The sequence below is a fragment of the Homalodisca vitripennis genome, chromosome 3 (genome assembly GCF_021130785.1).
Source record: "Homalodisca vitripennis isolate AUS2020 chromosome 3, UT_GWSS_2.1, whole genome shotgun sequence".
NCBI lineage: Eukaryota > Metazoa > Arthropoda > Insecta > Hemiptera > Cicadellidae > Homalodisca > Homalodisca vitripennis.
In genome coordinates, this window is record NC_060209.1 from 104753888 (window position 1) to 104825976 (window position 72089).

Here is a 72089-nt window from a genome sequence, read left to right on the forward strand (position 1 = left end):
TATTGAATTAAACATTGTAGGTCCCTGATAACATAGTTGTTTTCTACAAACCTCCTTTACAAAAATGGTGTTTTCAAGAACCATGTATTGTGTACTGCGAGTAAACTCTATTAATTTCTCTAAACTTATATTTGTTGTAAAAAATTTATAAACATGCATTACAGCGTTATAAACATATAACTGTTCAAATTTCACAAAATATTATGTTCAGAAAACAAATAATTCATGCTCTCCAATCCGCCTTAACCCATAAACCGTGCGCAGTGCAAGTCTCTGGACACATTATAATATTCCTGATTATGGTTGGGTAGGTTCCTCCGTAATGAATTAAGCCATATCTCAGGGTACTCTCAAACCTACGCCAAGTAGAGAGTTCTTAAATGATCACCACCAAACAAAATTTTTCAAATGATACAGCCCGTAGGTAAATCTTATTAAGTTTTTTTTTGACAGGTAATTAGCGTGCTGATCCCATTTTAAGTATTGGTCAACATGAAGCCCTACATTACTTAACAGATGCGATTATTTCAATATTTTCACATGTACAAGAGTACAAACATTGGTGTTTATGGCAAACCAAAATCAAAGGTATTTTTTTAGAGTTTCCTTGGAAATATCACAGTCAAAAAACATTATGCACTTAGATTTTGATGAGTTAATGAGTAAACTTATTTTGAATTAGCCAAGCAGAGATTTGTTCCAAATCTCTATGAATTTTGTATTTTTAATGAGTCTCTGTTGTAAGCTGAGCACACCAAAGCTGTGTCGTCAGCATAAGCAAAGATTGATGAATTTAAAAATTCAGACTTAACATATCATTTATGTATACTAAAAACATTATAGGCCCTAAAACCCCCCCTTGTGGTGTGCCGTAGCGCAAATACATTGCATCACTCAAAACCTTGTTCACCCTGACAACCTGTCTTCTATGATAGCAAAAGGATCCAAACCACTTTAGTGCGTTTACCTCCTATACCATACAATCTTAATTTATTTATTAATATATTAATATCCAAAGCATCAAATGCCTTCTGGCATATCCAAGTAAATTGCAAGTCTGTACTTATTTTTATTTATAGAGTTAGTAATGCAACTTATATGTTTATCTATGGCTATATCTGTACCCTTTCTCCTTCAGAAAGCCAAAATGATTTCTGGAGAAACAAGGACCTCTCAAAAAAGTAATCTAGTAACTTGGTTTTTTATTACTAGTTCAAATACCTTAGCTATTGTGTTTATTACAGAGATCGGACGGTATGATGAAACACTAGAGACAACACACTGTCTTATAAATTTGGTTACTACAATAGCCACCTTAAAACTATCAGGAAAAATTCCTAAGCTTAAAGATTTCTTTAATAATATGTAACAACAAAGGGGGCAAAAATATCCATATTTTCCTTAACTGTTCTGCTACTCTATACCATCAACCCCACTACTAACTTTATCTTTTAGTGATTTAATGGCATGTACCACTTCATCAAGGTTACAATCAAGGCCTTCAAGGTGCACATTACATTCTGAAACATTATCATTAAATAAAATCACAACCAAATGCTTCAGGATCACTGACTCGGAATAATACTTGTAAAATATGAGTTAAACTCATTAGCTACAATTTTTTCGTTACCATTAAACATTCAACACCACATCTCCCACTTGGATATTATTTAAAGACTTTTTGTTCCCCCTTTACAACTTTTTTTTATTACATCCCAGTACCTTTTTTGAGTCACCATTACAGTTGTTAATCAATTTTGAAAAGTAAGTAAGCTTGGCTCTTCTTATGTGCCTTGCTACATGTCTTGAATACCTGTTTTATATGAATCTCTTTTCTCTAAATTGTCCCTGTCTTTTTTAAAAATGTCAAATAATCGGTTCTTTTCATGTACTAAGTTAATAACGTAATCTGTAATCCATTCTTTTCTTTTCCTATTATTGCTATTTATTTTTTTTCAGAGTGCTCGATGCATTGACACAATCGCAATAGACTTTATAAAAGTTCGAGACAGTCAAATTTTACATCATTATTACCAAAAATTGAACTCCAGTCAGCCAAATGCAATTGTCTTTTGAGCATTTTCTTATCCAAAACAGAACAAAATATTATTTTAGATCTTTGCTTGTCAACTCCAACAACACCTTAAATCTAAAGCGTAATGATCTGTTATATTCAGCTCCAAAACACAACTGTCAAATTCAATTTCTTTTGAGTTTCTCACAAGTATATGATCTATACAGGATATACAGTTATTAAATATTCTAGTAGGTTTGCTTATTAAACTTTCAAAGCCATAAGACGAGATTAAGTTTAAATAATCACCTCCCAGAGCCTCTATCCTTCAATAAGCAAATATTAATATCACCTATTATTAATAGTAGGATTACAGGATTTACTTAAAATAACCTCAAAATCATTTTTAAACTGATTAAAATTGAATTTACATTGCCTTATATATTGCAAAAAGTGAAAACTGAACAAGATGATTATCAACAGAGAGATTAAAGGTAACGTTTAACGAGCTCCGATGTAGCGAACAGATAACAGCTGTGTGTGTGGCGAAGGTCAACATCCACGTACAACCACCACGCCGCCCGCCTGGTTGTCCGGCCTGGGTTGGAATATCATGTCGTATCCTGGCAGCTGATAACGATGTTCTTCGCCGCTCTTTTATCCAAACCTCCGTTAACGATATAATGTTATATGAAAAAGGCAAACTGTTCAAGTAGACTATTAGTTCGTCAAAGTGTTTCCTTAAACTTCTAATATTTAAATTACATATTTTGAAATTATTCGCTGAAACAGGATATAATAAAACCATTTTATTTTACGATCACAGCACTTTCGCATTATTTAACACCCCCCAAATTGTCCCCAGACTGATGAGTGATACCGGTAATAAGCTTTTTCACATCATCCAGTGTGGCAATACGAATCTTGGGACAATTTTCAGCCTTTCGGACAAACACTTTTGCCGTTTCAGTCGACAAACACCATGCCCTTTTTCATTGATTAAGTTTGGTAACCATCCCTAGGTTTTTTAGCTTTTTTTTATAAAAGGGGTCAGAGATGTTCATTTACATAGACTTGACGTTAGTACTAGCTCCACACAACGCCTTTAACGACGACATCAGCCGATTTAAGTTTAGCTTTTTTTGCACTTTGATAAGAAGGAATCACGGATTTGCCGATTTGAAAATTGCAACACCAATTGGTTTTTTGACCCTATCAATCCCTCTTCTAGTAGGAATTCTATGTACAGCTTGTACATCATTTGCAAAGTTTATATATTAACACCAGCTACACTAGCCACAGCTTCCACTATTTCCTTCATTTGGCATCATTTCAGGGACCCCATCAATCTGGATATGTTTATTTCTAATATACTGCTCTAATTGTTCAATCCCGATTGTGGTAGGCAGAGACGCTATCCTTTCAGCTGTTTATTTTCACACTGAATGTGATTCCTCAAGGGTTTTAATCTTTCCAGAAAATTCAGCAATCTTAATTTCATAATCCATCAATTTTGTTGGAACAAAATTCAACTGAAGCTTTTAGATCTGCCAATTGGTTGTTTAATGTTTTTTCATACGAACCAAACTGCTCTTTGATGGTTTTTTCCTCTTTGTGTGTGTGTGTGTGTGTGTGTGTGTGTGTGTGTGTGTGTGTGTGTGTGTGTGTGTGTGTGTGTGTTACTTCATAGTATGCCGATTTCCGGAAGTATTGTGCACAATATGAAACGAAGAATGATTACAAACACTTTCATTGCACTGTCCAAACTTTGGACAAATGTTATGCCTAAAAATTTAATTCTTTTCTAGAAGTCTACTTGCAACATAGCAGAATTAAAGAGTGCGTTCTTGTACATTTAAAAATTTATTACGTTGAGGTTAAGAATTATTACAGTTATGATTTGGTTGAGCTGATAATTATTAAACTAAATACTTAGATTGGACATCAATGTTGACACTACTGCTCTTGTATAAGGCTTTAGTTCGGCCTAATCTGGAATATTGTACTCTTGTTTGGTCCCCTCATTACGCATCTCATATTCACAAACTACAGAGTATTCAAAACAAATTTTGCAGACTTCAAGGAGTCCGGAGAGGATGCAGCCTATCGGGAGGTCTCTGTCCCCGCACTTGACTAGGAATTTCTTCTGCCTACGCTGGAGTGCAGAAGGAGAATGTTTGATATTGTTTTCCTGCACACAAGCTTATCAACGGGGCGATCGATTCACCAGAGCTTCTGAGTAGGATATCCCTCTTGGTGCCTGCTGGAACCAGATCCAGGAATATGTTTTCAACCTGCCACCACTCAAACAATTACAGCTACCACGGTCCTATTGCTCGACTTCATAGGCGTGGAAACAGCATTCCTTCCGATGGTGATATGTTTTATGACAGCATCGCACACCTTAAAAAGAGACTGCAACAGGAATGATTGATAGAGTTTTTTTTCCCTTAATATCAGTTGGAGATGATGTTTGTGATTTTTCACTATTGTAATATTATTTCACAAATCTTAATACTTATTTATTATTCCACTGCATAATCACTACTTTCTGTAATTTAATTAGTTGTTATTTATTTTGTTGATGTTATATTTAAGTAGCATGAAAATGTTCTAGCAGAGTAATAGTTAAATGTGCCATGCAATACTTGTTATTCGTTTATTGTTAAGTATTGTTAAGTTGTTTATTGTTAGTGTTGAGTATTTATTGATATTTATACTATGTTATATTTGTCAGACCTATTGCACATTCTGGTTTTGTAAAGCTATCATTGCTAGATATAGCTGCATGTACTTATATTGGTTCATCTCTTATTTAATTTAGTTATAATGATCGTTGTGATCCAGTTTTGTTGACCTGTTTAGCTTTAATGCCTTTGTCCGTAGCCATCTTGCATTGTTGTTTTTTGTTTTTCATTTTGCATAAAAACTGTTGAATGCTCTTTTGTGAAATTATTGTATATTGGCGGATGCCGTTGAAATAATAATAATAATGCTTTTTCCAGATTCCCCATATATCTTAATATTTTTAAAACCCAAAATGCATGGACACAACATATAAAATTAACTTTTATTTTATAGAATTTCTACTGTTGGGATCATTAACATTAATTTTAATAAGGGATAAGAATAAATTTTGTTTTCCAGTATTCACATATACTTATTTGTTCATTCTGAATGTACAGTGTAGTTTCTTTATTAAGCTTTTTGTTCTATTACCCGAGTTTATAGGCTAAGAACAATTTATTTAACAGTGATTATAAAGTTAAATTCTTCCTGTTTGTAAAGCTGTCAGCCCTATTAGAGATAAAAAGTGTTGCGTCATCGATAAAAATAAGTTTTTATGACTAACACTGATCAAATGTAGACTACGGTAAAAGTAGTTTGTACGATTGTGTTTTAATGATATTTTTTAATATTGTTAACATTAAAAATGATTGTAAAATATTTAGTTTATGTTTAGTTTACAGATAGTTTAAATCTAACATGAATCAAAGTGGGCTACTTTCATAACTATGCAACAGCTGCAACTAAATCCAATCAAACAGTTGTAAAGCTAGTTGAACAACAAAGAGTAATTATGAGTTTATATGTATGAAAAATTAAATTTACCACTGCGTAGCAATGGCAACAAAACTAAACAAATACTGTTTTTGATTCTTCTTTTTAATAACCTGTTATAGAAACACTGTACAACTATCTGAATCAACGAACAGACCTATATCTGTGATGTTTATGTTGTTAAAATGGCTGTTGTTGCATTGTTGCAAATGATTGTTTTTCTGGAACAGCAAATTACATTCTTCCTTGCCAGTAAACAGCTGTAATCAGTTATTTTCCTTGCCAAATGTTTATGCAGCATGTTTATTACTTTCTTATCAGGCTCTAAACGATAATACTACGTGCCTCACAACATCGAGCTTCATATCAGAATTGACGATAGTTAGCTACAAACAATGGACGGTCTCAAGGTCTGTAACATTTATGATCCATCTTTCACGGCAATATGCCTGTTCCAATTACCACCTCGCCACCATCCACACAAGCCTTGAGATTCTAAAGTCACCTTCATAGACTATGGATTTGTGAACACGGTAAGTGCCTTGATTTTCAATTGACTTGTTGACTAACAAATATTTTACATAAGTGTACAGCTGTCTTTTACAATCGCGTTAGCCAGCATTACCAATTTTTGAGATAATGGTCAAAAATCAAATCGGAACTCTTTTGGGCAAAATCTTAATAGAAATTTATAATAATAAATAGAAATTTCCAATTTTGAAAATGTGTAAATCACCATACCGTTATTCCATCGATACACCCTTATTAACAAATATATATTTGTAGTCTTTATACCTGTTGAATCAAAGATGTTTAGAATTAGTCTTTTGCAATAAGCCATAAATTATGTATATCTATATACATAGAATCATATTCGTGGGAGCTCTTTTCAGTAGTTTAAGAAATACAGTTCAAAACAAAGCGGGAAAATTTGTATATGGATCCGATTTGTTTCATTTAAATTCAGAGAATAAAATAATAAAAAACTGGGACTAATTACAACTTACATATCATCAAAATCTGACCAATCATCATCAGATTTAGATAAACAGATAAACCCACGAACTCGTGCTTTTGACTTACTTTACGATACCTTTTTCTACCTAGAGGAACGCTAAAATTTATCTCAAAACTCTCTCCTGCCATCGCAACATCTTCTCACGTGCAAAGCAAGGGCCAAGTCTAGATAGATGTAAAATAAAACATATCAATATGAAAAATACCAAAACTAGAGTGAAATTTATTAAATTTTCAATTATCTTTAGTACCCAAATAATACACCAACAATGTATACAATGAAAGTGAAATGAAACACAATAAGTTGGTAATCAATCAAAATTTACTATAAACAAGAAACAATTTGAAATTTCAATAATCACCAAACTTATGTGTGAGTATATCTCTAGATATTTTAATATTTAAACCTAACGATTTTTATCTTGGAAGATAAAAATCTTACATAAATAATTATAATTTGTAAACATTTGATCTTTTCCTTACACAAATAATTTTAAAACCTCAGTTATTTTTGTCATATTTATTGTTTTATAATGTTGTAGTTCAGTTATTTGAATTTAATAGAGCAAATATATCTATTTTAATTATTGATAAAAAATCTCTCAAAGATTAAATATATCATGTTTAATACAAAACATAATACAATAACACATCTACTATAGTAATAATAATACCTCAGTCATTAACAATAAATAACACATTATTTTATCATTCAGTAATATAAAAATATTATTTATTAACAATAATTGTGTTTAATAATATATTTGTAAATTAAGCCGTATACAAGTCGGGTATATATTACCATAGTAAACTTTTTTTAAGATCACGGAAAGTAATATTGACATGTGCAGAGTTCTGATTATAATTTGCATAGTTATCATCATATTGAGCTCTTCTAAGGTACAAAAAAATCCCAAACTAATCGTAGAGGGAATGTGTTCAGACATATATTCTAGTACTTCCATGCAGCCTTCTGGATTTAAGAGTTTTCTTACTCTAATTTTCTTGTTTTGAAACATTTCTCCACTGGTTCAGATACTATTTCCAATCCCCTTTTTAAGGAGGATTTGTTACCGTCTTCATAAGTAGGACAGAGAACGTTATTTATGTCTGGCAACTCAGTAATATTAGTTGGAGAACCATCATCGATAATCATTTCTTCAATAGCACTACCATCATGCAAGGTCTCATTCACTATAGCATCATCACTGAAGTGACGTACGGTTCCGTCAGATACTCGGGGAATCAAGATTGTATCTGACTGATGGTGATGGGACATAGTCGCTGATATGCTACTGTTTGGCGCCTCAAAAGAAATGATTGCAGCGCTATCATGATTAATTTTTTCATCGATAGCACTGTCATCGTCCAAGCCCTTATTCACGGGGGTTTGGACGTCAACAATTCTTTGTTGGTAGAGTTGCGAATCTTTGGTAATGTTAGGTTTTTCAATTGGTTCAATTGCATCTCTGTCATGATTAATGTTTTTGTCGAGAGCATTGTCATCTTCCAAGCGCTCACTCATGGGAGCTCGAATGCCAAATATGCATGGTTGGTAGCTTTGCGAACCGTTGGTAGTGTTAGTTGTTTCAGAAGGTTCAGTTGGAGACCTGTCATACGTAGCATTACCTTCAGTAGCATTTTCTTCCTGTAAACCATCGATTTCTGTAGCTCGGGAGTCAGTTAGTGCATCGGGGTCGTAGTTCACGTCAGAATCTGAAGATAATGCTTCCATGCCCATCGGTCCACGAGTGTTTCCAAGGTCGTAAAATACTCTGACATATGGTTGAGAAGGAGGCACTATATCTCCTTCTGCCAATACAACAGCTGATTGGTTCCTTGTTCCTTGTTGGTACTGTTGGTAGTTGTTGTTGCTATCAGGCAATTCTAAAACCACTAACTGAGGGCTGCCAAGAGAAATTTCTTCAACAATATAATTCTGCACATCCTCAATCATCGGAGCTTGGACACTAACGGTTCCTTGTTCAATCATAGGGCTATCATAAGTAGTATTCTCATCTATTGCATAGTCCTCATGCAACTCTACGATCACCGGTACCGCAATAAGTGGTTCAATAAAAGTACCATCTGGATAAATGTTTTCTTCGAGAGCTCTATCATCATGCATATCATCGCTTAAGGTAGCTAAGATGCTAACTGTTTCTTGTTGGTAATGCTGAGAGTTGTGAGGTATTTCATTAGCTTCAGTCGAAGAACTGACATGAGTACTATCTAGAGCACTGTTATTTTGAAAATTCTCATTCATCGTAGTTCGTATCCTACTATCTGGATAAATGTTTTCTTCACGAGCTCTATCATCATGCACATCATCGCTTAAGGTAGCTAGGATGCCAACTGTTTCTTGTTGGTAATGCTGAGAATTGTGAGGTATTTCGTTAGCTTCAGTCGAAGAACTGACATGAGTACTATCTAGAGCACTATTATTTTGAAAATTCTCGTCCATCGTAGTTCGTATCCTACTTGTTCCTTGTTCAATTTCAGTAGCTTCGAACGGAGTACTGTTTACTCGAATGGCAATTACATCCTCTAGAGCCTCATTTACTGTAACCTGATGGACGATTTGTGGATTGTTCTGAGTCAAATTAGACGGTGGGTTATCAATACTCGAAGAGTACCTTGAGACTAACTGAAGTCCTGAAGCATTACAGATGTCGCAGGTGTCCCTGTGAGATGATCTAGTAGCTAGTTCACCTATTGCAAGATAGAAGCTGAGTCAAAAACATTACTCAATGTAAATAATTCATATTAGAGCTACCACACCTCGTTGTATTTGTTTACTCTTTATTAAAAACAGTGATCATTGTCAGTTTTTCTTTTGAAGAGTCATAACCAACTGAGACAATAAGGTAAAATAATAAATAAACATACATATCCATATTTGTAATTAGCCACAGGACTCTGTCAAGACACTGCCTAAGACAAATATAATTAATTGGTTAAAACCCCTTACGTAAAGGATGAATTTTATGTAGATCTTGCGTTTAGAAAACATTCACTGCAATCGTTAAGGTAGGTATTGTAAACTACTTTAATACTGGGACGACGTTTATCTAACTAATAACATATTTTTCAGAAACTAGTTTTTCATATATTATTTTTAAACCACATGATTAATAGAATCCTTGCTGTTTACGAAGGATTAGTATGCGAAATAACTTTATTGAATAAATTACGTTTTACCATATAAATTTTTTTAGTAAAGTATTAAATAGAATAAGATTTATAAACAAACAGTGTGTGATTAAGCGAAAGAAAAGGGTAATGTGTTTACAGTGACGGCTACATCGTCCGGCACTTCGGTAGAGAGGGTCATTTTGAAACCTGTTGAAGTAGGAAATAAACTTAGTGATATTTTATTTTTACGTTTTCTACGTTGCTTTATTTCAGTTTAACTCAATAGTAGTCTGTAGTTGTAGTTTTACTATACATATAGTCTATATTGGAGTTTTATCCCCAAATATTGTGCTTAACTGTACGAATTTTAAAAATATATAATTGAGATTAGAACGTTAAGAATTATTATGATGAAATATATTAACATTTCAGGCAGATTGAAAGAAAAGTGTAGTTATTGGGATCTGAACAAGAACAAAAATTTATATAAAATAATAGTTATATAACAATAACCATAGGCCTAATCTGTGTAGAGTTTGTTAAATTTTTTTAAATTCCTAAATTGGCCTGTCTTAATCTCACCCTGCGAAAAACATTGTTACATAAGTATATACTACTTGTATATTGTTTTTACAGCTATTACAAACAGTTATTATATGACCTTACGTACTTTGGTCTTTGCAATCTTTTGACCCATAAAACTTTTATTTGAATTATTAATAACAATAAAACGTTCACATTAAATGTCGCATTTCTTGAGTTACTATGCCTCTGATTAATAATTACTCTTCAACTACGGGTGTAATCCTTTTAGCACTCCCTTACATTATAAATTAACGTTATTTATTAATTATATTATATGGTTATTCAATCTTCAGAACGCATTTATATTAAGTCCCCTCTTTTGATTAACTCCAACCTAATTGCATTAAATGAACACTAATACCATATTTTGTTAAAGTTTGATATAGACGATGAATGATTTTGAAGGGTAGGATCTCAGACATTAGCTATTGGTATATGTTAAAAAAATTATAATACTGTGCAGATCAAACTAACAACACTAAAAATAAGCTCCTCATACAGTTTTAGTTTCAGGAAACAAACTTAAAAAGAGATAAATACATTCATTTAATGTTTGCAGGGTGAACGGTGGGAAATGACTGATGAATATCATAGATCAACTCTTTCAAAGTTTTTTTATTAAATTTGTCAAGCTATGTCACTTTTGTTTTCCCTTAATTATCAAACCGAAGTATTCTCAGGGTAGTTAATCGAAAAGTAGGTAAAAATTTATTACAGGTTTAATAACAGTCTATCAAAGGAAAGAGAAAACATGTAAAATTTTTTTAAATGTAATAAGTATCTGTTGAGACAAATTAATTCTCAACAATCTCCACTTGCATATAATGCTTACTTGGCTTCTAGAAGAACAAATAGGTCTCATTTTACACTTGCCAAAAGACAAGCTTGCGAAACTAAATCAATAAAGCAACCAACAGGTGCAAGGCAGCATGGGAGATAAATAAGCCAGAAAAGCCCAGTAGTGTATCTAAGGTAGTGGCATTGGACCTTTAACTTGTCAATAATTAGTTTTAGCAGTCAGTTAAAGAAATTACCAAAATTCGTCGTCCTAAAGATTCTTTTTTTTCTGACTTATTGGGCAATATTATTGTTCCATCTAATGTTTTTCACTGGCAAGATATTGAACCATCAGATGTTAATGACATTGTAAATATGCTGTCACACTCTAAAAGCATGGATTATTTTAGTTTGACGAATAAGATAATCAAAGGAACTACAGAACATATTCAACAGCCACTGGCGTTCACCTTTAGTAGGTGTCTTAAATTCGGTTGCTTTCCGGACTCACTCAAAGTTTCCAAAGTTATTCCTCTCTGCGAAAAAGGTAACAGACATTTACCGCACAATTATCGGCCAGCTTCTATGTTCCAATCTTGTCTAAAGTCTTTGAAGCTCTTTTATACAGGCAACAGGCAGCTGTCTATTTATTGTGAACAAAGCAATCTGATATCTGAATGGCAGTTTGGATTTAGAAAGGGAAGATCCACTACTAATGCAGTCATGGAAATTATTGATTACACACTTAAGGCGTTTTATAGTAAAGAAACTGTATCTTTGTCACTTTTGGATCTGAGTAAGGCGTTCGATTGTGTCTCTTTTACCTTTATAGTACAGAAACTCAGGTTATGGCATCTCAGAGATTTCATGTAAAGTAATTACTTCATATCTCGAAAATAGGCAACAATATGGATCTAACTCAACAATGAAAACTGTCAAAATAGGAGTATCTCAGGGGTCCGTTCTTGGTACTTTTTTAGTTATAATAAATGATTTTCCGAAGAACCTCAGTGTAAACTCAGTCATCTATGCAAACGACACATCGCTTTATGCAAATAATAGAAGTATAAACGACTTGCAGGCATGTATTGAAACTGCACAACTGAAAGCAGGAAACTGGTTTAGTTCCAATGGGTTTCACTGTGAACAGGAAAACCCCCAAAATATTATCCTCATTTTGTTAACACACCAGACGTAGTCAGTAAAGTTGTTGGGGATCTGAATCGATACTAAATTAACTTAGTCAGATCACGTAGACAAGTTATGTAAAATATTCTCCAGAGTTAGCTTCTTGTTATGGAAGCTGAGGGACTTAATATACACAGAATATTTAAAAAAGTTTGTCCCAGTCACATATATCATATGGCCATATTCTCTGGGTCATTCAACTGCAACCCATAGAATCTTGCTTCTTCAAAAGGAGGTGGTGAGGACTATTGTAGAGTGGCACCACAAGATCATTGTAATCCTTTTTGTTCGCAACACAATTTTAACAATCATTAACTTTTACATATACCAAGTTTTCATATTCGCTAAAACTAACATTAATATTTTTTTACGCAGGAATAAAATTCATAATCACTTAATACGTAACAGATACAAACAAATTAGATAAATCCCAACATAGGTTGGCTAAAATTGGATCATCTCACCAGATAAATGCTATTAGATTATTTAACAAATTACACAGTTCAATCAGGACATATCTTTAACGAAGTTTAAAAACAGGGTCCTTCGTTGGCTGCAAAGAAATCCTTTTTATACACAATTCAGGAATTCCTAAACCGGTATGTAAATTTGATATTTTAACTCGTAAAATTTTATGTATATCTCTTTCATAAATAATCTATTTTACTTCTCTGTTTTCGTCTTTTTATTCAAATCTATTTCAGTGTAAAATTATAGTGTTATATGTATTGGGAATTCCTCTGTACATTATGTATTGATCAATGGAATAAAGAATTTTGACTTTGACTTTTGTATTTATAGCAAATGGGATATAATGAAGTAATTGTATAAATTATTAAATTATATAGTAAAGAGAACTCTATACATATTAAGTTATAGTTTATTAGAGCCTTTATTTGTCATTTAAACTTTGCGATATGTACAAATATAAAATATAGATATAAAATGCATGAACTGCCATTGATGTTATGATAAAATGGATCATTAATGGATACTAATTACTATTGATTTCACATTTTATAGCGTATCAGCTTATTTTGTGTATTGGTACGTATTTCTGTCATATATTGAACAATTTGGGAAATTGTAATCAAGGATTCCTCTGTATAGGCTCTTGTTTATATTAATAGCATACGATGGTTTCGAAACAGTTGAAAGTACTACAGTTTACAATAGTTTATTTTACTCAATATAGTTTCATACAGAAAATCTATCGTGTTTGGTCCATATGTAGTAATTTTAACAAAAGCATCTGTCCAGGCGACTATTTTTAGAATTAACATCCTACAAGTCTGAGAGATAGCAACTACAAGATAATATACCTGCAGCTCTTGGAATGTAAACAAACTCGACTCTGTCAGGCCAATCCAATCCGGTTGACTCAGCAAAGCCTGCCTCGTTCCAAATTTCCCGTGCCATCGCCTCCACCACTGGATAGACATATTGTATTGTATTGAATCATGTAACCTCTAATCTATTCGTTAGTAGTTGGAAGGGTTATTTATGGTCCTCCTAACGTACAAGTTTTCATATTATACTTTAGATACCAGTTTAAAACTTGTACGCTATATATTTTAACTGATATTATATAAAATATTTTGTGATACGAGTGTCAGTATAAACAAATACACATATAATAATACAATGATTGCAAAATAAAAAAATCCAACTTAGACCAATTTAAGTTTAGATTTAAAAGGTGACATAGCCTAGATACAATTTGAAACTTGAGATGATAGGGGGGGGAAATAATATATATTATCTATCTGAATTAAATAGCTGGAAATAATATCACAAAACTCATTCAGAAGAAATTCATGCAAATCACTTGATATAATTTCTCTTAGAGCCAAATTTCTTAAATTAATATGCATATACTTCCAAGATTATAATTCTTTTTAATAAAAATTATGCAATACAGAGAGGACAAAATGTGGTCTAGAATCCTCAGACTATTCAGACTTTTCTTACGTATTTGTTAATATTTACACTTAGCGAGCGAACAAAGTTTTGAGTGGTATACAAAACTGCGGGAAAAATTGCGAACACGATAACTAACGTGGAATAAATCTAGACTAAATGTGGCACAGAGATAGTATTTACACACAGCTTGCTTGAAAGTTATATTAAAATTGTCAAGGAATGTCAAGCAACATTTATTCCTACTTATTTTTCAATAACTATTAAGTTTTCAAGATGGTGCCTATTATAAGTTATAGAAGTATACAATTGAACTGTAACATGCAAACATGTTTAAAACCATTAAATTGGATTGATTTTAATAAAATCAAGTCCGTGATATAACAAAAATATTTATATGATTACAACAAATCTCGGCTTGTGAAGTTTCACGGATGGAGTTTTGGAGTTTTCTACATGGTAGAAAGAGTTACTAATGACATTGAGGGTTATTGTCCATCAGTATTATGGAAGTTAAACATCTACAGTAATCATGCATCTTAATTTGGAAGTTAGAGATGTGAAATATACTGTCTTGAGAGGAACAACGAGGCAAGTGCTACTATAGAACCGGAAATACTTTTGACCGGAAGTAACAAGAATGTAATTACAACCATACGCTCTTGACAGAATAAGACTTTTCAGACCTAAGTATATATATTCGTGAACGTTGGCAACAAGGCAAACTCTACCATCTTATTACATCATAAGTCCTTTCACTAAGATTACAGCAGAATTAATACTCTTCCACTTTGGTCGAATATAGTTCAAGTTTTACTGAAATTGTTGGAGTGAAAAGCAAATATTATGGAATTTTTCAGAGAAAGTTTTGTCTCTCATTGGTACTCAGAAGAACTAATTCCGTCTGTGATTTCGGGACCCCAAAACATTGCTCTCTACACTTTCAATTTTAATTAATCTGAAATGGCGCAGGAGACTGGATATATCTTCCAATGACAATCACTTACATATAGGAGTGCTTATTCAATGGGAAATTACGTGCGAAGCCGCGGGTAACTGCTATTTTTACAACATTTTGGAATTCAAAAGTACACTTTTTACAGCTGAAGCCACACCGTTTCATTGACAATACCACAAAATTGCTTAACAGTGATAAATATGCTAATGACATAACGGAGATTATTATCTCAAAGTTCTCCGAGTTGTAAACTTAAGAATAAACGCATTTTAATCGCAATGACACTTTTTATAGATTATATATGCGCGCGCAGCCAAGCAGTACGGACTTGGCGAAATCGCTCTTAGTATATCTCCTCCCAATAAATTTAATCGTACGTGATTTATTTAATTCAGGGTGACAAATGAGTATACTGTAGGCCTCTTCTTGAACAATACTTGTATAGTTTGTGAAGAATATCATCGGGTTGTGTTTGTTTTCTGTTTGTTATGAAAGTGTTCCAAACATAACCTCAAAATGGCGAGTTGTGCAGTATGCAATTAAAAGTGACATGTTGTAAATGTGGCAAGGACTTTCATGGCACATGCCTCAAGATGAACGGGGCAGATTTAGGTTACCTAACGAGTGAAGGTACTGTTTGGCGTTGCAACCCTTGCAGCGTCACTCGCAGAGCCAGCTTGAGATTGGACTCCAAGGCTAACGAAGGTATCTCTCGCTTCAGGATGTAATTACTGCAATATCAGAATTATCAACTGCCCATAAACAGTCTGTAATTGAATTTAACAAGTCGTATGAGGTATTAAATGACAAGCTGGATGGGAACACTAAGATGCTTAAGGAACAATCTGAATAGGTAAAAGAATATTTTGAGATTATCGAATGTCTAAGAAAAGAAAATAAAGTAGGTACTGAAAGAAAAAGTAGAAATGTTGAAGAGTAGGATGGATAAAGCTGAACAATATTCTAGGAGGAATACCATTGAAATTCAAGATGTGCCATATGACAGTAAGGATGTATTAAGTACAGTGAAAAATGTAGGTAAAGAATTAGACATGGAAATAACTGATTCAATGGTTGACATCTGCCACTCTTTAAGGAAGAGACCTGAATCGGTTGCACCGGCCGGAATAATTGTAAAGTTTGTATGGCGATTTGATGCAAAGCAGATGCAAAGCTGAAAAAGCGCCAGAAGAGAGAAGTATCTACAAGACACCTAAACATTCCTAATGACAACCCAATCTTCATAAAGTGTCTCTATCACCTACCAGAAGGAAACTACTCACCTTGGATCGTGAAGCAAGGAAAAGACAGAACTGCAAGTATCTTTGGGTCAAAGGAGGAAGAATATTCTTAAAAAGGGAAGAACATTCAGAAAGCTGCATTGATCATGTGCTTGAAAAAATAAGCAATATAAATGAAGTATTAATTGACGCTGTAATAATAGAAGATAACATAACAGATCACTGCACGACAGCTGTATGGTTGTGGTGATGGGAGGGGGTACAGTCCAATTTTTTTAACCGTAGACTCGAGCTGGGAGAGCGGTGGTAGGCGAGGGGTGCGGTGCGGGAGGATTGTAAAGGGCTTTCTGCAAACGTACGCTCAAGGTCACGCACTTGTGACTAGCGGGATAGATGCGAATAGACGTCGGATCTCTCATCGCCTGTCAGTAAAGTTATATACCGTTACACAGAACTCTATGGTATATTTATAATGATTATAATGATATTTAGACGTTTGATGTAAAATTCCGATTCCGATTTTATGCCATTATTATTGAAAAATTCAACAGCAAATATAAAAGTTCGGAAAAATGCTGAGGTATGTGTATGTATTGAAGATAATTACAAGACGTTTAAACCATGTGGTAACATTATAAAACTGGATGTAAAAAGTTTTACTGTACGATTCCATTTAGAAATGGTTACATCAATTTAACAATCAAAATGTATAGGTTATGTGGATAAAACATACTGTTTCATTCTGTTTAAAGTTTTTTTTAGTATGATTTACTACTATATTTCACGCATAAAATCAATGATCTTAAATATTTTTTGTAAGTGGTGACTATTTCACTTTATATTATTTCATATGTTTTAATAAATGTAAAGGTAATAGAAAATAGTTAATTTCTTTTACCTTCTAATTTTCATCAAACTTCAAACGTATATTTTTTTATGTACCGTACATTACCATTTAAGCTAAAGTTGTATTGTTGATCTGTTAATATTACTGTTAATTTATAGATGGTATTGTTCTGATTACACAGATATATTAAAATCAAGTTGTAATTGCTCAATATTTAGTTCAATAGTTAGTTAAACATAGAATACAAGTGAGTTAACACCGTTGTAAATAATACAGTTATTGCTACGGATAAAGTATATAATTGCAATAACAATTAAACCCACAATATTTTTAAGACTAATAAATTAGTTAAATTAACTTGGTTCTTTCGTAAAGGTATTTTTATTGCACAATAAACTAATTTATTGAGTTAATACGGTATCAGTGAGCCAATGCGCCAACTACAGTTCCGGCAGAAACGTTCACTCATCACTTCATATGCTACTACAGGCTAAACTAAACTTCCAATAAAAAAAATGATAAATTACAAAAAAATATTCATCTATTTTCACACAACTTTCTCGCTGACAAATTTTGTCTGACCAAAAAATAAAAAAAATCCTCGCTTACTACTTTTTTCTTGTCATTGTAAACGCTATGTAAAATGTAAACAATAATCAAAATTATTTAGAAATTTTTTTAACATTTAAAAATGTAACCAATAGATTGCCAATATTAAGAGCTTTAATTTAACGCATCTTACAGAATTGTACGACATTGGCTTCACTTTTAAATCGCGAGAGGAAGCGTTAAAGGTCACTGATTTTTGCAGTCCGTTTTCATACTCCGCCGGGACAGTTTTAACACAGCGAGACTGACTTTTTCATGCAGGTTAGTAGTCCGCGGCCAAGTCTACGGTTAAAAAAATTGGACTGTAACAGTTGATTCAGTGGCGGTCAAGTTCGCGTCCTTGGCTTACCGCATTAACTACTGTACATTAAACTAGACAGCTTACTGAATGACACTGATTGGTGTGATGTATATTTACAAACAAACGCTTCAGACGCTTTTGATGTTTTTTATAAAATAATTAATACTGTAGTTTTAGAATCTAAAGAGAAAATTAAGATCAACGAACAGAACATAATTAAACTAAAGCCGTGGATTGACACTGATACCTAAAAACGAATTAAAATTAAGAATACGTTGTTAAAAAGAGTCAAAAGACAGCCCAACAATACAGTTTTGAATGAATATTTAAAGGTTATAGAAATAAGCTTAACAGCGATATCCGGAACTTGAAAAATAATTATTACTCTCAACTATTTGAAAACACTAAGAAAGATAAAAAACGAACGTGGAACATTTTGAAAGAAGTGACTGGTCAGAAGGTTAATAATACTAATGTGGATGTTAAATTAAAAATTGATGGTGTAGTCTTTAGTGATCCATGTGAAGTAGCGAATAAATTCAACGACTTTTTTTTATTAGTGGCTGATGGATTAAGCAGGTATGGCGATAAGCAAGACAATCATTCGCTTGACATAAAAAATAAATTTAGTGAAGTTTCTATAACACAATCCATATTTATAGAACCTACTAGAGAGAATGAACTTGTAAGAATTATTTAGTTATTAAAAAATGGAAAATCTCCTGGTATTGATGGTATTAGCTCCACATTAATTAAGAAAACCTAACAGTTTCTGCCTGTTTTATCGTGTATTATTAATTTTAGCTTTCAATCACATGTTTTTCCAGACAAATTAAAAGAAGCCTTAGTGATTCCAATACATAAGAAAAATGAAAGAACATATTGCAAACCCTAACTATATTGAAACTATAGACCTATATCCTTGCTATCATCTTTTTCAAAAATGTATGAAAAATTAATGAAAGTTAGGCTAATTAAATTTCTTGATAAAATCAGATTTTCAGTAAAAAACAATTTGGATTTAGACAAGGTTTAAATACCGAGATTGTTTTGATAGAATTTATAGATAGGGTATCTCGAGGTATAAATGATGGAAAACGGGTTAGTGGTCTATTTTTAGATGTTAAGAAAGCGTTTGACACAGTAAATAATTCAATATTATTCAAAAAACTTTTCAGTTATGATATGAAGGGAGTGGTTTATAATTGGTTTCAATGTTATATATCCAAAAGAAAGCAGTGTGTTAAAATCAATGGAAATATTAGTCAGTTTGGTGAGATTAAATATGGAGTTCCTCAAGGTTCAGTGTTAGGGGCTACATTGTTCTTAATTTACATAAACGACTTATGTAAAGGGGACTTTCATGGACAAGTAGTTTCCTTTGTTGACGATACAGGTCTGAGCTATGTTGGTGACAATTTAGACGAAATTGCACTAAAAATTCATTTTGATTTGGAAGCTTGCGTTGGTGGTGTACCAATAATAATTTGGCCCTTAGTGTAAGTAAAACCAATTATATAAACTTTAGCCTCAGAGGGAAAATGGTTTTTTCTGATAAAATTGTTTACAAGTGCTTTACTTGTCTCTGCTACGGTGGACTATGTAGTGAATATTGTGCTGAGATCAAGAGGCCGGTATTAGATGTTTAAGTGTTATATTGAATTCAGAATTAAATTGGAAAATACATATTTCATCGATTAAAAAGTTAATAAATATTCTTAGGATCTTTTACTTTTTAAGAAGGATGTGTAAAAATGGCCTAATGAGAACACTGTATTTTTCTTTAGTTCACAGTCGAATAAGTTATGGTATAGAGTGCTGGGGTGGAACTTACATAACCAATTTAAAACCACTCATAACAATACAGAAATATTTTGTAAGAATAGTAGCTAAAGGAAATAAATATGAGTCATCTTGGCCAATATTTAGATCATTAAAGGTATTACCTTTAAGAAAAATGTATGTTTATAAAGTTATGAAGGTTTTTTAACAGAAGTAGGAATATTTATGATTATTATAATGTATATAAAGGAAAATTATGAAATTCTGATAATGTAGATGTACCTAGACCATCAAAAACCTTTTTCACTAAAACATACAACTTTTAGCCCCTCTGATATTCAATAGATTGCCTAAAGAAATAAAAACTTTAGATACTTTACACAAATTTATTAGAAAACTCAAAGATTGGTTAGTTACAGTACAAGATATAAATGCATATGAATGTATGTGTGTATTGAAAATATATATGTGTACATGTTCATAGTTGTATTAGTGAATATACGGATGCATATTGATTATATTCTATTGTAAAATGTGGGAAAAATTCTTGTGATAGAGTATAGGTCAGAGCTTTTCTTTATTAATGTTAATATTCTAGATATTTAAGTTTAGTTAAAGGGGTTAATTTTGATAACTCAAGATACAGCTTTTTTTACTAAGACTTTAATATTATATTGCTCAATTGAGCCTACTTACTTACATTAAATTGTTTATATAATTTAGAATAATGTCTTTATAAGAATTCAAATTTTATCTACTATTTTAATTCTTAGTGAGTTAGGCCAATAATACTGGAATATAGAGCCCTGTATTACTTGACGGCAATTTCTTATCTAATAAGTACACGTTATTTCCTCCAATCAGGCATTGCCTTGGAGGTTTCATTTTCCAAAATCAACCAACAAAAATCCTGTTCATTGTATTTTTCCTTTTGATTAACTGGTTAGTGTAAACTTGGTCAGCCTGAGCAAATAATTTTTGTTTTGTATATGCTATGTTTTGTTTTGCATATGCTATGTAATGTTTACTTTATTTTGAATTATTGTATTACTTTTGTCTTATTGTATTACTGTTGGATTTGTTGTAATTATTTTTGTTATTTGGAAATAAATTTATTATATATATTATTTTAATATGGCATGGATGATGAGGAAGAAGTTTAAGTTATTGAATGCTCATCGGCAACTCTGTAGGTATCAAAGTACAAGACTGCAATTGACTTGAATGCATATGCAGTTATTTTAGTTGTTTGCATACGAGCTATTTGAGATTAAATTTATTTCATCACTTCACATAATACCTTTGACGGAGTTGTTCAGGATCTTGTAATTGATATGGTGTTACTGCATACATAGAACAGCCAGTAGAATTGGGTAAAACCATTACAATTATTTCTGAAACTTGTGATGTAACCAATCGGAGGATAAATCAAAATCTCCTGCGTAAGCTCCTCCAAAATGCGATGTTCTTCTTTTATAATACAGTTTGGCGTTCGACTTGTTACGAAGAAATGCTACTAGGTGGACCTTGAATTTATTTTATATTTCCAAATTAAGTTATCGCTACATTCATCTATTCTGTTTGCCACAAATCAGGCAAGGCTATATGATATCTTCAAAGATTTACTTACCTTCGTCAGGGTAGTTATCATGATTGCAGAAGCTAAAGTAGTGAGCGACACTGACAGTCCCGGTCTCATCATAGTATTGCTTTACCTCTGAAACACAAAGTGATAGTTGATGTGGCTAAACATGAACACTGTAATTCTTGAACAAAGTAATGACTGACATAGGTGTAGCTGCGTTGTCCCGCACGCTCATAAAACAGATATGGCACAAAAAGGAGACATTCTCATATAAAAATCCGTTTGTAGTTATAAAAAAAGAACCTTGCTTAGGGTAAAACCATCTATTTCATTCCTTCCCATAATCGTAGGACCACAATAAATCAAATTAATAAGCCATATCAAATAACTGTTATCTAATAAGTTCTGATCTGGTACATTTCAATTATATTCCAAAAGTGCCTCTTATTTTGGGTTAGGTTTAGGTCAAACAAGGATGTATATATATATATATATATATATATATATATATATATATATATGAAATAGAGTTATGAAATAGGAAAAGTGATTATTATAAAATATAGTATAGGAGTATAGTCAGCCAAAACCCCAAGCTGCAGAAGCGTACAAAAAATAAGCGTAACGTGCTAAATTTTTACAGTATAATAATAAAGGGGAATGATCAGTGTAATGAATACCTTTAAGCAGCTAGAGAATTCAGAACTCAGAATTAGAATATTTATTTCAGAATTACAATTTCCTCGTTTTCTAAAAACAAAATGTTACAGAGCATTTACGAATAGAAGTTAAAGGAAAACTCGTGAAATATTTTGGAAGGATACAGTCCCAATTATCGAAGCCTCAGATGATAAATCAAGGATTCAGTACTGTAATAAAGAATGTGGCCTCCTTTAGGAAATTAGAGGATTCAATAAACAAGTTGTTTCCCAAATACGAACAGAGAAATTGCCATCAATAACAGAAACTGCCATCCTGCTCAGAGTAAAAATATCAATTTGTAACTATTCATATTTAGACAATACGTTACTGATTTATAACATAAGCACAGTTAGAGAATTGTGAATAATTGTGATTAAAATACGAATAATAAATTAAGAAACAGTGTTTAAGACATTAAGCATATTACGTAATGCACAAAACATACAAATTAATTAACATTATACAATTTTACAAGTGATTCTTACCATGAGTTGAGATCATCTGAAGTTTACATCGCAGTTGACCGCCAATCTCCACTTCCTGTGATTGGCTCATTTCCTGTGGGCTGCAACAAAAACCCGATCAGCATGATTTGAAGTAGTGGTACCTAAGTACCTAAGATGTTTTCAGGTGGGAAGGCTAGTGGAAGGTTATTATTAAGATTAAATTGATGACAGATAGGTGAGGTTTTATGAAATACACAAACATTTGTTCGTCGCATTGAAACCATGGAGGCTAGCAATATATCAAAATTTTCTCTACTGTCTTCGCACGGATATTTTTCAGAAAAATTTATCATTATTGAGGTTTTCTTGTTTAAAGCGCATTGCAAAATGAATATAACAACAAACTGGATTTAGTCTGTCTGAAAATGGCTCTCCCGGTTTTGATCCAACATTGTCCACATCGAAGCCGATACTATACAAAATTTCAATTACATTGATTTTTAATTGTTTCTTTTATAATAATTTCCTCTTGATTTATACACAAACTCGCTCATAAACAAAACTTATTCAGTCAAACAATTGCTAAACAAAGAGCAATGTTTAACCGGTGTACTCCAAAGTTACTGGTTCAGTCGCGTGTACTTGTATTAGTGTAGTACTTTGTGACTCATAGGAGTTCCATATTTACTCGAACCAAAATACTTTTTGGAGATACGAATCAAACCGATGCAGGATTCACATAATAAACAATATATTCTCATCATTATAATGCATTTGAGACACATACAAGAATAATAAAGATTACAAATATTAAAACGGAAACAATATTAAATAAGAAATTATTTAGTACCAATTACTTACAGCTCAGTTATTAAATTTATTATTAAGTGCCCAGTTCATCGAGTTTTATTAATGAAAATACTAAATATTATTATATTTTAAAACGCCCTATTAGGATGCAGAAACAAAATATTATTCCGTTTCTGCAAAACAAAATATCAGTGTAATCTTCATCCTTTAAATACATATTTACAATATTATTAAGTTCTATAGGGATAGGACACATTATAAACTTACCTCGGCGACTGTGAATGAACAGACACGACTGAATCGGAAGGAGAGTAGGGTTCATCATCTGAAGAATCCATTGTGATATAAAATCAGGTGTATATTCTAACAAAACAAAAAGATTGGTCAAAAAATTAAAATGATCTATAAGAAAATCAATTTTTTAGATATGCAGACCAATGCAATGACGACACACGCTATATCAAAACTATACTATATATATATATATATATATATATATATATATCCAAATATATATGAGTAATATATACACACACGCCCAACTTATGACTGATCTCTGCGTTCAAGAGGAGAAACCGGAAGTAATGTTGCATCTATTGAACGCATTGACGATGCTGGGACGTTCAGCCGTTAGATGAAGAACCAGTTAATTTTATCAGAATAACAAAGTAGACTTAACGTAGGGCAGGATTAGCGATTTAATGAAAACGTGACACAGTTTTGCTTCTTTCAAAAGCTGTTGGTGATACGGTGGTGGAGGAAAATTGCTATTGCAGACTTCGCTGATATGATAAGAATACTGAAAGTAAAGATTAATCACGTAACTGATAATATGGTGGCAAACAAATCTTTGGGCAAGGAGGCTGACTTAAAACGTATGAAACACAAAACTCTTACTCGAACAATTAAATGTTCAAAGCACGATCCGGCAATATGTTACACTAGAGAATTCTGATTACCTCTTAGTTACTGTCTTCGATAAGACGACTTCGTACATGTTGTATTTGACGATCACAAGCGGGCTTGAGATACACTCCTCCTTGGACTGTTTATTGAGACAAATCAACAGATGCGGCTAAAGTAAAATACAGGAAAATTAATTACCGTCCAATCTCCCTTTTACTACCACACCCAGGGTCCTAGAACGGTTTATCTTATCAATCTTCCCAGAATACATCCATCTCGAGATCCGAGATGATATATGCAGATTCCATCTGTGTCACTTCCCACCCCAGTGGCGTAGCGAAGGGGGGGGTCCAGGGGGTCCGGACTCCCCCCGAAATTTTAAGACATATTAAAAAATAAAGCATGGAGCAGGAGAAAAAAGGACAGTGATCATTACTCTTGTCTACAAACATTAAATTGATTGAAGTGACCGTTGTTAAAAATATAATTGCCCTTTCGTTTAAATCATAAAGTATCAAACGATACTTTTGGGCTCGGCCTTTCGGATAGTGTAGTGTAATCACGGTATTTATATAGGGCGCGGTCACGTGACGTCGCAAAGTAACCTGAACCGTAACACGGCGAACAGTTTAAATTAGCGACCACTTCGTACAAATACGTATTGGGGACGTAAAATGACTGCTTAGAATTAAGTTACGACGTCGATTTTAGGTGTAATTAAACTGTAAAAGTGTATATAATTATCGAAAAAAATCACTTTCGGTCGGAAAATACACTTGAAAAACTCTACTGATTAGAACTTCAACTAATTTGGACTTCAGTGATTGAGGTAAACGTGGTGTTTTCGATTGAGTTAGGACGACGATTTTTGTTATCATTAAACTGTACACTGTACCTATATAATTATCGAGAAAGAAAATCACTTCCGGTCGGTAAATACCGAAGAAAAGCTCTCTACAGATTCAAGTTTTGACGATTTTGGATTTCATTGGTTGAGTGGTTGAGGTAAAAGTGGTACTTAGGATTATGTTAGGACGGTGATTTTAGGTATTAATTCAACGCCGACTAATACATATATAATTATCGAGAAAAAAACAATTAAATCACTTTAAATTAGCGACTTTTTTCCTATGGAGTCTCACAGGGATCTATACTTGGACCAGTCTTGTTCCTTGTGTACGTCAGCAGGCTGAACTCATCGCTCCTGAGAGGGAAAATGGTCCAGTATGCTGACGATACAGCGCTCTGCATTAAAGCTCCAGCAAAACATGAATAAGAAATCATTTCCTTTTTAGAATACATGTATTCCGTTTTTTCTAAATTAAATCTGAGGACCAACAACTCCAAATAAAATGCACTAAATTTCTGTTTGCAGCAAAGAGAGATTGAGGATCGCGCTGCTGTGATGGCGGACGATGTCCTGATAGAGGAACTGATTCCATCAAGTTCCTCGGAATGTACCTTGAACGAAGTCTGACTTGGGACGATCACATTGAAAGTACCTGCTCAAAGGTTTCTTCAGGCATTTATGCTCTACGGAACCTTCCAAAATTTTGCTCCCGGGATGTACTAAAATGGCCTACTTCGGCCTTGTACACCCCCATCTAACGTACGAGTTGAGGCTATGGAGCAGCTGTTCTAAATACAAATTTGAGCGAGTATTTAGAAGTCAAAAGAAAGCTGTCCGCATCATTTCAAAATTGAAATCCCGAAATTCATGCAGAGATGCCTTTAGGGAGCTTGGATTGCTAACTTTGCCCTGTCTCTACATCCTCGATGTTGCCCTGTACTGCCGATTTAAGTGCGAGTTGGTCCGGGGCAGGGACGTCCATCAATACGGGACAAAAGGCAGGGACAACCTTCGGTTACATCCGCACAGAACAGCCGCATTCAAACGTTTGCCATCTGAGGTTGGTGTTAAGCTGATCAACAAGCTCCCTGATGAAATACAAAAATTTGAATGAACCAACAAAATTTAAAGCTCGATTGAGACACTTTTTGGTGTCGAGAGTGTTCTATTCAGTGCAAGAGTTTATGATGAGCCGCTGGGATGAAATTTAAAGTAGTTGGATCATCCTCTATTTCTGGTGGTAAAATTTAGAAGATTTTAAAACGTATGGCTGTAAGTATGTATCAGTCTTAGGAATGAGTGTGGACTGTGTATGAACGGGTATGAATGGGGGCAATTTAAAATAGATATACATATTTCTAAATAATTTAATTTGACGATTGTATGCAATTTTTATTATTGTTGACACAATAAAAAGTATTATTATTATATTATTACCTCCGGTCGGAATATACCGGGAAAAAGCTCTACCGATTCAGATTTTGACGATTTTGGATTTCACTGGTTGAGTCGTTGAGATAAAAGTGGTACTTAGAATTATGTTAGAACATTGATTTTATGTATCAATTGAACGCCGACTATTACCTATATAATTATAGAAGAAAAATTGAAAAAATCACTTCTGGTCGGATAATGCACTGGAAAAACTCTTCTGATAAGAAGTTCCGATTACTTTGGATTTCACTGACTGAGGTGTTATTTCATTTTCCTTAGTATATTCCGATCGGATGTGATTATTTTTAGTTTTTTCTCGATAATTATATATTTATTAGTCGGCGTTTAATTAATCTCTAAAATCAATGTCCTAACATAATTATAAGTACTACTTTTACCTCAACCACTCAACCAGTGAAATCCAAAATCGTCAAAACGAATCAGTAGAGAGCTTTTCTTCGGTATTTACCGACAGGAAGTGATTTTTTTTCTCGATAATTATATAGGTAGTCGAGTACAGTTTAATGATAACAAAAAATCGTCGTTCTAACTCAATCAAAAATACCACGTTTACCTCAAGAACCGAAGTCCGAAGTAGTTGAAGTTCTAATCATTAGAGTTTTTCAAGTATATTTTACTTCCGACCGTAAGTGATTTTTTCCGATAATTATATACTCGTCTACAGTGTAATGATATAAAAAAATCGTCATTATAACTCATTCATAAATGCCTCAATCAGTGAAATCCAAAGTGGCCGAACTTCTAATCAGTAGAGTTTTTTCCGGTGCATTTTCCGACCGTTAGTTTGATCTGTACCCGAGCAACGCTCGAAAATTGCCCTCCTTTTCTAAAGGATTTTCGGCCGTCAGTGGCCCAATGTCCCCGAAGGGGTATTTCATTTTTTCCACAGAATATAGTTGAGCCAACTATACGCTTGAGTGAAGCTCTGTTTTGTTCTTTTTCTTTCTTATCCAGTGAATCCAACATCACTTTGGTGCCTTCTACTCGGCCAGAATCGAACTTCGTAAAGTTTCTGTACCTATACAAGAGAATTTGTGGTACTAGAGTTGCTGTGAGAGTTTAATTTGCCTATTACATCTTTCCACTTTCTATAAGGCGTAGTTACTAAAGCCCATATTTTTGGTATTTACCTTTTACCAGTGAACTCATTGGCAAATAACACACAAAACGTCCCCCGGATCCCCCAGTTTCGGACCCCCCCCCGAACGAAATTTCTGGCTACGCTACTGTCCCACCCACTCACTACTGCAAGTCTTTTCTGAACTGGTGGATCTTTACAACACGGTCATCATCACCATTGTTGGTACACGACAACCAAAGGTACCTCCAGACCTCCAACAGGAAGACATTGGAAATTATCTCTTGGTTCGTCAGGGAAAAGATCATCCTCATCAAGGTTTGCAGATCGTACATTATGATATGTTAGTATTGAGATTAATCGGCAAACATACAATCTGAATATAATATGCAACACCACGTATATAGCAGCTGCAAGATCCTTTGGAGACACATCCGTGACTAGGGTACGAGAGGAAAATTGTTCCATTCAAAGCTATCCCCAATCACCTCCTATATCTGCATGATTCTAACCCAGGACAATTATATACGATTCAGCGTTTCTAACAATCGTCTTCACAACTATCAACTCTTAATTTTCCTTGTTAACCTTAAATAAAGCACTTAAATGTTTTCGTGTCTTACATTTGTGTATTTTTAAAAGTATGTGGTTATTGAAAAAAATACAAAACATTTTTGCTTAATTGGAACGTTAAACATTACAAATATCGGTAATGAACGGATCACAATCCATACTGTGGAGCAAACAGCATACATACCGCGTTACTGAGAGTCAAACAGTTTCTTATTATGAATGCAGTACAATGCCACGTAACGCAGGACGACCGAACTTCTCGGAAACCTACGTATCCCGGTTTTTAATCATGACCTACAGTGTTCAGAAATACGTCTCAAGACATTTAGAAGTCCCGGTGTCCAGTTTTACATTGGTTTTGTAGAAATATGACACAACAAGTGAATATATTATATAATACTACCTTAGCAATTTAAATTTTTTAAGTCGTCTACAGCTGTGCTTTTGGGCTCTATGTATCTCCAAATATCTAAACTACCAATCAATTAATCTTTATTGCAAAGACATGATTTACAAGATTATCAAACGTCCATACTAAAATTTTAGAGCTAAAATATTGTAAATTCTCCTCAAATCAGGATAACACTAAAAAACAAATCAACATTCATGTATCTTTTACACTTACAGCGCCCAAGTCGATCTCCTGAATAGGCGATGTCCCAGTCAAATGTTATAAAATGCTTGTTGCACTAAAAAGAGTTTCAAACGAGTATTTGCCAAATTGGGTTATGCGGCACTGTTTATCCAATCGGGCAGCTTGTTAATGAAATGAACACCTGCCTTTGTTCCTAAACCATCGTTCTGTAGCCTATCCCATTTCGGTAGTTTCCTCTGCCTCTGGTAACATATGAATGAATGTCTTTATTAGTTGTCATGGCACAAGTGACATACTGAACAGAGTTGTTTCGAAAGAAGAAACTTGGCAGAGTCAACAACTGCAATTTATTTAAGATTCTACAAGATTCTCTGAAATTCAAATGAGCGATTATTCGAATCTAAGTTTTGCAATGCTTTGCTAAAGACCTCAAAACATATATGCCTGAGGATAGTTTGGTCAATGTGGTTCTTCTATGTCAACCCTCGATCTAGGTTTATACCAAAGAGTTGAATGAAAAAAATCTGCTGCAGTCTTATTTCAGAATTGAATCAGCCACATTCCGAGTCTGCAGCAATGTTCATGACATCGACGTTTGATGTATTTGTTTTGAGAGAAGGCTGTTGATATGTTGAACACAATTGTTTATTGCAACAAAAAATCCATTCTTCTAAAAGACATTTTGATTTTCTGGTGGTTTTCCATGCAGTAATGATGGCCGAATGTCATTGACATATACTAGAAATAGAATTGGACTTAGAATTGATCCCTGGACTTGGACAACTTGAGCTCTGTCTCGAGAAATGATCTAAGCCACACGTATAGCACGCCACGGATACCATGTGATTCCAGCATTTCGAGCAGAGTTATGTGGTCAACACAGTATAATGTCTTTGACAAATCTAGAAAGGCATCTCTGGTGGTATTTTGATTTTGATTTCCCTCAAAAACCAAGTTAACTAGACTCAGTACAACGTTTATAGTCAATTTACCTGTCCCGATACCCAAACTTTTCATCTGAAAGTTGGTTGTGCTTATCTAAATACTGCAGCAATATTGTCAAAAACATTGTTTCAAAGATTTTGCTCAAAACTAGCAAACATTAATACAGGCCGGTAGTTATTTGTGGAATTGGGATCATCCTTTTTGAAAAATGGACTCCTTTTCGTGGTTTTAAGAAGTTAGGGAAAATTACTTTTTGGAAGGACAAGGTAATGAGCTTAGCTAAAGGTCACAAAACATGCGTAGAGCATTTGTGCGAAAGACATTGACATTAAGTTAAGATCATTGGAAGCTGCTGAATAATTCAATTGTGGTTTTCTTCAATGACAGAAGCAGTGCCATTGAGTTTACTGGACTTGGGATTACCTGATTATGTAATGGTCTAGGGTTTAGGTCACAAGCAACAAAAGCGAAAAATCCGTTGAACTCATTTGCTACCTCCTTTGCATCATCTACAAGTTTGTCCCTAATTTTAATTTCTTTACAATGTTGCAATTTTTTTATTTGACCCAAGCAGTTTTAGAAAAAGCTTTTGAAGAAATTATTGATTTAGATATATCATATGTTGTAGCTACTTTGATAACTTTTTTTAGTTTTTATATTTTTATTTAAGAGAAAATTTGAGTTTTTCTTTCGAAACCAATATGTCTTTATTTAGTCCATTTGCTTGCCCTTTTATGACAAACTCTGATGGTTTTTGTAGAGAAAACCATCAGAATTTGAATGAAAAATAATGACATCGTAAAAAGTTTTAAATTGATATTTTAGGGATATAGTTAAATTTATGAAATCGCATTTTTATTTGGTAGGAAAGTGTTGAGAATAGCAATGTTTTTAAGCCTCCAATGTTTCTTACTGTTTTGATAATTTTGGGCTCCCTTTGTAATACTCTTTACACTAATTATAACTTCTTGGCCATGGAGGTCCGAGATTGCTGTGTTAACCACGAACACTGCGATGTTTGGAAGTTTGGAAATGAGATTGTATACTGCTGTCCCGGGTCGTTGCAGTTACACGCGTCGGAGTCAACAAAACAACTCAAAGCAAAAATACTTCTAAAAATTCATTAATATAATTGGTGGATCGTTGTTTGTTGTCCATCGCGTGGATGTTGAAGTCGCCCGTCAGGACGAATTCTTGTCGTATGTAAGTCAGGTCTGTAAGGAAGGATTCGAATTTGGAAAACAAATTCTTCATCCATTTTGTTAGTAGCGGATTGAAATTTGACGAAGCAGTCGTTATCTTGGACCAACCATCAATTTACTCCGTCGAATGCAGATGGGATCCATAAAAAGATGACAAATTTATAACTGTCTGGCAGCCGACTACCCCAGGGCAGCAGCAGGCGCTGGCACGGTGGCTGAAGCAGTGACCACCACTGGAGCTCACGGGGCTCGCGAGTCTTGGAGGGGAGGGGCTTGGAAAGACAAGGCACTCTTCAGTCATCCTTGCCAGCAGCCACTTCCCCATCATAGAGTGGTGTTGACCATGTCTCGTGAAGTACCTCCGGCCGAGTCCATGAAATCTCAACAGGCGTGTGTTCTGCCAAGCAGCCAGTTCTTCGATAAAGGCATTCACGAGCACTGTCTCCTCGTAGATAGAGTGGTCAGGGTCCAAGTCATAGCTGTGCGGCAAGGTGATCAGCACAAGCTCGGCGCCCGCTGGCCTGGCTGCGATGTATGACTCCAGGTGACGATAGATATTTTATTGCCCATCGACTACCAGATCGACGACCAGCACCTAGCAGCTCCGGTCAGACACAGGTCGTAAAGGTCCAGGGTTTTTTATGTCGAGTAGCCAGGCGCCGGGCCTGCACATGCTGACTGAGCGCGGTGCTGTTCGTCTCTCTCTCTCTCAAAAGTCCTGCGATGTGATGGGTGTGGCTTTCGCCTTTAACACATCGAAAGTCGGGAACAGAAACTCCGCTTTTTGTGAATGGTATGTGTTTGCCACTTTTGTTGATTCCCCTGATGAATGGAATTTTTGTCTCATTTGAGAGTACCAAATATTGATTAGCTGTTGTTACCGATTGTTTTTTCTTCCGGCTTTTAGCTACTTTCCTAGATTGTCCCTGCCTTAAGCACCCACTTTCTCAAGTCCTTAGTTGTAACTTTAGAGAATAACTCTACAGCACGTGGCGCTGCCGCAGCGTCCTAATGCAAACTGAGAGTCGGTTCGCATTGGACATCACAGTCTACAGTCGCGGAAGAGCGTATGTCCGGTCGACGCGGGGTGGTGTGTTCGCCGAGAAGATTTCATCAGTAAATTGACGCAAGTCTGATTCGATGGTGTGGTTCATCTCATATTCTGTTTTTGCATACTCGAATCCGTCTTCTATTTATATATTTCCGCAGCAGGGTCTTTAGGGATTAATGTACGGGTTGGTGACGATGAAGGGGCTATGAGTGAGGGGAGCAAACCGGGCAAAGAGCAGTTAGAAGGTGAGGCGGGTACAGGCGATGAGGTGGGTGCAGGAGTGTGGCGGGTACAGGTGTTTTGGGCGGTACAGGCGATGAGGGGGGTACAGGCGATGAGGTGGGCGCAGGAGTGTGGCGGGTACAGGTGTTTAGGCTGGTTCAGGCGATGAGGTGGGTGCAGGAGTGTGGCGGGTAACGGTGTTTTGTCCGGTTCAGGTGATGAGGCGGGTACAGGCGATGAGGTGGGTGCAGGAGTGTGGCGGGTAACGGTGTTTTGTCCGGTTCAGGTGATGAGGCGGGTACAGGCGTTGAGGTGGGTGCAGGAGTGTGGCGGGTACAGGTTTTTTGGCCGGTTCAGTCGATGAGGCGGTTACAGGCGATGAGGTGGGCGCAGGAGTGTGGCGGGTACAGGTGTTTTGGCCGGTTCAGGCGATGAGGCGGGTACAGGCGATGAGGTAGGTGCAGGAGATGTGACAGTACATGTGTTTTGCCGGTCCAGGCGTTAAGGCGGGTTCAGGCGATGAGGTGGGTGCAGGCGACGAGGGCGATTGGGAGGTAACTGGGTGCTCCCCACGGTGCTTTAGTATACTGTCACCGTCTTCATATTTGCATTAGTTTTGATTAATGTAACTTAGATTTTTATTCACACAGCGCCATGATATTTCCCATATTTTATTAGTGTCTGTTGTTCGTATATAATATTATTACAAATAGCACATGGTTTCATATGTTTGTGTTTTTTTTAATTTGTGAACTTTTTTATCAATAAATAAATACCAATAAAAAGTTCAACAACTAATAAACAACTAATAATAAAAGATAAATGATGAAAATCATGATATTAACAATGTCTGTAAAAATATTTGCAATGGAGCAGATGGAAGTTGTTCTCAATCGGTATTGAACCTGCGATCTCGCAGTTGTCAAGCCGCTAATTAACCGTGCCTGGTACGGAGGCTTATCAGTGCATAAAGCACTGGTGACTGATAAGGCGCGTCTCTCCTAGTTACACCAAGGAAATGTGGTAATGTACACCGATCTAACCTTGTTCGTGTAGTCCAGTTCAATTGTAATAGTATGCGCGTTAGTAACTACGGTTTCTTCCGGTAAAACCATGACAATTAATTATTAAACATTTCCGTTAAACTACGGAACGAGTAGACGACGTGTTGCAAAAATGACCAGCATGATGTTACGTCAACAAGAAACTGCTTGTCATACCACTTGTCACTACTGAGTACTGTCAAAATGATGTGTTACTGAAAACGATATGTCAGAAAAGTTAGTTATACTTATACCTGTATTCACGTATTAATTTTATTAATAATATACAGATTTACAAAATACCATTGTGTGAGCCTATAACCCCACTACCAATACGAGGTCAGTACTAGAAATGCGTGTACGTGATTCTGTGAAGTACCAGCTTGGTTAAAGTCTTGTCAGGACCGTGCCAATGCAAATTGCATATGTTCCATTAAAATAAAAGTTGTAATTTTTCTACTCCCGGTCGTCCATGGATACCACGCAGCTTTTAGTCGAGTACATAACTTGTTAATATACTGCTAAAACACTGTGTACTAGTCGTATTACTTACAAAGTAGTTTTAAATATTTTTGCAGAATCTCTGATAGGAAAATGTTTACGCGCGAAATGTACATATTTCAGGCAAATCTAACAAGACAGATTACAGCATCCATCAGCTTTATGGATGGTAACGAAAGAGTGAAGCACCTCCTGGAATGGAAGCGAATCTAACGAATTAGCCATGATTAATGTAAATCCGCAATCGTCAACGGCAACGATAAGAATGTGTTGTTATGGGAGAAAGTAGAAAAAATAAAAATGATCCATATTTTGCATTGAAATCGGGTACATTTAATTAACATAACTAAGGTTGGCTTGCTTCTGGGGGTAAAATATAAGCCAGTGTGCAGCAAAACTATTAACACGCCCTCGTTTAGAGTGCAGTTGTAAGAGACCTCGATGACCTAGTAAAATTAATCGAGCAATATATAAATTAACCCACATTGTAACAGCCGTTTTGGCTCTTCAAAAATGAGATAAAATCTTCGGAGACATTAAGGTTACTGTAAACCCGTGACTAAGAACTTACTATTATTCTACACAAGCGCTGAAATTCTCACACTTCTCGCGTAGAAATGTTTATAAAACTTAATCTTGAAGTTAAATTTTGCATAAGTTCTAGCTCACAAGAACTGTTCGACAAGATCATTAGCAAGGGTTTGTTCAACCAGCAGGGATAACTTCTAGCTGGTTTATACCTTCCAGTTGAACCTACCACTGGGCACAGCAAAAAACCGACGTGTCACTTAAATCTGGGCAACCTTATGAATGTCCAGGAGCGGCACATCACCAACCGCAAATATCTAGATTCTGGGATTCAACTCGATAGGTCTAGTCTACCGCGGGAGATGACTGTTCAGTTGGTGGGAATCGTTCCCTAAACTCAGAGGTTCTTGCTAATCTCAACAAGGGTATGCCACCCCCTGCCTACTTTGACTGGAGAGGCTGGTTCAGAGGTGGCCTCCCCTTCTTCCGGGGAGACATGACTTTGAGATCTAGAGCCCTAATTCTTCCTCGTGTATCTCGACAGGAGGCGGCCCCTACCTTATAACCTTACCCATCCTCAATATCCTGTCATTCCGGAAGCAGCGCTAAGGTTTTTATAGGACAGCGCAATTTATAAGCTTCTTGGCATAAGATAAAAAAGAGTTTGTTCTGTTGCAGAAGACTATCGTTCAGAATAATCAGCGCTTGCAACACTTTGCTACTCGGGAGGATAACATATCAAATAAGGCATGAGAATATTTTACTATTCGGTTGACTCGTGGCGAAATATCCTGAAGATATGTACAAAATTTGTGTTAGTCATATTTCTTGAATATAATAATAATCTTTTTATTGCATTCTTTTAACAATTGTTACATCGTATCGCAATCGTCAATAATTTGTCAATTTACACGATTTTATCTACTCATTCACGCAACCTCATACTCACAATTCATACAATCATTCAAGACACAATCGCATTGACCTCAGATCCAGCACTCTCAAATATCCCAGCAGCTTATCATGAATTCTTCAACAGAGTAGAAAGCCTTGGACACCAAAAGGAGTTTGATACGCGTTTTAAATTGATTTTGATTATTGGAAATTTTGATTTCTTCAGGGAGCCTGTTGATTAATCTGACACCAACTCCTTGCGGTAGATTTTGCGCTAATATAGCGTGAAATGCTGCTAAGAAAGAATTTATAAATACGAAATTGACATTTTGACCATCATTCAGACTTCAGATTGTAAAGCATTCTGCTTAAGACCAGTGCGATGGTGGTTGGTTCATCTGAATACCAGGGGTGGCGAGAAGTCAACTGACCCTCTCAATTTTCATGAAAGTGTAATGGGGGTCAATATTCACGTTAGTTAAGAGAAGAAACTCAAAAGGATTTCAAGAAAATTCGCTGTGTTAAAGAGAATATCATAGGTTCGGGGAAAATGGGTATATCTTAAGAACTAACCTCCTCCTTTGATTGGAATTTATACAGTCGCACGAAGGTTTAAACGTTTGATTTTATATTACTTGCCCATTTATGCATCGAACATATTCAAACTCTACACAATTAATAAAGTGTATCTAAAATGGGCTTCCAAGATACATATATTTTAATTCTAAAGTATGAGCTGTATTTGTATTACATAAATAATATGTATTCTACATTTAAATGTTTTTTTTTTTATTTAAAATAACACAACCATTCCATTTGTATACACCATTCCTGATACAAAATATTGGGATATAAATAACCATGTATTTTTGTAAAGGATATATTTACTGTGTATAAAACGACACAAATTTTTAGACATGAAATTAATAATTTACTGCCGCTGAGCTGTGGATGTATACTGCTCTGCGATAAACAAATATAGACATACAGAATATGAGCATTCAGTGAAATATTATTTGCAAAGACAACTTTACGTTACTTTGGTTGTCTAATTTTGAGTTTTCCTACACAAAATGAGATAGAAACACGTTATAGCGATCGATAACTAATCATTTTAATAGGTAATGAATGTATACCAATAAAAAGAAACCGCGAGAGAGTTTCAGAGAATATTTTCTGTCAGAAAGCATCTTGAGATTCCCTTCTTTTATCATTGCATTGCTTTTGTTTTAATAACAACAATTTGTTTAAAATTCGAGAACATAGCTCTACTAAAAGACACTAAAATTAGTTAAATAGAGAAATTGAGTTGCACATTTATAAAAATCCAACTCCTTACTTTTGTCCATAATTATTTAACGCCTCAAAACTAGGACGTTATCTGGTTGGAAAGGCATTTTAATGTATGCATGAAATTCTGCAGTTTATAAATATGAGCTTAACATCTATTTTATAATAATATTCTGCTATTTATATATATGTTAGTCCTGGAAGTGATGTAAACAAAACACGTTCTACCATGTAAATTAAATATTTAAAAAATACAAAATTCAGATATTATTTGATAACCACGACATTTATTTATTTTGGTTATAGACTTCAATTAATTCATTCAAATTAATGGATCCATTTAAAGCATGTTACAAAAGTAACTAAATGGTAAAGTTATTCCATATCTTACAATAGATGGGGAGTGCACCACTAAAGGGCTGAAGGTTTATTATTGTATTTTGATAGGTAGGGCAACTGTAAAACACGTTTTGATACGTACCTAATTTTGTATTTTTCTTACGCAATTTTGGTTCAAACAATACCGGAGAAGTGCAACAGTAACAGTAAGTAAAAATCATTACTTGTTAAGTAGGTCTCTAAACTGGCTCAGTAATTTGGATTTAGCTTTGTGACGGGAGATCTTAATATTATTTTTAATTCATGACTCAAGAACTTTGTTCTTACGTACTTTTTAATAATTGTTATTTTTAAATTTATTTATTTATGGATAGCTGCCTTTGTCCCCCATACGATATATATATATATATATATATTATATATATATATATATATATATATATATATATATATATATATAAAGTCCCGGCGGAGCAAGTACTTTTTGTGATTCAATGTTTATTGAAATTATATATATAGTAGGAAATACAATTTTTTAATTAGTAAAATCAGCAAACCAGACGTTTTGTAGTTACATTGGATTATTTCATACTACCACTATTGATATTTATTAATAACACAAGTCACTAACACACGACTAGCGCCAACAACGAAAGCGGCAGCCGTTCAAAGAGGTGACAGACGTCATGGCCGCTACACCGTCTCTCGCCCGAAAACCAAAACTGTACATCGTTCCACTATGAGTATACTTTCAGTTTAACGCAAGCTAAAATATAACTTGATTAATAATTGTATCACTGAGGGGAGGGGGTTGCATCTCCTAAATCTCCCTCTAGATGCGCCCATGTGAGGAGGCAAAGTATTAGAAATAATTGTAGTAACAGTGACACGTCCGTAAGTGAAGGTGGATGTTATGAAAGATCTAATTACATCGTGTAAAGTAGTAATGATATTAGGACTAATGACTCTGTTCCAGCTTCGACATCAATGTGTACCGTGATATAGTTTATTACGATAAATTGATGAACATTTCCGATTTGTTTTACATGAGGCTGAGGGAAACATCCACTTCCGGTAGAAGTGTGGTAGTATATTCTGTTACACGAATTGGCCTGTTTCAGCCACGGAGCCAAATTCTAGCGACCTGTGTCCGTAACTATTGATTTTGCGTTATATAATAGTTATAAATCAGAGAACTTCTTGTTTTGATTAAAAAACGGTGTCTCAGAACATCAGAATTTGACATTTTTTCCGAGGGGGGCCACCTCGGTAATTTCTGACCTCACTGAGAAAATTTTCGTTCCTCCGCCTCTGCCCACATCTAACACTGCGTAGAAATAACTGATAGTGTCAACATCTGTACCAATCAACACACATCACCAGTTGTTACCGTAAACAAATAACTTGAAGTCACATTTGATTTTATTCATTTGTTTTGCAGACAACACGTAAACCAACCAGCCAACGTGTGACAACAGCCGTTCATAGCGGAAATAGTGGTGGTTAAGAGGGATATGGCAACACGGCTCAAATGTTATCAGACTATTGTCGTGCGTGTTACAAAAATTCCACAACTGCCCAATATAACTTGGTCATCATCTTAGTCTTGCGCACTTATATAACGAATTATTAGTACATTTATCAATTAACCACATTTATCGTCATCTAAGCCATGGAATAAATTCGTAGTGCTCAGAGAAAAAAGAACAGACTTGAATAACGTATTACTTGTGAGTATAAATGTCTAGCGCAATAGTTGTTTCTCAAGTATATGTTTTACTTTTGAATCACTTGAAATAAGAAAGGAATACACTCAGCATACTATTTTCAAATATTGTAATACTCTTCTACATGTTTGATTGTTAAGAGCCAGCTGTATAAACGACTGAAGAAGAAACTTTAACTTCATGCACTTCTACGTCCGTATATTTTGTCGAAGTACTATAAGAGATTTATGGGCTTAAAGGCATGATAAATACACATCCACAAATGTATTAACTTCATTATTTGTAAATTGTAAAAACTTGATTATTTATACAGTGAAATTTACAAATGCTTAAGGACTGTTTTCTAAATAGCCAGTAAAAGTATTGAAAGGACTCAAACCTTTTTGGTGCATATTATTAACCAGATCTCCCATGATTCTACGATTAAACATGAGTTCGTAAAAGTGCATCAGGTTTAACATTGTCCGTACGGCCGGCTCTTAACATTTAGGGTGTTTGTCATTGTTATATGTTACAAAAGGTATAACACAACGTTACGAGGATTGGGAACTGACCTCCTCGTCAGGTAGAGGGTTATTAATAAACACAAAAATAAAAGAGAAATGTATTTCTACAATATGCGTTTATTATTGTATGTAATAATACATACAATAAATTCATATTGTATAAATACATCTCTCTGTTCACTTTTGTATTTATTAATAACCCTTTACCTGACAAAAGGAATAGATTTCAATCCTCTAAACGTTCTGTTATACCTTCTGCAACATATCACGATGACGAATGTCCGAAATCCTGTTACTCATTCAAACCATCGTCAAAGATCAAATTTCAAACTTTAAAAGAACTACGATGTATTATTCTCCCATTGGAATTCATTGTTAAAAGGTTTTGTTATTAAGTAAGGAACTTTCTTGAGAATAAATACGTTGCTTGAATTCGTATGTATGATACAATAAATTCTGCATCGGTGAAGATGTATACTTAAGTAACAAAAGAGTGGTAGTAACTCATTTGTAATGAAAAAGGAACACCCAGCACGAAATGTTCAAACATATTTAAATACACTGCTACAAGTTTAAATCTCAAAAAGTAAGATATTTGTATAGGCTATCCTCTAATAAAATTAACTGTGAGCCTTTGTTGCAAGTTGACCTCAATTAGTAAGAAATTGTTGCATTATAATAAATAATGGCGTTTTAATACTTATTAATGAGGAATTGTCACAGTGTAATTGTCTGTAAAAATAGATTACGTATAGGACTATATGATTTTTAATTAATATCTATTTTAATTCATTTCTAACAGAAAATAATACTACCAAATTAATAAATATTGACATACATTTCTATGTATTCAACTTTTCAATTCCTAAAAACAAAGTTGTATATTCACCAATACTTATTTACATTCATTGTTACATTGTCCACTGTGGATTTGCCATTCACAAAACCGCCCGTATAAATTTAAGGACAGGGTACATCCTTCCCCTTGTTTCCAAAGTATTAAGGAAGAAAAAACAGGTATTAGATTAAACAATTTAACGTCATTAAGTCAAGCAGTTCCTAACCAACTAATTTTTGCTGATTTAACTCACAATAATTTTATTACGCTGAGATTGTTTCAGTATACATGAGTATTCCGGTAAACCTTTTACAAATTCTATCTATGCCACAGAGACTCATTAGCTTGAGAGTTATGTTTGGTATAAATGTAGTTTGAGTAGTTTTGAGTGTTTATTTATTTAATAAAAGATTATTTCCTTATTGAGATACAAAAGGAATGTAGAATCAGAGACCTATAGAGAATTGTATGCAAGATATGTTAACTTTTCATGTACAAAATGCTAGACTCACCTTTGATGCTTAAGCAGAGCGGCGCGGCGGTGGTATAGCGGCAGTGTGTCAGTCAGCTGTTCTACTCACCACCCTGGCTACGTCACTACGGCGGCGCGCGGCACTACAGCGCAGGGGCAGAGGGGGGGACAAGCGGAGTAGTCTCAGCCGAGCCTGCGGAAGAAGATGTGAGTGCTGTTTAGTGTTTATGCTACATGGAATCAAGTCGTGTAAATTCAGGTAAGTGGCGCCTACCTCTTGAATAAGTAGGATAAATTAAATAAGTAGGAATTGGAAATTGTTAATAGAATACATAGTCTGGTATTTAACTGGAGTCTGGTATCCGTGGCGTTTGGAATTATTTTGTAACTGCCATTTTAACACCGGGTAGTACTGGTGAGCTTGATTTCAGTTTCTTTAGAGAACAATTCATTATTAGAACAATAGATTATTTTGTTTATCACTCTGAAGTAATAGTACCTAAAATTCACCAATTTAGTTTCGAGAAATCTTTTTGCTCGCAAGAATTTCGACTGTGGTGACAACTAATTAAGACTGTTATTAACTTGTATTGTCAATATGGCTGTTTTGTGACAATACTCCTGTAGCTGTTGTACAAACTAAATGAGTCGCCCAAATGCCAAAACAAGCTAAATCCACTCATGCAAAGTTTTTTAGATAATTGCCAAAAAAAAAAACTGATTGCTTTTCTCACATCCATTACATTTTTATGATTTTTGTTTAAAAAAAAGGTTAAAAAATTAGTTATATTGTGTTTAAAAAAATTGCTAAAAAATGGTACAAAAGTTATAATTACTGCAGCCGATTAAATATAATGGCATAGCTTGTTTTGGAACAGTAACTATGATTTTAGCTGCTTTTGGAAAAAACTTACTCTCCGCCATTTGCTTTTTAACTTTGGTTCCAAAACCAGTTAAATTGCGTTTACCATTCCAAAATAAGTTTAAAAAACAGAACCTTATATTAATTAAAATCCTTTTTTCTCAAAACAATGTAGCCTATATTGTTAGGTAAAGTTAGGTTAGGATTAATGAAACACAATCGTATTCAGTTTTCAATACAAAAACCATGAATTTATTTATACTACAGAGTTTATAAAATAATGTGTCGTTTATTTATTACAACTATTTTCACTCAATCATAGGCTCATCCTCTTCATTTATTTCACAAAATCATCATCCTTCATCTTCTTTTCCTTCGCCTTGATTGGTGGTAGGTAGCTGGAATAAGTCCTTGAAAAACTTCAACTTTTGGCTCCCGTTGCCAGTCAATTTCCATATTGGGAGATTTAGCAAGCATTTCACATCATTGATTTTTACTTGTTTCACTGGGTTGTCCTTCTTGTATCACTCTCAAAACTGCATTGTCAAAATTTTTCCCCTTTTCATTACTGACTTACTCTCGCGATTTTCAAATACATAGTTGTTGCTTCTCCTTGTAACCAGGATGGAGTTTGGATTACTTTTACTTCTTGAAAAGATAAATTTCTTGGCCTTTTGAAATTGAAAATGCCATTGTCCTGGTTGTTTTTTAGAACAGCATCGGTTTAGAGTTTTCCAATGCACTCACAGGGCAATCCAGTCCCAAGTTTCACAACAGTACAGTGCTTTTCAATTATTTCAGTGTACTCATTTGGGATTGTTGATTACACTCAGATCTTGAAATTTCCTTTCAAGAACTCCAAACACTCTATCAGGGGGAAGAAAGAATGGCCGACTACCGGAAAGAGTAGTACCAACTTTTAGTAACATGTTTAGGTGCATCTTTCAGGAGCCAATGAGCAATCATACCCGACAACAGTTGTGTTTCTTGTTTTGGCCACCACAGCCGTCAGAGAAAAAGTTTGACTTGTCGTGTCGTGGTGACATTTTTCCATGTTAGCGCTTGTTTAAGACCTGTGGATAACAGCAGATGCAATTTGACTGGACCCTTTTAGCATACTGGTTTTCAGTCCAGAGGTAAGAAAATGTGTTTTCTGATAATTCAAGAGGACTTTAGAATTGTCCCTCACAAATCACAAAATTATATAGATATAGTGGGCGTCCTTATAGTATGCGGCTTGGTCCCGGTATTTTAGGGAAGGACAAGATTTTTCTGACAATCAATAGCTCAGAATAAGCTCTTTATCATTATTTTCTTGCAAAAGTTTGTAGAATTTGTCTGCACGGACTTTGTGGGCTTTTAGGTTTTTTAGTCTTAGTGTTTTCACGCTTGCCTGCATCTTTTTCTGTGGCTAGATTCACACTCAAGCCTTGTGCAGGTTGAACACTTATCAGTGTACGGAGCGTCAAAACCAATGTTAAAGTTCTCAGAAAAAACCAGCCTGAAAAAGTCATACTCACACTTTAATTCTTCAGTTGGATGCTGCTCAATATACATTTTCCACATTTTTGTAATGTTATAAGCTCACTTGGAAGTATTGCCTATGCTTGTTTTTTCGCTCTGCAATAGTGTTTTTTTTGTACTGGAATAAATGTTTTAATAAAAGATTTGATGCTGTCTTTCTTTATATTATATTTATCAACTTGGCGTGCTCCTCCACGAGTTCCAAAGGTACGGACGCCTGTTGTCCCAGGGTACTTTTTTTTTTGCAAATCAATTGCACTCGGTTTTTACTCTCTTGCAAAATTGTAAGTAGTGCTGCCCCGACATACTTTAACATTCTCAGTTTTGTTGTTCCTCATTTTAGGTAAGATAAAAAGTCAGTACTTACATTTCTTTTTGAATTTGATACCTTCTGGAAGAAGGACGAGTCCTTTTTGCTGAGGAAACTAATGACGTGCATGAAGAATAAAATTCTTCTTTGATTGAAGGTCAGCGTCTTTATAGTATTGCTGATGTCATCTTTCTAACATCCTGCAGGGAAAGTTCTGCGCAGCGGTACTTACTTTTTGGCACCGAATGATGTTACAACTAGGCATCTGTGGAAATCCCTTCGGGCGGTATGTCTAAAACAAAATAGGGATTATTAGTTCTCCTATACCTTTAAAAAAATACTAACCTGTAATAAAAACAAAATTATAGATCGCAAACGTTGTCAAAAACTGTTGTATAGTTAAGTTAGGGCCTAAGCTGATTACTTTAGGTGGTTGAGATTAAGTAGTTTAAGTTGCGGCTTATAGGTTAGTTTAGTTGAGGTTAGGTCTAGCTTAGTTGTGGTGTAGGTTTTTTTAGTTCAAATGAGTGTTAAGATTAGGATAGTTTAGTTTTCTTTACCAAATGTTGTTAACGTTACCTAGCAAACTTTTGCAACAGTTTTCTTCCATGCTCTTCCTTCGTTATTATTCTCCTTTTCTTTGCCAAAGGGCCAGTGCATCTCTTCTACCAACTCTACTTGTTCCACAATTTGTGGAGTTTCCACTTTTATGTCCATTATATTGAACATTTTCTTGTTGAAACAATCTACAACTTCTAGCATTTATAATATCAATACCAACGCCTTCACTACCATCTAAAATACCTCCTGTATGTTCAGCCTCATGTTTATGACACACAAACAAATCAGGAGCTTTTAAAATAATGTTAAATAATTGAGTGCTTATTGCTTCTTATAACACTATTTTAGCCTTTGAAATTTAAAATTAGCCAACAAAATAAACAATTAATTCAGAAGGAAAATGATCAGCAGTTCCCTATAGGAAAAGTCTTTTGGGATTTAACTTATTTTGACACAGAAATACATGAAACATTGTAAGTTATTGTTAGGTTTGATATAGCTGGTTTTTGGAACATTGTCATCTGTGCAGATATGACTGTTTTTGGCACCGAAGTATGGCTACTAGGATATAACTGATTTTGGAACAACCTTCACTTTTAAATATTAATTTTAAACCAGTTTTTAATGGTTTTGGAACATTTTGAAGTGACAAATCTGTAGCCTAGGTTAATACATGAACTCAATGTTCATCAATATCTCAACTTTTTTAAATTTTGGATTTAGCTGTTTTGGCATTTGGCGACTCAAATAAACTATTTCAGTAATATTTGTAGGTTATACTTTTTTGTAAATACGTATATATTTAAACCATGGTTTCAGTTAAGTCATATTAAAATCTTAGTAAAAAAAGCTAAATAACCCAAACTCAAATATATGTTAGGATTAAATTGGAAAACCGTAAACAATATTAAATTAGGAAATAAATCGTAAATTATTACGTTTGGTGTAATGATCGTTATATTATTATTTTAGTGTATGATATTTTTCTTTATGGTAACTTAATGGGAAGGGGGTGGTAGAACTTAGACGTGTATTAAAAAGTAGATGGATCAATTTAAATTCTCGAATATGGTTAAAACCATATTAATAATAACATGCTGTTACAGTAATATATGTATTTACTAGAAAAATCTTTTAATAAGTAATCTCAAACAGTATGCCTAATCTCAAATCTTAAAATCTTTTAAGGAGAAATAAAGACCTTATACAGGCTCTAACACAGCTTAAAATAAGTACTCCCATTTAGTTTGTGTGTCTTGGTAGCTCTCAGTTTACATTTCACCATTTATATTAGGGTGAGTAATAGTAATAGTGGTTAATTGTTTATATCAACATATGGTATTGTTAACATAAAATGTGTAATCTTGTTAAACTTCATTCACTTTTACTGTCGTAAAGTCATGGCAGATGTCACATTTAAAGATATTATTAATACGCTCCAAAAGTTTTTGTTTACTTTTTGTCCATATTTATAATTGGGGTTTTCAGAAAGAATGTCAAACTTTTTGTACTTCATTATTTAAATATGCAAAACGTATAAACTGTATAAGGAAAATTGCGTTTGGATGTGTATTAATAAAATCTTACAAAAAAATCATATTCAAGAGGTTTAATATTGTTCTTATGGATAAAAGCTCAAAGTCGTTTTACTACCGACAACTCACTGAATACGTAGATTTCAAGTCAGTAGGGGGGGGGGGGGGATCAATCTTCCTGATATCCGCAATAATAATGTTGATGTTAAGCTGCGATTTCATAAAACCACATTTTAATTGCTGACTAACCATTCCCTTCAAATTGTTTTCTAGCTACAGCTTTGATGGCAGAATACAAGCATACACATGTAGTACACGCTTTTATCAATAACACTTATAAATGACGAAATTTGAGTTTTAAATGAAAATATTTTATGGTTACGAAATATTTGGAATACTTGGTAAACTGACATCAAACCAAGTTTGACTTGAAGGCCTTTTTCATTTTAATACTATAATGTGAATGGAACAATTTTATAACAACACTATTTTGTAATTGTAAGAGCGCTATTTTGTATACATTCTTAGCTAATACACATATATTTTTGAAGTTTACAAATATTAGAGGAGTCAAACATTCAAAACTTGAACTTTTATTACCTGTACAGGTATATTTATTCATCCACAGGACCATAAAAGTAACTTTAATTTTGAAATTTCATGGTGCAGGAGATAGCAGGAAAGCAGAGCAAATAAGAATTTGGTGGCAAATCTAAGGACGGTAAATGTGCTTAGTTAATCCCCACACGCAGTAGCGTAGCCAGTAATTTCGTTCGGGGGAGGGGGTCCGAAACCGGGGGATCCGGGGGACGTTTTGTGTATTATTAGCCAATGAATTCACTAATAAAAGGTAAATACCAAAAACATGGAGCTTTAGTAACTACGCCTTATAGAAAGTGGAAATATGTAATAGGCAAATTAAACTCTCACAGCAACTCTAGTACCACAAATTTTCTTGTATAGCTACAGAAACTTTACGAAGTTCGATTCTGGCCGGATAGAAGGCACCAAAGCGATGTTGGATTCACTGGATAAGAAAGAAAAAGAACACAACAGAGCTTCACTCAAGCGTATAATTGACTCAACTATATTCTGTGAAGAAAATGAAATACCCCTTCGGGGATATTGGGCCACTGACGGCCGAAAACCCTTTAGAAAAGAAGGGCGATTTTCGAGCGTTGCTCGGGTACAGATCAAACTAACGGTCGGAAAATGCACCAGAAAAACTCTACTGATTAGAAGTTCGGCCACTTTGGATTTCACTGATTGGGGTATTTATGAATGAGTTATAATGACGACTTTTTGTATCATTACACTGTAGACGAGTATATAATTATCGGAAAAATCACTTTCGGTCGGAAATAAAATACACCTGAAAAACTCTAATGATTAGAACTTCAACTACTTAGGACTTCGGTTATTGAGGTAAAAGTGGTATTTTTTATTGAGTTAGGACGACGATTTTTTGTTATCATTAAACTGTACTCGACTACCTATATAATTATCGAGAAAAAAAACACTTCTGGTCGGTACATATACCGAAGAAAAGCTCTCTACTGATTCGTTTTGACGATTTTGGATTTCACTGGTTGAGTGGTTGAGGTAAAAGTAGTACTTATAATTAATTATGTTAGGACATTGAATTTAGAGATTAATTCAACGCCGACTAATAAATATATAATTATCGAGAAAAAAAACAAAAATAATCACTTCCGATCGGAATATACTAAGGAAAATGAAATAATACCTCAGTCAGTGAAATCCAAAGTAGTCGGAACTTCTTATCAGTAGAGTTTTTCCGGTGTATTATCTGACCGGAAGCGATTTTTCAATTTTTCTTTGATAATTATATAGATATTAGTCGGCGTTCAATTGATACCTAAAATCAATGTTCTAACATAATTCTACGTACCACTTTTATCTCAACGACTCAACCAGTGAAATCCAAAATCGTCAAAATCTGAATCGGTAGAGCTTTTTTCGGTATATTCCGACCGGAGGTAATAATAATAATAATAATACTTTTTATTGTGTCAACAATAACAAAAATTGCATACAATCGTCAAATTAAATTATTTAGCAATATGTATATCTATTTTAAATTGCCCCCATTCATACCCGTTCATACACAGTCCACACTCATTCCTAAGACTGATACATACTTACAGCCATACGTTTTAAAATCTTCTAAATTTTACCACCAGAAATGAATTACAGATGATCGAATTACTTTAAATTTCATCCCAGCGGCTCATCATAAACTCTTCCACTGAATAAAACACCCTTGACACCAAAAAGTGTCTCAATCGAGCTTTAAATTTTGTTGGTTCATTCAAATTTTTTATTTCATCAAGGAGATTGTTGATCAGCTTAACACCAACCTCGGATGGCAAACGTTTGAATGCGGCTGTTCTGTGCGGATGTAACCGAAGGTTGTCCCTGCCTCTTGTCCCGTATTGATAGACGTCCCTGCCCCGGACGAACTCGCACTTAAATCGGCAGTACAGGGCGACATCGAGGATGTAGAGACAGGGCAAAGTTAGCAATCCAAGCTCCCTAAAGGCATCTCTGCACGAATTTCGGGATTTCAATTTTGAAATGATGCGGACAGCTTTCTTTTGACTTCTAAATACTCGCTCAAACTTGTATTTAGAACAGCTGCCCCATAGCCTCAACTCGTACATTAGATGGGGGTGTACAAGGCCGAAGAAGGCCATTTTTTGTACATCCCGGGAGCAAAATTTTGAAAGGTTCCGTAAAGCATAAATGCCTGAAGAAACCTTTGAGCAGGTACTTTCAATGTGATTGTCTCAAGTCAGACTTCGAAGGTACATTCCGAGGAACTTGGTGGAATAAGTTTCCTCTATGAGGGCATCGTCCGCCATCACAGCAGCGCGATCTTCAATCTCTCTTTGCCGCAAACAGAAATTTAATGCATTTGATTATTAGAAGTTGTTGATCCTCAGATTTAATTTAGAAAAAAAACTGAATACATGAATTCAGTTCTAAAAAGGAAATGACTTCTAATTCATGTTTTGTTGGAGCTTTAATGCAGAGCGTTTGTATCGTCAACATACTGGACCATTTTACCTCTCAGGAGCGATGAGTTCCGCCTGCTGATGTACCTACACAAGGAACAAGACTGGTCCAAGTATAGATCCCTGTGGGACTCCATATGAAAAAAGTCGCTAATTTAAAGTTATTTAATTGTTTTTTTCTCGATAATTATATATGTATTAGTCGGCGTTGAATTAATACCTAAAATCACCGTCCTAACATAATCCTAAGTACCACTTTTACCTCAACCACTCAACCAATGAAATCCAAAATCGTCAAAACTTGAATCTGTAGAGAGCTTTTCTTCGGTATTTACCGACCAGAAGTGATTTTCTTTCTCGATAATTATATAGGTATGGTGTACAGTTTAATGATAACAAAAATCGTCGTCCTAACTCAATCGAAAACCCCACGTTTACCTCAATCATTGAAGTCCAAATTAGTTGAAGTTCTAATCAGTAGAGTTTTCAAGTGTATTTTCCGACCGAAAGTGAGTTTTTTTCGATAATTATATACACGTTTCCAGTTTAATGACACCTAAAATCAACGTCGTAACTTAATTTCAAGCAGTCACTTTACGTCCCCACGACGAATTTGAATGAAGTGGTCGCTAATTTAAACTGTTCGTCGTGTTACGGTTCAGGTTACTTTGCGACGTCACGTGACCGCGCCCTATAGAAATACCGTGATTACACTACACTATCCGAAAGGCCGAGCTCAAAAGTATTGTTTGATACTTTATGATTTAAACGAAAGGACAATTATATTTTTAACAACGGTGAAGTGACCAATCAGTGAAATCAATCAATTTAATGTTTGTAGACAAGAGTAATGATAACTGTCCTTTTTTCTCCTACTCCATGCTTTATTTTTTAATATGTCTTAAAATTTCGGGGGGGGGGGTCCGGACCCCCTAGACCCCCCCCCTTCGCTACGCCACTGCCCACAGGACAGACAGATATTCCTTTCGGTGCTTAAAAGGATTTAAATAGATAGTATTGGTTCACGTAGAACATTAAATTTGACTGGCCCTTTAATTATTGACCGGCCAGTTGTCGGAGTCCCTGATGAGCTGCCTTTAAGCATCCGGTAGTGGAGTATGCTTGTGACCTTGAAAGGGTTTAACTGCTGTCAATAGGCAAGTCTCTCCTACCAGGCAGACTGTGTGTGAAGCAGCTCTCACATTAATGCAGCGCCAAAATGGCCGCCACCCAGGGAAGACACGACCAATAGAGTAGGTATCTTGTCTCGGAGGTGAAGCCCCTCGTTCCGGTCGGCCTGCGCTCTCAAGGACGAACATGGCGGCATCCCAGTCGCGAGAACTGACCTAGCCGAGACTTCATTATTTCTACAGTACCCGGTAGTACTATCGAGTTTGAACTTGAATAATATTTTTGTGTATAAAATAACTCACCTGAATATATAAAAAGTAGAAATAATTGTTTGGTACCTCCATGTGACATAGCAAGCATCCAAAGTGATCATAAGCGAATAAAACAACTGAAGTTAAAAATATAAATATTTTACAGTATGCATATGAGTTATAGTTTTGGTGAGACCTACTCATTCATGACAAGAGCATTATATGTCTTTAACTAAACATTATTGAAACTAAATTAATTCTATGTAAATCAAACATTTCACACAGTTGTTTAAATGTCCTACTTTAAATGCCTATAATTTAACTTAGAGGGCAACAAGAACTTTTCCAGACTTAAATAACTATATTTAACAAAAAATATATTTTCCATACCCAAAGTAGATTGTTCCAACCATTGGCGCTGCCACTCTTACCCAGTTCAAAATGTTAACTGACTGTACAAATCTACATCACGTTCACATTACGTTCCATAAATATTATACTCTTATTTGATGAATAATTATTTTACACTACAGTTAGACTATATAAATTCGATTTTCAGATTATTAATTTAACTTAGAGTGCTACAAAAATGTTCTAGTCTTAGAGAACTAAATTTTCCAAAAAACATATTTTCCAAAAGATTTTCCAAAGTAGATTGAAGGCTTACCACTTTATGGTGCTGCCTAATTGTTTGGTACCTCCATGTAACATAGCAATCATCTAAAGTGATCATATCCAAATAAAACAACTTAAGATAAAAATATAAATATTTTACAGTATGTATATGAGTTATAGTTTTGGTGTGATCTGTTCATTCATGACAAGAGCATTATATGTTTTTAACTAAACATGATTTAAACTAAATTAATTCTATGTGAATCAAACATTTCACACAATTGTTTAAATTTCGTACTTTAAATGCCTATAATTTAACTTAGAGGGCAACAAGAACTTTTCCAGACTTAAATAACTATATTTAACAAAAAATATATTTTCCATACCCAAAGTAGATTGTTCCAACCATTGGCGCTGCCACTCTTACCCAGTTCAAAATGTTAACTGACTGTACAAATCTACATCACGTTCACATTACGTTCCATAAATATTATACTCTTATTTGATGAATAATTATTTTACACTACAGTTAGACTATATAAATTCGATTTTCAGATTATTTGAGTAAATTGTCTTTTTTCTAATAAGCTAGGTATTTTATGATTGAAAATATTATAAAACTAAGCTGAGGACGTTTATTGGCATAAAGCTTGCATTAGTACATTTCGACAACACTAGTTATCACCAAACTGTGAGTGATTTTTTCTAGTTGCCACAATAGCATTTATTTACTCCATATCTTATTTTAAAACAACGTACCAATTATTAAGATGATTCAACATTTATTTTAGAAGTTATAAATTTTAATGTTTCAAAAAACAGGTGTTTCCTCCAAAATTTTAAAATCACAAAAATATTCATATTTTGAAAGATTTTATACATAAAGAAATGAAAGTCACACCAAAATACTTCGTTTTCACTGCGTTAATGGGGAAATATATAGAGTTAGCCAATCTGCTGTTAGTATAGGGACACAAGTAGTACCCTATATCACTTTATGTGGTGTGTCCCTAAACTTTCTGGCAACACTATATTATATCAAATACTCGTACATACCTGTGCAAGTGAACCAAATAATTCACATTTAATCACGACATCATTAATTCACATTTTATAAGTGTGAATGGTTTGTACTCGTATTTATTTTCTAAGCTAAAATACATTCACAAACATTTCTTATTACAAGGGTGTACATCAACTAAAATAGAATAAAAGGTAATATGCATAATGATAATAAATTAAACTTGTTATACCACAATTGTACAATGTATATTCGTCTGTGTTGCGAATTATTGTTACTATAATAAATAATAAAATAATTAAACCAGTCCCGAAAAGGTATTTGATAATCAATATTGAAAAGATAAAAAAATATAACAACTGCAGTTTGCTATTATTAAAGTTTGCTATTATTAAATTTTATTTACCTCAATTCATATATAAATCTAGAAGCATTTTTCGCAATATAGCTTAAATGTTTTAATATTGACTTACTGCTAGTATGGCACAATATTTATTAACTATTATTACATTACAATACACCGGTAGGTCTACAACTCAGAACCGAAAACCCCAACAGAACGTAACGAAAGAATTTCAAACGTTATTCTGTCCATCTGAGCGTACGGACAGACGAACGGTCAGCCCATTTTACCATTATTTTACCACTACACTTTTACATACTTGAAAACAGATACAACTCTATTAAAGGCCACCACTATTTTTACATTCAATCTAGACAATGTAAATAATGAATTACAAATCAAGTAGAGTAGTCTGCTACACTGTAGGCCTACCTAAGACTAGCAACTCAACTTAGTGATGGGAGAATCGAATACTTAAAAGAATCGAATACAGTGAATTCGAATTCACCCCTGTATTCGAATATGTATTCGAATACTTTTGCTCAGCTGAGCGTTTCTAACAGACAGGTCACCTGTCTTTCTTCTTTCCAGCAATCTATTGTTCCTGGGTTATTTCACTTGTTTGTCACGAATTCACCCCTGTATTCGAATATGTATTCGAATACTTTTGCTTTTTGTGCCTTTGGATTTTGGTGCCTCGTATAAACAAGTCATAACCATGATATACGAACTTCAGAAGAAATATCTTTGTTTACCTGCTACTTCAGTTCCGCCTAAAAGACTATTTTCCACAGCAGGTCTTGGCATTAATTACCGTAGAAATAAACTGAAGCCAGAAAACCTCAATAATATGTTGTTTTTACACAACAATATGAAATAAACATTCATATTTGTCTTTATTGCTTACAACTGTAACTCTTAAATAATATGTATTTTTAAATTTAATATTTATACAATGATAAAATGATAACAGTCTCCATATATGTTATTCATTTTAAACCTCATATGAATACGAATACAGCTCTTGAATATTTTATTTGAATACTATTATTGTCAGAATAAACGAATACTCCAGGTTTGAATTCAATTCTTCCAGAGAAATTGTATTCATTTCAAAAGCATACGAATTCATTTTGATGTATTCGAATATGTGAATACTCTGGCTGTATTCGAATACTATTCGATTCTCCCATCACTAACTCAACTCAGCCACCGGAGTCTGTTGAGGTTAGACAGCAGGACAGCGCTCGGTAGTGCGTGACTCACGCGGTGTCGTCCCCATGTTCTAGTTACCGTGGGCCCCACCACCGAGCGAACCGCGCGACGTTCGCCATCGCTAGGCAGTTGCTTGAGAACACCCCACCGCGTTAGAGGTATGTAATTACTATTACTATTATTCTTAAAACCTTAGGCCTTATTGACATCGTGTTGTCCTCTCTTATGTACGCGATGTCGAGGCACCATCACCCTGAACGGTCTGGCGGCTTTTGTGTACAAACTAGCAGGCGCCAGCCGCGATACAATAACATAACCCAATCAGTAAAATCTTTGTTAAACATTAAACGTTTTAAACAGTGGTTAACAAAATTGCACGGTCAATATACTGCAATACCCAGCTGCTTCCCAGCATACTGTTGAATAGATCGGGGTACTTGGTGCAAAATATGAATCTTTCCTTTGCATGCAGTACTTTATTTATAACGTTATTTAGTAGTCACTTTTGCCAATTACTGCAGTTCTTTCGTATTCCTTTATTTCTATAGCTTCTTGCAATTGTTATTAATTTATTTTTCGTTGTTGTATTTGGCATTTGTTATTTATTTTTATAGGCCTATCGTTCATTTGCATCTTTTTATATAGCGGGTTTTCATTCTTATTTGACCATAGAACGTCACATCATTCAGTATACGTGTGTATATTAGTTAAATAATTTCTTATTTATCATTACCGTTATATTCGTTATAATTCACACACACACACACACACACACACACACACACACACACACACACACACACACACACACACACACACACACACACACACACACACACACACACACACACACACACACACACACACACACACACACACACACACACACACACACACACACACACACACACACACATATATATATTTTTTTAATTATGTCTAGGAATATATAGCCTAATCTAGTAGCATGTTTGGCTTGTCCCTATGATGTTAAGTACTGTAGTAATTAGTTACCTTGTAATATGTTTATAACTGTAAATTGATATTTGACCGTTGGATGGTAATAAATATAAAGACTTTTAGAGCTCCTTAACGTGCCAGTACCGAATATTTAGGACCGTCCGTTCAATAATTAAAGTCAAGATCGTAATTTAGTAATAAATATATTTCTATATGAACAAAATTGTTACTGAATTACCATCTTGACTTTTGAACTTGACATTTATTTCTTTCCTTCAAACGGTTTCTACAATTTCCAAAATCCCATACCCAAATAAAGTACGCTTGTACTTGTCTTGCATAAACATTTAATCTTAATTGGAATTGAAGTTTCCGAGCTATGAATTTTCAAAATTACCCTTTCTCGTTGTTACCAACGTAAAGACAAAGTTATTGGTGGTATAGTTTTTGGGTTTATAGGTATAAACGCATAAGTAGCTTAGACTAGCAAATATTACTATCATTATTGTTATTTTACCTGTAGTAGTTAGTTTGTGGTTAACTTTCAAACTCAGGTATCATTACTTTTCGATCTGAGAGTAGGGACTTGGTACAATGCAGAACTAACTCTATTGTAGTGTGGGGTCACATTAGTTAAGAGCAGTCTGTCTGTCTCTCCATCTCCTCGTATGTGCGATAACTCCTGAAAGAATGTCACAAAGACTTGAACTTTATACATATGTTCCTCATGGTTTAAGAAATAACCCTATTGCTTTTGGGGTGAAAAAATCAATTAATTGGAAGTCGATCTGCCTGTCTGTCCGTCTGTAGACAATCTCGAGAACCAAATTAACTATAGACTTAAGGAATGTTCCGCGACACATTGTGTGAAGTAGGCTACTCATGTCTTGTTTAGTGACAAAGGAAATTAACGCCTTTTGTCACTTCTTCACGATTTGGTGCCCACTTAAAATTTATTCAAATGCCATCTTCATTACCACTTCCATGCAGAATACATAATATACTAAACTTTGGTTGTGTGCTAAAGGTATAATTTTAACCACAAAGCGGTTTGGTAAATTTTTATAGAATCTGACATAAAAATAAGTGTTAAAACAAGTAAATTTTCTCGTCTCAGGTTTTAATTTATGTAGTGTAATTAATAAACTTAATTCTTCCAAAGAATTCATTGACTGATATGTCTGCTACGAGACCACACCCACCATATTATTTTCCAGCCCCTAGCAATAGTCGCCCCACAGACGAGGGCGCTATTCGCCGCAGCAGTCGCCCCAATCACACCCCACAAATGACTGCACGGGGTTTTAAAAAGTGGGGTGTTCTGGTAAAGTAGGAGACTTTGGACTCTGGGAGCGATATAATCGGGTCTAATCTACCAGCTAATAACTCGAGCTACACCGAATTGTTTTGGGGTTGATATTTAACCGTCATCATTTTGTCCGTGCTGTTCACTGCATTAAGTACAATTTATTGATTACTATTATTATACTTTTAAGAGTTTAGTTTGAGGTAAAAATGTTTTTTAAGCAATGGTCCACTCTAGATAACAACAAGATTGTATTTACATAAAGTTGTTTATATTGAAAAAATACTATTCTAAATATCCTATAAAGTCAAATGTTAATGATTTTGAAAAAGAAAAACATTCAGACCGTCCCCTTTAAAATAATGCTTTAAGAAATACCACCGACACTGAAACATACTTACATACTTACAGATTTCAACCGGTGAACGCAAAATACTATGAAACGAGCACATGTACAACGTGGAAACAAAAAGTTTTAATTTCCCATAACTGAATTACACAGTGATGTGGGGTTATAAGTAGGTGTGATACACAAACTGTTAGGTTGCATAGTTTACTTTTGTGCATGTGTATGAAAGGAGCATTGGTCATATTCACACGTGCAAGGTGCAGATCAGATCAGTCTTTATTGAATTTTAAACAACATATAATATTGTATAGCAACAATCACTAGCCTACCTACTCATTCACACACAATCATACACACAAAAAGTTCCTCATCCAGAAAAACATGCAATTCCTATATCAAATTCTGTTAAAACGTGTTTCTATTTTAATTTTAATTTCCCAGGCGGCTTTCCATGAACTTAACCACCGTGTAAAAAGCACCTGAAACCAATAGGCGTGTTAGACGAGATTTAAATTTTTTGGTATCTGCCAATGTTTTAAGATCCTCAGGGAGCCTATTAATCAACCTAACCCAGCCTGCGATGGCAAATTATGAGACGCCACCGTTTGATGGGATTGACTGCGATAGTTGTCCCTGCCTCTTGTCTCATATTGGTGAATGTTCCCCTTCCCTGAGCCAATGTGCTCTTTGATTTACAGAACTCAGCCTCCTCGATGTAGAGGCAGGGCAAGGTCAGTAAACCAAGCTCCCTGAATGCATCCCTGCACGACTCTCTTCTCTCTAATTTCGAAATGATTCGTACAGTTTTCCTTTGAATGCGAAACACTCTTTCCAGTTTGTTGTTTGCACAGCTGCCCCAGAGTCTTACTCCATATGCAAGGTGTGGATAAACAAGGCCAAAATAAGCCATTCTCAGGATGTCGTGAGAACAGTGTTTTGCCAGATTCCGTAAAGCATATAAACCTGGAGTTACTCTGGAACAAACACTTTCAACATGATTGTCCCAGGTCAGACCTCGATCTAGGTACATCCCTAGGAATTTGATGGAGTCAGATTCCTCTGAGTTTGTCATCCACCAGGACAGCAGGTCGTGTACTACCTTCACGCTGTCTCAGACAAAAATCAATTGTGTTTGATTTTGAGCTGTTTGTTTTCAGATTGATTTAAGAAAAACAAATTGATGCATGAATGTGACAAATGAATTAATTTCACTCTCCTGCACAGAATTTGTAGTAATGCAGAGAGTCGTATCGACAGCATATTGAATCACTTTTCCATTCTGGATCTATGAGTTCAAATTGCTAACGTAAATAGTAAAAAGTACTGGCCCAAGGATCGATCCCTGAGGGACGCCATTTGCCATTTTCAATTTTCCTGACATGACATTTGAGATCTGTACACACTGGTCTATATCCTTCAAGTAGGACGAGATCCACCTGTGTGGCAGACCCCGTATTCCACATGTATCTAACTGATGCATCAGTGTCCCATGATGCACGCAGTCAAAAGCCTTAGAGAGATCGAGGAACATGCTGAGCACCTTATCCCGTCCCTCAAAACCATCGACAACATCCAAAAGACTTGAAACCGCATCAATTGTTATTACGGAAGCCGAATTGTTCAGGACACAGTATATAAAATCTTTCCAGAAACTTTGTAGTTGATCAAAAATATCTTTCAAAGATTTTGCTTAAAATTGGCAAGATTGGGATTGGGCGGTAATTTTTGGTTTGAAGAGAATCTTCTTTCTTAAAAATCAGGGCAATTTTTGCTGTTTTCAAATCATCCAGGTAAACTCCAGATTGAAATGAGGACTTTACTACTTTTGTTAGTGGAGTCAAGATATGCTTGGAGCATTTTTTGATTAGTCACATGGGCGTCTGTGCAAAATACCAGCCATCTCAGCCTCATCGACAGGGGTCAAAATCATAGACGATACCGGTTCTCTACCGAGATTGCGGGAGAGGGGTTCAGTGAAGCAAGGATCACATGAACCAAGTGAGGCAAAATACTTGTTAAATTTGTCAGCAATTTTTTGAGGGTCATCTGTAAGTTGGTTTTCAACGAGTAGTGAACATTGCTTTGATTTTTGTATTGGATGTTCTTGTTTTACGGATTCATTAATTATTTTCCATGCTGTTTTTGAAAAGTTCTCAGTATTCTTTAATATTTTGTTTAATTCACAGGCTTTAGCAGCTTTTATAACTATCTTATATATTCTTCTATAATTTTTTTAAACATCTTTGGAAGTTTTCATTGTTTGTATTCATAAAAATTGAGTAATAAAACTTGAGTTTTTCACGAGATGTGAGAATACCTTGTGTAATCCAAGTAAAACTGCGTACTTTGAATTTCCTGTAAGGACATGAAAAATTTTAAGTAATAGAGCGTTAATACTTTGAGGGTTTAGAGCTCTATTGACCGTAATTTCTGCAAGCCCAGTCACCGGATCAAGTCCATTAATCACAACCTCATGAGCGAAGTGATCAGAGATGGCAGGATTGAACACAACAACGTCAACTTTCGGGATGTTGGTGATAACGTTGTCGATGGTTGTACTCGCCGTGGCACATACTCGTGTAGGAGAGTTCACTGACCAATTTAGACCAAAAGATTGAAGAATATCCCGAGGCCGCCGGGTGTGGGGGTTGGTGAAGTCTAGTGTGTTTATATTTAAATCGCCAATTAAGAGAAATAGTTTATTGTTAAAAAAAAAAAAAAAAAAAAAAAAAAAAAAAAAAAAATGGTTAGCAGGCTCTCCAGTTTTCCAAAAAAAGGATGAAATACAACTTCGTTGGTTGGTAATACTAGCAGCCTCAAAATCAAATTCCAGAGTATGAATGAATTTAAGTTTTTCAGAGTTCAAGGGGATTTTTACAAAGATTGCCACACCACCTCCCTTAAAATTGGAACGAAGAAAAATATATGCCAATTAATAGTTTTGTATTTTGAAAAATGCTGATGTTTCGGGGGTAACACAGTGTTCTGATATTACAATAATATCAGGTTAAGATTTTCGCTCATCGCACATGAGTTCCAACTCTTATAACTTATTGATAGCGGATTGACGTTAAGGTGAATCATTTTGAATTTCGAAATGTTTGGAAGATTATGAGTGGTTTCTGAAAACGTGTTTAACAATTTTGATGTTCTCGATAAATAACAGGATCTGATACCCCTATCTCGTTTTTACATTAGTAATAGGCTCTTCATTTTTTTTTACAGGAAAGCGTATATTGGTTTTCGTCAGGTTTTACAGGCGAAGTAGCTTTGATGACGTCGGCGTACGAGTCATGCTGCATGACACGGTTCTGGGCCGGACTGGCGGGCGGCTCACAAGCATCAGCAGCAGCAGGCGGTCCGTCAGCAGCACCCCAGCCCTCCACTATCATTTCGGCCAGCAGCTCCCGGCAATCGCAGATCCATTCCCTGCCGTGTGAACCAGTTTCTTCCGATATCATTGATATCGAGGAGCTTGAGGTTTGAGTGTCTCACGCATAGCTCCTCTATGTAGTAGTTGGCGAGAATGGTCCGCTGGTTCACAGGATGGCTAACTGGCAGATCGTGACGATAAGGGATCGTTGCCAAGATGACATCGGCCGAACTCAGTCGAGCGGTGACTCTTTCTTTCAGGCGATTATAGATGTTATGTGACTCGCCGGCAGCGATGTCGTTTGTTCCGGCGAGCAGGTTGAAGCAGCTAGAAAAAGGCGAGGGGCCGTTGGACGTTACATCCAGGAGTTTGGCCCCAGGCTTACATATGCCAGTCACTTTGGTAGCCGATGAGAGGCGGCGCTGCAACATGCCGGCCAGGAAACGGGCATGACTGTCACCCTCAATTACAACATTCCTGAAGGAGAGCAACTCTCTTTTAATTTTGCCTTTCAATTTTGGCCTTCTACCAGGAGAAGATTTTGGAGGAGGGTGTTGGCCTGATGGTTTATTATTGTTGCAGGTTATTGTACGGGGATTTTTTTGTTGAGTTGCATTAGTGGTTGCGATGGTCTTGGGAATGGGTGGTTTCTTGTTTGTATTTTCGAGAGGTTCAAATCTATTGCTGGTCCTAATAGGAACATATTTTTTATTTTGACAGACAATCCAATCACCCGACGCCTGAGAGTAGACGCAGGAACACTCCTGTACCTCCCTCTCGGCCCATATACATTCGATCTCTGCCTCTAGTACCTGAATAGTTGTCCTCAGATAGGTGACGTGGTCGCGAATCTCGGAGGACTGTGAGACCTGACAGCAGGTGGTCACTGGTGGCTCGCACTGAACTGTGCAGTCTTTTACAGAAGCTCCCGCTGATACCCCGGACAGCGAAGATCTCGTAACAAAAATGTCATTTGTATACTGAAGACACCCTTGTGTCCGATTCAATCGAATGATCGACAACCCTCATCAGTTCGACGTTTAGCTGCCTTATCTGCTCCTTTAATCTACAGTTTTCCGACGAAAGTTTGTCAGCATCAGAGGCTGCCGACGAGGCGACAGGCGTAGGCACTTCGATTGAGTTTGTAGTAGCGAGCAGGTCAGGTTTTGTTGTAGCAGCCGGGGTCGGATTCTCGCCCGTGGACGTAGACGCGAGGAACGCAGTAGTCTCACCCGCCGGTGAACTGATCGATGTGGAGGTCTGGATAGAGTGGCGCTCAGCGTAGGGTCCGGGCCAGGCGTGGAGCAGGCAGGCTGCGAGTCAGAGCAGGCGGCGTAGGTGAAGCAGTGTCAGTCGCAGACCGAGTCCTGGTCAGTGGTGACAAAAGCATGGTGACTGGGTGTTCACCGCTGTGTTTTTATTGCAAACAGTCAGTGCCGTTATATTTGGATCAGTTTTAATCTATGCGCCGCAAATATTTCTGACACTTCGCCAAGATATGTCTCCATTTTTTTTAAAATTCGATGTTGTCTGTAGTATTTAAAATTGTTAAAAAGAAAACAGGGTTTCCCGGTTTTTGTTTTTTTTTCTATTGTATATTGCATATTTTTGTCAATTATAAATAAATAGATCAAATTACAAGTCACGATTATTAAAAAAATCTAAGTAATAAATTAATAACAAATCAAACTTATTAGATCAACAATAAAAACAGTTTCTCCACATCAAAAAGATGCTGCTATCGGTGGGAATCGAACCAGTGTGTACTGAGTTGCGGTGCCGCGACGCAACTTTTGATGACACGTAGTTAGATGATATTATGTAGTAGTTAATTCTTGTTCATACGGCTCGTAGCTCTGTGGTTGCGTCAAAAACGGAGTTGCACAGTTGTATTAAAAGTCTAACCTTGCAATATTTTCGACTATGTATAGGGCTAAAACTTGCAGAGAAATAAACTGTCCAGCTCACTATAAGGTGTTATTCGCATCGGTAAAACTGATCTTCAGTAACTAATTCTAACAAACTGTGTCGTAGAACCTTGCAAAATTAATTAAAACCACGGAGCGTCGCGGGAAGCGTGTTTACGAGATAGGACCAGGCCTACCAACGCAGACAAGAAGTCTTAATTTCCCACAACTGAATTACGCAGTGATGTGGGATTTTAAGCAGGTGTGATACACAAACTCTTAGGTTGCATAGTGGATCTTTGTATATGATATGATCTGCATAAAGTAAAACTACAGCAACATATAAATAACTATATAGGATATATGTACAACGTGTATACTAGGTCCCTGATCAATAATCCCTTTTAATAAATGTTTTAAGTTCTTTGGAAAATGTATGTAAATTTTAAAATAATTGACGACAAGAATTTAACAATTGTTAACAGTTTAAGTATGTAGTAAGCATGATAGTTGGATATTGAAACAAATTAAACTATCGAAGATTTTATCTAAGTTCTTAATTTTAGCTCAATATAAAAACGTTTTGTATTGAAAGACTTCCCAACATAGTTCGGATGTTGTTATAAACTAAACTGATAGGAGAGAGTCTAGTAACCGCTCATCCAATCAAACATTCTGGAGGCAAATTTTAATATGACTATGCTGTAAGGGCACAACCGTAGATTTTATAATGAATATATTTATTGCAACATTTCCATGTACATCTTCTGTTTCAAGAGCATGTCCTGGTTTATATAAACACTCCTATAAGAGTGTTTATTAGTTAAAGTAGTACGTTCATATTATACCACTGTTTGAGCTTTGTTTTCACAAAATTAATTTTTAAATCGTTATTGTTCTGACAGACAGACAAGAAGGTATACATAAACTTTTAATGTAACATGATCTTTGAATTGCAACTATAGTAGCTTCCACTGGGAACATCCCAGTCTCAACGAAATAAAGATTAAATCAGCACTGTATTTTCCAAAAGGGCGAATTCTGAAAGATTAAGGAAATCAGCAAAGATATAAGTATCGCTGCCCTAGTTTTATTTCTACTGTGTTGATTTTGGAGAGACAAGTAATCCAGAACCTTATAGTACCAAAATAGGGATTGACCTATCCATCAGTTGTTAATAACGATTTATTATATTCTAGATTAACAAACAATATATACTAAAGTTATAGCGCTATGAAATGTAGCTGAGTTATGGGTTTTGTGTCCTGAATGATTTATAACAAAAGGAAGTTTTAAAATCAATACCATATATATGAGTTACTTTGGTCTCATAAAATTGAATCTCTGTCTACTCACAATTACTTCGTTACTGGCCATCTTACCGTTGAAATATTTTTACATAATGCCATATTTGGTTGAATCAACAATGTTGGTATTAATTAATAGTGAGTGGCATAAGACAAAAATTTGTGCACGAAAATAACCTGCACAAAAACTTAAACTAACAATATAAAATTAATGAGAGGTTAACGTTAATAAAAATTTTATTTATGCATGAAAAACTATTGTCATTTATACAGCGGGATAGATTAATTTTGAGGGGATAGTACCCGATAAGAACACCTCAACCATATGCATCTCTCAAACTAATGAATGTAAGAAAACAAAGTATATTTATTTTACCATAAACAAAAAATACAACATTTTAAATGTATTTGTTAGTTGATCTTTTCAATCTTGGTCGGATTGTACTATGGGCAATAGTTTTTAATTTACTATATCATAACATTGAATTTATTTTCTATTTTTAAAGTTAAGAATTTGTAGTTTTCGATGTTGTTCAGCCAAGATTCGCCAAGTATTTAGGAAGAAAAAAGAGGGTTTGGTTTTAATTGATAATTGCATGTTTCAATACATTTCCTTCAATTTAGTTCTCTTTGTAATATGTTTTATGTTTCTTTATATTTTGACCCATAATATCTTTTTAATTTTTTTATACATAAACTCTTTAGAAACTCTTATATAACTGAATAATATAAGAAAAGGAATTAACAATAAATCAGATAAGTGCTTACAGATTATCTCTGATGGACTGAAGAAAGTATTTTTAAAACGGAACAAGATTATTTTTGATTGTGATTTTATGAGTAAAAAAACAATTGCCAAATGTAAATGAATAAATTTGTTATAGTACCATACAAAGTTTCTACTTTGTAAGTAAAATTGATTAACTATCAAAGTTTAGTTTTACTTGTAAATGAATTGCACAAGAAAAGGACTGTTTGTAAAGCTGGCATTTTTTTTTTAAATATTACATTACATTTCAGTCCTGTAAAATAATAATTATTTATATAATCGGATGTAGTCTGATTATTTATATTTTGAGATAATGTTATTATACGAAGCTTTCTACAAGTCCCACGACATATTATTTTTTGGGGGAACATTATTTAAATAAGTGATTATTAATTTTCTATATAAAAAATCAGTATTATTTTCTGTAGAAAATTAGGTCTTCAGGCGAATTTTTGCGGCATGTAGCTAGGGACTAGGGAGGAAATCAAATTAATAAAATGGAGTGACCACTTCGTACTCTCAGGTCTGTGAAGTAGACGTACCCTAAATAGCTACCTACTTATTTTCTTATTCCACGTTAGTTCCTGTTAGTTCTTGTCTCACGAAAATTTCGTTTTTTCAGCAATATTAACAACTGTACAGCTGTAATTCAATGTTCAAGCAAACTTCACAACATGAAAAGTAGCGTACACAGATTAAATATTAGTAATTCGATTTTCAGAGTACACATTATTAGTTACTCGTTAGTTCCTGTGATTCCTCATCAGAAAACTATTATATCAGTAGTATTAACCATATTACAGACTTAATTTAAAGAGTAAGTCAACTTCACAGTATGAAAAATACCTAGCTTACCGATTTCTCGCCATACAAAGCCCACTATTAATATTAATAATGAGATTGTCGGAATGTATATAGTTAGGCCTTCGTTAGTTCCAGTTAGTTCTCACAAAAATTCTTTAGTTCAGCCATAATATCAATTTTACAGCACTTATTCAATGGGTAAGCCAACTTTCAACCACGATAATCGGCCCACTTATTTTTAAATCGTAGAAATTAATTTTCAAAATATTTATCATTATTCCTGTTAATTCTTATTAAATAATTTAATATACCAGCAGTATACTAATTTAAAGGACTAATTCAATGTGAGTAGACCCACTATCACAACATGACATGTAGTTTACTCAACTTATATATATATATATATATATATATATATATATTATAATACGGTTTAGGTCACATATATCATTAGTTTTTCGTTAGTTCCCATTTTTATTTCAGCAGGTGTAACCATTTTACAGCCATAATTAAATGGCTAGGTATGCCTGACACCACACATTTAGCGCACGTGGTGTTGGCGTCCTTCTATCAACATAAAATCAAAACAATGCCTGACTGAAGGCGCGAGCGCGAGCGCGGCCGGCACGGTGTCGACGTGTACAATAACCTCTCCCCCCCCTCACAAGACAACACCGCACCTCATGGTTACACACAGCGACGACTGACTCTCTTGCACTTCGCGATTTAATACTAATTCTGTAATTTAGATTTTTGTAACAACAGAATTATGTGTATAAATTGTTTAAATAGTGCAGATATTTCACTGTTGATGTTTAGTATTAAATCTGGTCTCGATATCGCGTTACCATCTATACGCAAACGTCTGATGTCAAACATCTGCCCCACGCAGATCTTGGGAGAACGTGCGTCTCGAGTGGGGAAACAGGCTCGGGTGTTTTGTGAAGGGAATGATGCGTGCGCTAACCTTTTGTTATCTTGTCCAAAATCAACATTTTTGTTTTAACTGTTGGATATTTCAGCAATTGAAGGTACAAGTCAAATGAAAATGAGGATCGCCTCGATTGAATCTTCTGTGAAAGATTTAAAATAACTGGATAACGGCAGATTAAATCCTTGTTCTTCTCCTGCGGTGGCAAAGAGATTTTTACGTATAGGTGAAAGGTTCATTCTGTGGTCTGCATTAATGGTTCAGTCATTTGGTTCCCCTTACGTAACTGAGAGTTCTTTATCTATTGAAAACGATTTTTCTGACTTCAAAAAGAATATTCTTAAATGATTAACAAAACCACTGTACATCCCTAAGTTTTTATTGCTTCATATAAATGCTATAGAGGGATCGTATAGGATTTCTGGAGCGTCTACAAGTACTCCGATTGGAGAAAAAAGACTCACATATATAATAAGCTCAAAAAATATAGTCGTACATTCTTACAAAATAACATCCACTAATAATAAAATAACTGTAGGTATCCCAAGGAGTACTCCATGCAAAAATAATACAAATATTCACGATGAGTTTAAGACAAGTTGAAAATTGGAGGGGTTTGGGAGTAGAAAAAACGAAAAAAAAACAAAATAAGATCAACCTATTTAAATCCTTTGCCAGAACTGTAAGCAGCAATTCGTACCAATATGTTAAAACAACCCAAAAAATAAATTTTAATGAATGGAAACACATTTACTTTTCATGGTGTGAAGTTCGCTTAACCACATTGAATTAAGGCTGTAACGTTGTTAATATTACTGAAATAACGAAATTTTCGTGAGAACTAACGAAGAAATAGCAATAAATATTCTAAGTACGAACTTATTTTTATTTAATATGGTGTACCCACATAGAGGTGGTGGCTGGTGGTGGTGGTGGTGGTTGGTTAGTTAGTTTGGTGTTATAAAGTTGGCATACCGCATTGAATTAATGCTGTAAAGTTATTGATATTACTGGACTATCGAAATTTTCGTCAGAACTAACAGAAACTAACAATAAATATTCCGAGTACCTGCTTTTTTATTTAGTGTGGGTAGGCCAAGATATTTTTCATACTGTGAAGTAGGTTTACCCATGAAATTAAGCCTATAAAATGGTTAATGCTACTGGTATAATAATTTTCTCATGAGAACTAACAGGAACTAAAAGTAACTAACGATGTATACTCAGAAAATCGCATTGTTACGATTTTATCTGGGTAGGCTACTTCTCATGTTGTGAAGTTGCCTTATTTCCACATTGAAATGAGGATGCTAGGTCGTTCATATTACTGAAATAAAGTCGCTAATATTGGTGAACTAATGAATGTTTCGTGAGAACTAACAGGAACTGACAAAAAACCACGTTAGACATTCGGAAAATTGAATTACTAAGATTTAATCTTGGTAGGCTACTTTTCATGTTGTGAAGTTGCCTTATTTCCACATTGAAATGATGATGCAAGGTTGGTAATATTACTGAAATAAAGTAATTTTCGTGAGAACTAACAGGAAGTAACGGAAAACAAACAATAAATATTCTAAGATTCTAAGTACATACTTTTATGTAGTGTTGGTAAGCTAGATATTTTTCATAGTGCGAAGTTGGCTTACCCATTAAATTAAGTCTGTAATATTGTTAATACTACTGATATAATAGTTTTCTCATGAAAACTAACTGTACTGTTAATGTATACTCAGAAAATCGCATTATTACGATTTAATCTGGGAAGGCTACTTCTCATGTTGTGAAGTTTGCTTACCCTTTGACTTAAGGCTGTAACGTTGATAATATTGTTGAACTAACGAATTTCCATGAAAACTAAGAGAAACTAACGAAGAACTAACGATGTACATTACAAAAATATAATTATTAACATTTAATTTAGGTAGGCTGCTTCTATGGAGCGAATTAGGCTTACTCATTGAAATAGTGCTATAAAGTTGTTAATATTGGTGAACTAACGAAATTTTCGTGAGAACTAGCAGAAACTAACGAAGAACTGACAAGAAATATTCCTAGTATTTACTTTTTTAGTGTGGGTAAGCTAGTTACTTTTCATACTATGAAGTTGACTTAACCATTAAATTAAGCCTGTAATATGGTTAATACTACTAGATACGAGTATAATAGTTTTCTGATGAGAACTCACAGGAACTGACAAGTAACTAACGATGTACTTTCAGAATATCGAATTATTACAATTTAATCTAGGTAGGCTACTTCTCATGGTGTGAAGCTGGCTCTCACCCATTGAAATAACACCCATTAGTTCAGTAGTTTATTTCTTTGTGTTTTTTTTTTTTTGCCATTAGTTAGTACGGTACTGTAAAGTTGTTAATGTTGCTGAGTTAACGAAATTTTCGTGAGAAGTAACAAGAATTAGCGAATAATATGAAAATATGTGGGTAAGTTATTTTGTGTATCTCAACTTCACAAATATCGTACCCTCCATTGAAGCGCTCGCAGGCCAAATTAAACAAAGACTGTGGCTGCAGCATTTGAGCGCCTTCACCTTGTCGGCAGCCCTCATAAGCAGTCACTCATAGCAGCGTTATCACTGTTCTTGCTATAGTTACATTGATGTCATTGCTGTACTTTAGTCCATATGCTGATCTCACGTACATATTTAGTTGTTTTACTAAACACTATTTCCTTAACATCCGTAAAACTTTAATTATTTGAATTCAGGTTTGAACATGTTGATTCAGAAACTATGATGTTTCTATGGTAAACGGTTTTAAATACTTTTTCAAACTCGCTTAGCTCTGATAATACCTTTTAATTTATTAATAAAATCATGAATAGTTCAATGTGATGTAGCTGTGGATTTGTTGATGTTATTTTCATTACCAGAAGCATTGTTGTGTATTTGATTTGATTAGATTTTTATTTAGTATAATTGTCAATTCTGTTGCAAAGTATATATTTATGGTATTGTAAGCATTATGTTGTATTTTGATATTCTGTTGCTGCCACAAATTTATATATTTAACTGGACAAGTTTTTCTTAATAGTTGTCATCATTTATGTATGTATTGGTATAAAAATTTGTGATCACCGTTGGGATAAATAGATAAATAAATGTCGAAATCGGAATAAAAAGTCGGAAATATATGACTGGAATTACAGGAAGAACCACCAGTGCAGTTAAGCACGTCTGATTGTCTATTCGGAAATCTGTCGGTTTGTTAATCTACATGTTTATTTCAAATCAAGCAACGCAACTGAGATTTTTAACTTTTTTTTAATTGTTGGTGTCAGAAGGGCTTTGAATGTTTCAACCTCATATTGCATCATTGAATCTTTTTTTACAGAATCCAGAAATCAAATGGAGGACATTGCAGGAGGTGAAAGTAAGTTTTTACTTCTTTTAGTATCAATAAAGTTTTTTTTTTAAATAAATACCATATTTAATCAATTTAATAGATATAAACTAAATATATATTTTTACATGTATATTAAGTACATGCTTGCGTGTAACAGGAAGTGTATTTCTTAATGAGGAGTACTATTTTAGTGCTAAAGGTATCGTACGGTTCTCTTCATACTCAGACACAACACACTACAGCACAAATATAAATATTTAAGTGTATTCATAACTTCCATAAGAAAATATCTCTTTATAACTCCGTATAATCACCGTTTTAATTGTTTTATATTAAATAAAGTTTATTTTGCTGTTTCTTGTTATATGTTGTGGAACTGAATTGTTAATATAATTAACTTTCATTAATTTATTGCAATCCATTTATAAAATATCGGAGTGTATATTATGGAACTAGATTTTCTGTCTCGTTATATTCTTTACGTTATACTATTACAGTTCATTTTGGTTATTTATTTTCTTTTCAGAAATTATTTGTGTAAAATACTACTTTATGTCAAAGAATTAAATTGAACCCAAAATTGATACAATTACAAAAGTATACATACTCTTAACATTTATGCAAAAAATTTGCTTTTAATTGAATTATTGCAAGACATTTTAAGTTGATACTTTTAACATTATATTTATACAGTTTCACTTATAAGATGCCGAAGTTAGTTAAGTTATGCCTATAGCGTAGAATCAGAATACTGCATGTGTGTGTGTATGTATGTGTGTGTGTATGTATGTGTGTGTGTGTGTGTGTGTGTGTGTGTGTGTGTGTGTGTGTGTGCGTGTGCGCGCGTGTGCGTGTGTATGAGTCAGTCAGTATCCCGGCCGCGGTCCGGAGCGGCATGTCGCGGCGCCGTTGATTGTGAACTCGGGATAGTACGGGTCTACACAGTCTTCGCAACCCTGCCTTCTCCGAATCCTCGTCGCCTTCATCTCATGGCATATTTTTGTTACATTCTCTAAATTGTTGGGGTTATAAGGGGGCTTGAAAGTTTCAACATCACATTGCATAATTACATTTCTTTTTATAGATTAGAATATCGATCAGACTAACACAACACAGAACGTACCGTATGTGTTGTTATAAATTAAATTGAAAAAACTAACGGCTCTAAAAAATCATGAGGACGTCTGATTGTTTATTCGGTAATCTGTCGGTATGTCAATCTACATGTTTATTTCAAATGAAGCAATATAACTGAAATATTTTTTACATACTTTTAATTGTTTTGAACTCCTAACAGGTAAATGTTGTTACAAAGCTTATTTTGCAAAGTCAGGTGTTTGTTACCTACTACTCTTTCTTATCTCTATTTGGCGAAACGAATTGTATAAATCTATTACAACCTAGTGGTGAAGTACGTACCACCCTTATATTAAGTAGTACATCCGTAGCTTTCTTGTACATCCTATTGGATATTAGACTCTTTAATTATTCCGTCTGTAATAAATAAAGAAATTTATTTATTACAGACAAAATACGCCAATAATGTATGAATTACATATGATGGCAGTCTTTATACATTAGTGTTGATATTATATGTTAACAATAATAATAAACATATAATAAAAATAATAATATACAATGTTATATACTTAACAATAACAGTGACTTTGCTCATGAAGTTACTATCTACATAATAATATAATTGAATAATAACAAAATACAGTATAATAACATTGAAATAATAAAGAATTAACAGGATAATAAAATATTAATGGATTTCACAGATAAACAATCATTAAATAACAAATATTACATAAAACAATTATTTGTATATGCACTACGAAAACAGAACACATAGTACATGCATGATGATAAATGATATAACATAAACTGTAATATGAAACACACTCATGCACCTCTCACCCAATCACACTTATAATGGTGCTACAAAGATAGGAAAGTCGACTTTAGACGACGGCTGTTATCATGGAAGAGTCGTAGTCCTCAGAGACCATGTCGCCGAGCCTGTGCAGACAACATGGGGTGGTGCTGTTTGTGTAGTAGTAGTATTTGGATGAGTACGAGGGATGGCAGAAGTCGGTCAGGAACTCCAACCATTATCACCATTACTCATTTATTGGTTCCCGGTTTATTAACTAAAATTGTAGGATTTGAATAATTTGACTCACTGGGTATGAGTACGTCCTCTGCCAACAGGGCGCCAATCCTTGGAATCTCCGTTAACTTGGGTGGTTACAGCGGATAAGGGTTTTGTCTTATTGAATCTGGATCACTCACCTCTAAATGTACCTCGTAGTATACTGACCATCCAACACTTCTGGTGAAGACCTCAGGGAATTCGTTAAAAATGTATCTATTCCCTGAGTCACTTTATTTTTATATTTTCATTCATGTTGTTACTTATTATTGTAGTGTTCAGTGACAGCTATGATTAATTAACTAACGCAAGTCCTGTGATATTAATAAAGTCAGTACCTAAAATTGCTTTCCAGTTTGCACACTAAAATTGCTGCGAGTTCTTAGCGTTAACAAATTTGACTTTCCATGAAAAGTCGTTGGTTGTGACCTTCGTAGTACACTCACCAACTAATTTAATGTCCGAGTTATCAGCGCTTGATATGGGTAGCTGCCTTATCACTAACGAATTTGCTTTTGTTCAGTTCGTCATAAAACGCTTCACTCATTAATGTTAAGCTACTGCAAGTGTCTATTAATACCTTTTCATTATACTTCTTTCCAAATGCAATATTCAGTATAGAAAGTGCGCTATTCAACATTCCGAGGCAACAAAATTTTCCAATTCTTTACTCTATATAGAGTGTTACCAACCTTACTATAACGTCTACGTTCTACGTTATTTAATTTATTTACCTTTGACAGTAGAGAAACATTTTTTTACCTTCAGCTTTCGTCTGGAACCTTGAAGCTACTTCTCTTTTTTTCTCAATTTTTAGCTAAGTGGTATACCTTACTGCACACGTAGCATTTTCTGACCTGATTTGTGGGATGCGTGAATTGTTTCCTGGGCCATGTACAAAATTTAAATTATTTTTAGTTACTTGCACTTTTTTCCTTGACAAGCTTTCCCCCTCTTGGAAAGAAATTCTACTCCAGAATGCAGATCCTATCAAGGTCATCAAATGTTTTCGGGTTCTCACAAAATACCAGCCTAGGACAGGTATCTAACCGCATTCTGTGGTGGTTGGCTTTGATTCTACAACGCAATATTTCCAGAGCACTCGAAGTTTCATCCATCTAATTATTGTTGATCTCTAAAGATCCATTTCGCTCTTCATAAGACCAAATTCTGCTCTACTGTAATTCAATGGCACCTTTCAAATGTGCGTAAGCCGGTTTCACTTTTAGTTAAATTAAGGTTCGTAAATTCTTAAAAACGCATTTCTGACTATCGCAACTATCGAATCCTAAAACTTCAATTTAAAAATCAGTTCCTTTTTAAATTCCATTTTAAATATATAAACACATATCAAAGACAAAATATTATAAGGAAATGTTTCAAAATATTATTTCTAAAAGACCTTATACAAGTGCTCTTGTGCTATATTCATAATTATTCCTGTCAATGTTTATGCAGGAATATGTAGGAAAATAAATTTACGACACTTTGCAGGAAAGTACACTTTGTCGTGCTATGTAAGTTTTCTTCAAGCAAGTAACCACGATCTGCTGCCAAATTGTTATACCCAAAGCTCAGATACAAAACAATGTGTAAGGATTCGTGGATCTTGTTATTTGCTAATTATAAAAAATAAAAATTAAGTTGTTAAAAATAAAGGATTATAATAATCAAAATTAAAAATTAAACTAAGACTTCTCAATTTGAATTTTTATAATAAAAATAACATTAATCACTTAATTAAAATAAAATCTCTCTCTCACACAGTTCTTATGGTTTTAATACATTTGTGCTATCCTCAACTTAATATGTTGAGCAGTATATATATATATATATATATATATATATATATATATAACATATATATATATATATATATATATATATATATATATATATATATATATACGTAAATACGTCAATATATGTGTTGGATTTAGTGTATATTGATTATTATTTTT

General features: G+C 34.6%; 1 protein-coding gene across 1 annotated transcript; it reads right to left on the reverse strand.

Annotated features, from left to right (window-relative positions):
• Positions 1-7272: 7272 nt before the first annotated feature.
• LOC124358705 lies at positions 7273-40674 on the reverse strand. Its single transcript, XM_046811003.1, has 6 exons — positions 40534-40674; positions 23746-23841; positions 22708-22787; positions 21566-21652; positions 13600-13707; positions 7273-9304 (listed from the first exon to the last, which is right to left on the reverse strand). The coding sequence occupies exons 2-6, from the start codon at positions 23814-23816 to the stop codon at positions 7584-7586; spliced, it is 2067 nt and encodes a 688-aa protein (XP_046666959.1). The 5' UTR covers positions 23817-23841; positions 40534-40674; the 3' UTR covers positions 7273-7583.
• Positions 40675-72089: the final 31415 nt, after the last annotated feature.

What these genes read in the sequence shown, in the direction of transcription:
- LOC124358705 (XM_046811003.1), bottom strand. Translation starts at nt 23,816, where the DNA reads ATGGATTCTTCAGATGATGAACCCTACTCTCCTTCCGATTCAGTCGTG. An exon ending in TCAGATGATCTCAACTCATG is followed by an intron (nt 21,653 to 22,707) that starts GTAAGAATCACT and finishes TTTGTGTTTCAG; the next exon opens with AGGTAAAGCAATACTATGAT. An exon ending in TGATAACTACCCTGACGAAG is followed by an intron (nt 13,708 to 21,565) that starts GTAAGTAAATCT and finishes ATGTCTATCCAG; the next exon opens with TGGTGGAGGCGATGGCACGG.